Genomic DNA, 72,089 nt, shown 5'->3' on the forward strand with positions numbered 1-72,089 from the left:
GTGATTGAGAATTAAGTGGCCTTCGGAGCTAGGTAAGTGTTGTGTCTAACTTTGGCTTGAGGGAATAGGTATTGTGTGAGTATTTGCTACGTATTTTGTTGTTCAATACGATGTATAGTTGAGGTGACGAGCATCTATACGTTGTGGTCGAGTCATAGTATGCGAGTGAAATTCCATTTCTTGCAATTTTGTAGTCTTAAATCTTGCTATCCATGCTTATTGTTGTTGTTGAAATGTTGGAAGACTTGTATCCGGTTCCACCAAGGTCGATAAAATTATGAATATTAATTCGAGGTTGAGATGTTAAATTGTGAAAGTAATCATTTATGAAATATTGATTTCTTATGAAATTTCTCTCTATCCGTTGTTATTGATTTTGTGAATTGTAAGGAAGAGTGTAAAGCATGAAGGGTGATGCCGTGCATAATTTAATTATATTGTGAGGAAGAGTGTAAAGCACGAAGGGTGATGCCGTGCATAATTTAATTATATTGTGAGGAAGAGTATAAAGCACGAAGGGTGATGTCGTGCAGTCTTATTTATTATTTGGTGAGGTTGAGAGTAAAAGCACGAAGGGTGATGTCGTGCAGTTTTCCTTGATGTCTTGATTGCTCAATTCGTTTAAGGATTTCCGATTTAATTATGTCCTTTCATTATTATCACTCTTTATGTTGTATTCCCCCACTGTATGTTCCCCTCCCATTATTTTTGCATTATTGTTTTACTTATTATTGTTGCATCTAGCATGATTATACTGTTCTGGTTATATATGGGTATCTTGTCCTAGCCTCGTCGCTACTTCGCCGAGGTTAGGTTCGACACTTACCAGTACATGGAGTCGGTTGTACTGATGCTGCACTCTGCACTTTCTGTGCAAATTTTTATAGTGGCTCAGGTTGATCGAGATTTGCTACTGGTCTGTTGTCCGGAGACTCAAGGTAGATCTCTTGACGTTCACAGACCTTGAAGTCCCCGTCTATCCTTTATGTCTTACTGTTTTCTTTCGTTCAGACAGTTGTATTTCTTTCAGACTATTACTTGTTGTAAATTCTAGAATGCTCGTGAATTGCGACTCCAGATCCGGGTGGTAGTAGTTAATATAGATTTATGATATTTCGCACTTGTTATATTTTATTGTAGTTAATTAATGTTAATTACTGAATGGAAATAAGAAATTGATAAATGATTCTCTAACGTTGGCTTGCCTAGCAAGTGAAATGTCAGGTACCATCACGGTCCCGTCGGTGGGAAATTTCGGGTTGTGATAGAGCTCTTCCGGAGTCTGTACACTCCCGTAGTGAGCGCAGGTACCTACTGAGTGCGAGTGTCGAGAGCGAGTGCTGAGTGATTGGGAGGACTGAGTGACTGGGAGGACTAAGTGAATTGATACTCTGAGAGTATGCATATGAATTTTTAACTAAGTTGCATTGCATTCGACATGCACACTTGACATACAAGCATAGAGATGCATTTTTCTAGTGATGTCCGACATTGCATCATTCATGACTTTACATACACATTGACATGTAGGCATAGAGATGTACTTTCCTCTTTCCATTTGAAAATGAAACATTTACTTGTTGAAAGTTTTGGGGAAAATTACAGTTTTACAAACGTACTCATATTTTGATGATTTCGGTAAAAGATTTGGGTTTTCACTGACATACTTGAAAAGCAATGCCTATTTTCCGGAATTGTGAACGAGCTGAGCACTATATCTCTAAGTTACTTCTTTTATCACTTTTATTATGTTCTTGTGAACTGTTGTTGGCTATTGGTGTTGGACTTCGACCTTTGTTCCAGCTCGTCACTACTTTCAACCTAAGGTTAGGTTTGTTACTTATTAAGTACATGTGGTTGGTTGTACTCATACTACACTTCTGCACCTTGCGGACAGATGTTGGATGCTGATGTTGATATGCACGGCGGGAGCTGGATTTGAAGATGTACCTGCGTTTCGGTCATAGCTACAATCTTGGTAGCTTTAGAATTTTAATCTGTTCATGTATATTTCAAACAAATGATGTACTTTATTTCATACCAACTTTGTAAATTCTAAATCTTATAAGCTCATGATTTGTACTACCAGTCCTTGAAAAATTCTTGTATAAGAGCAGTTTTATTATCATTTCTTTTCTTAATAAATCTTATCTAAATTGGATAGTTGTTAATTGGCTTACCTGACGAGTTGGGTTAGGTGTCATCACGAATAGGTAAATTTTGGGTTGTGACAATACTAAATGAAGAGAAAGACAATCTTTTTATTTTGTTTTACCCTTATCGTTAACTACTCATTTTCCCAAATTGTTTATCAAGACTTTTGGAAATGCTATCATTATTATGGGTAAATCGCAAAATATATACCTCATTTATTTTTTCTTAAAGAGAGTACTGCAAAGTCAAAAGTAGACAACTAAAAGTGAATGAAGGAGTATTATTTTTTTGTTAACTACTATAAATTATATTACCAGGGATTACGAAAAGAATAATTACTAACAAAGCAAAACCCCTAAAGTTGGACATGCAATACCCCAAGTTTATTTAAGGCAAAACTGTAATTGAATATTACAATTAACAACAAAACTTTTTATACGCTTAAAAGAGTATTCGGTGTTATAACCACTTTCTAGGATGGGTGTTACTAACATCTAGACCTTAAGAGAAAACAAAGAAGAAAAAACAGATGGAACACCACACTATTACATGATGTATGGATGAAACAATGATTTCTAGGAGCTTTCCTAGAACTATGTAATAAACCTATCCTTTTCCTAATCTCTTTTTGAATTTGCTTTATAACAATCTCTGTATTTACAGTTATATTCCGGAACAACCTTCAATTCCTAGCTTGCTAAGTATGGTAGTTTACACCCTATAATGATGTCATTACTTCTTTCTTGAACTGCAATTAACCCAAATAGCCGTCCACCCAACCACTTAAATTAAAAATAGCTTGTGAAAGTATAATATATGCATAATTTATGTATTATATGTGCATAATTATGTATAATCAATATATAATTTATGTATATGACTAGAAAAAGTAAATAATAAATATGACCGGCTTTTTTAAAACCATTGTAAGCTCTGTGTGACTCCTTTCTTCTGGATGGGGACCCCTGCACAAGTGGCCAGTGCACTTCTTACTTGAGATACCCCGGTCTATTATTATTATTATTATTATTATTATTATTATTATTATTATTATTATTATTATTATTATTGTTGTTGTTGTTGTTGTTATTATTATTATTATTATATATTTTTTTCACCACCTTAATCCTCTTTAAATAAATAAAAGAAATATTTAAGCACTAAAATATATAAAATTTCAGGGAGGGTCAAAAATTACATGTCTACAATTATTATTATTATTGCATTTTATGTGACATTTTAAAGATATCAATTTGTTTTTGACACAATTCTATTTTTTTCTCTAGTTATCTTACTTCCCTTTATGCCTACCGATCGATATTGTTCTTTTAAAAATTTAAATCCCTCATTCCCACTGAACGCCTGTGATTTCATCTTTCTGTTTAACTATAGATTCTTGATGAAAAATTGCACAACATATATAGAAGTGTCATGTATAGGTTAATAGTAAAGTTGTCTTCATGTTATCTATAAGTTATGAGTTCGAGTCAAGTTATGAGTTCGAATCATAGAAGCAGTCATTACATTTTGTATTAGCTAGGATAGACTGTTTATATCACACCACTTGAGGTGCGGCCTTTCTTCGGACCCTACGTGAATGCATAATATTTTATTTACCAGACTGCGTTATTTATTTATTTATGTATATCACAAATGTCTCAAAGCTAGCCAGATTATTACTACATAAACTTTTCGATATAGACCTAACAGAAGTAAATAAAGCCAATTTGGGAAAAAGAATCTCGCGTCTCGACATCTATCTTTCGTCCTGTCCAAATCAATCACAAATTTTTTAAACTTCGCACTCAATCAAATGGGTTCATTGAAAGGAAGGGAGTATTCAAATGCTCACAACTCACAAGTATATTGCTTGTAACTTATACCATTGTGTATTTAGATAGAAATTGTTTGAGCATAGTTATTTTTCAAATACAAATTCGTGTGTATTATATGTCGTTTTAATTTTTAAACAGGTGATTATGTCCTTTTGACAAGTAAGGTTATTAGTTCTTCTTTTGTTAGTATTTCAATAAATTATTTACTTATTTTTTTTATTTAATGTGTTTTTACGTTTATTGTTATTTATCAATTTATAAAAGCATGCCGTTAATTAGAACATTAAAATAAGTTATCTTATAGTTTAATGAAAGTAAAACGAGGGACTACTATTTTCTTTAGCAGTTATTTTCATTTCAAATTTAAAAATACAGATTAAGTTTGTATTTTCTAATTTCAGTGCGACATTGTTATATTTCCATAATTTTTATTTTTTCTTTTGTTTTGGTTTCTCATTTGCGGTTAAGTACTCGTTTTGGAATCCGATTAATTTGGATTCGGGAAAAATCCTACTATGGAAGGTAAAATACTCGCTATTAAAGGCGACTACATACCCGGGACTTGAACCCGATGTTTCCTTTTGCTTTATGCAATAGAATTTATTTTTTAAAAGAAATCTCTGCTCGTACACTTGTAACGCTCCTAATTGTCGGTTGTTATATACTATCCTTTAATGATCCTATAGTACCTTTGCCTTTTGCAAACATGGGGCTAAAGAACTTTCTTCGTGGATACTTTCTAGGGTTTTTTTAATTTTTAGCCCACCTCAAAAACTATTTATTAGGTAGCTTAAAAAATGTATAAAATTTATATAATTTTTATATATAACATACCTAACATATATATATACAAAAATATATATAAAAAATTATATATTTTTTGACTATTATTTTGAAAGCAGCTGTACAGTGACACATCTGCCGCATGTCAAGAAACAGTATTGATTTTTTCAATGCCAAACAAGAGGATCTAGTGTTTTATTTTCTTTAATTTTGCATTAGTTATTTCTTTATATATCATATAGTTCAATGTATAAAGAGTTAGTAAAAGTAATACTCCACTTAATAGTGAAACGGACAGTGAAAGAAGTGAAAGAGAACAGTGTCTACTGCCAAGGAGAGAGCTAGGGGTCCCTATCGATATGGACTTTTTAAGTTGACAACGACAGTGCAATTTACTACTCAGCACGTTGCATGAAAAGCCTCTAGTGATTAGCGTAACTCCACGTTCTGTGTTTTAGAAGGCCTTGTAATCTCCAATCGTGTCTATATAGAGAGACTGAAAAAGGTGGAAATATGACTTACAAAATTATAGAAACAGAGCAATCTAGCGAACAGGCCAACAGCTCGAACGTAAAAGGTCTTTCCTAGTTGTGTGCTTTATTCATAAAGTTACGAGTTCGAAAGGTTAAGGCTACGTACAAGACCCTTGAGATCCGTCTTTTCTCGAACCCCGCGAAAGGTTATTTTTTTTCTTTCACGTGCTTTGTCTAAAGTCTAAACTCAATCATTGGAATTCTCTTTTTCTTTTTGGATTGATTTGCAGTACTGTGAAACATATCATGAATACTACTACTATTACTAAGTCGTCTGGAGTGAGGAAAGGTGCATGGACCGAAGAAGAAGATCTTCTCTTGAGAAGATGTGTCGAAATGTACGGAGAAGGAAAGTGGCATCAAGTCCCCATTAGAGCTGGTAAAATAAATCTCACTATAATAAACTATTATTTGCATGGTTTTATGAGTTATATTTCTTTAAATAATATGATTATATACATGCAGGTCTGAATAGATGTAGGAAAAGTTGTAGACTGAGGTGGCTGAATTATCTAAGACCACATATTAAGAGAGGTGACTTCTCTTCGGATGAAATAGATCTCATTTTGAGGCTTCATAAGCTTCTAGGCTACAGGTAAGTACATATTCAAACACTTTAATGGCCATAATCTCTCGTATTAGGAGGTCACGAATTCGAAGCATGGAAACAGCCTCTTGCAGAAGTGTAGGATAAGACTGCGTACAATAGACCCTTGTGCTCCAGCCCTTTCCCAAACCCTGCGCATAGCAGGAGTTTATAGTACACCATACTGCCTTTTTTTATATATCATACCGTTAATGAACACATGGGTGGAGTTAGAGCAGTGGAGGGGGTTTACCCTAGCTTGGAAAATCACATTATATATATAAGGTCATTTCTTTTTTGCATACATTATAGATGTTGAACTCGCTTAGTGAAAATATTGCATCCGCCGCGCTGAATGAACATGGTCGTATAAGTATAGGAATATCATGATATCACATTCTTAGGATACTTTTGGTATGTGTCAAAATCTTTATTTCTTTCTTAAGTTTCAGTTCCTGTCAAACACCAGTATATAAAATAAAACAGAGGGAATAATTAAAAGATTTCCCTGCATAACCAAGAACGTAACATCTTCTTTTTTTCTTGAGCATAACCAAGAACTTATGCTGCATACAAAGTTGTGCGTATTTGATGTTATCTTTTTTTGTCTTAGATGGTCGCTTATTGCGGGTAGACTTCCGGGAAGAACAGCAAGCGATGTGAAAAACTACTGGAACACTCACCTTCAGAGGAAGTTAATTCCTCCTCAGCGACAAGATAGAAAGCGCAGAATCCTTAAGATAACCGAGAAAACCACTGTAAGACCTCGACCTCGGACCTTCTCAAGTGCAAAAAATGTTTCTTTGTGCAGCAACAGAAGTATCAGAAAAACTATACACAAGGAAGAAGGCAACAAAGAAATTAATATTTGTGAGAAGCCAACAGGCGACGCACCGACAGACGACGGAATTCAATGGTGGACTAGTTTATTAGATAACTGTAATGAAATTGAGGAAACAGCAGCAGTAGTTGGGAGCATCAACTTTGAGGAAAATAATAAGTTACTAAGTTTATTGCATGAGGAAATATCACCACCTATAAATGGTGAAAGCAACTGCATGCAAGAAGGACAAAGTGGTAATTGGGATAACTTTTCTGTTGATATTGACCTATGGGATCTACTTGATTAGCTTAGGTTTAATAAATGGTATGGTAAACTTGTAATAGGGTTTGTACTTTGTATCCCAAGTATAAGTAGCTAGGCCCAATTCCCTCTCTTGTATCATCTATCACTATTTTAATTAATGTTCTGTCTCTTGGATTTGGATCGATCATTTAAAGTAACAAAAATATATGTACGTCAATATCAAGCTCGCATAGATAGTTGCTGGAAAATTAAAGAATAGATGAAGACAAAGAAGAAAGAAAAACTAGAGAAAGGAAAAGAAGAAAAGAAAAAAAAGAATAGAAGGTGGAAAGAAACTATTGAGATGGTTAAGAAGTGAGCACGTGACAGTCATGTGTGTTAGTTAGTTGTGGAGTTTTTATTTATTGTTAGGAGGTTGTTAGATTAAGTTACCAGTATTAGTTAGATAGTTAGTGTTTTAGCTCAAGTATAAATAGATGTGTACCGTACAGTTTATTAGTTAGTAGAAATAAAAAAAAACTAATTCTTTCTTTCTCGTCTCTTTCCTCTGTTATCATTCCTCCATTGCTGAAGCTTAGAACTCAGCTTGCATGGCTGTGTAGCTCAGCTTTTTTCATGGTATCAGAGCAGAGAGGCTACTAATATGGACCTAAGCTCATCGATCTTAGCTTAGTTTCCGCGATTCAATTTTATTCTGTAGTTTGATCTTCTTTTCTGTGAATCTAGGGCACGGATTGAAGAGATCATAAAATGGCGACTGTTGATAATACATTACCAGAAAATCTAAGTCACAATCATCCTTTATTTCTACACTCGACGGACAATTCAGGAGTTGTTCTAATTTTGCTGCAATGAACAGGATTAGACAATTACTCTGTGTGGAGTAGGGCAATGCGTATTGCGATATTAGGTCGCAACAAAATAGGATTCATTGAAGGCACCTGTAAGAAGGAAGATTACGGTACGAATTTGATAGATCTGTGGGAGAGATGCAATGCGATTGTTCTCTCATGGATAATGAACTGTGTATCGAGTGATTTGCTAAGTGGAATTGTGTATTCCTCAAATGCATGTGCTGTTTCGAAGGACTTGAAGGAGAGATTTGATAAAGTCAATGGTTCTAAAATTCTCTAGTTACACAGGGCTATAGCTACTGCAAGTCAAGGAACAAGTTTAATTGCAACTTATTTCTCAAAGTTACGTGAACTTTGGGCTGAAATTTACTGTTTGGCACCAGCTCCTGGTTGTGATTGTCCAAAGTCAAGCGAGTATGAGGTTTTTATACGTAGGCATAAGCTATTGCAGTTCCTTATGGGGCTTAATGAAACGTATGAACAAGCACGTGAGCAGATCATGATGATGGATCCACTTCCAACTATGAATAAGGCCCATTCTATGCTGATGGAAAGAGAAAGCCAAATAAGTATGGCAAATGCAGTAGTTCCTGGTGACAATGCTGAGATGACATGTTTGTTAACAACAAAATGATTCAATAATGAGAAGCCTAGGAAGAATTATAATATGTTTTGTGATTACTGCAAAGTGAAGGGGCATACTAGAGAAGGATGCTACAAATAGATTGGGTACCCTAATGATTTCAAGTTCAAAAAAATGTTTGTAGGCAATACAGCTCACAATGCAATGGCAGGGGAACTTAAGCTACAGGCTGCAGCAGGAAGAGGTCAAGACACTTTCAGAGTTCCTCAGATTTCACATTTCACACCAGAACAGTATAACCAAATTCTCAGGCTGCTCAATAAGGAGAATGTGCCAGGAGCCTCAGCTAATATGGCAGGTAGTATTAGTGCTTTCTTCGCTGATGATAATAATCAAGAATGGATTGTAGATACTGGGGCTACAAACCACATGAGTTCTAATTTGGACATGTTAGAAAACAAATTGGAAGAAGCGGGAATGCATACAAAGAAAGTACACTTGCCTAATGGAGAAGTATCAAATGTAACTCATATGGTATCATGTAATATAGCAAATACAGGGAGAATTGATAATGTGTTATACTTACCTGAGTTCAAGTATAATTTGTTGTCAATATCTAAGATCACAAAGGAGTTAAATTATTGTGCAGCTTTTTATCCTGATTTTTATCTACTTCAGGACCTTTGCAGTGGGAAGGTGAAGGTGATTGGTAAGAAGAGGAGAGGCCTTTATCTATTGCCACAAACAACTACTAGGAATAATAAAGGAATAATTCAAGGTTTGACTGCAAAGAAGGCAGACCTGGACATTGGACTCTAGCGTAGAAGGCTTGGGCATGCTCCAGCAGGAGCACTAAAGCAACTTTTTTTATTAGTCTATGATGATTGTAAAGACCTTTAGCTAGACATTATAGGCTGCCATTTAGCATAAGTAGTAACAGAGTTGAAGATATGTTTCACTTGTTACATATTGATGTATGGGGACCATATGTTGTGCAAACCTTTGATGGCAATAAACTATTTTTGACAATTGTTGATGATCATTCAAGAATGACTTGGGTTTACTTGTTGAAATTGAAAAGTGATATATTGATTTTACTGAGAAACTTTTTAAAGTTAGTTCAGACTCAGTTCAATAGACAAGACAGGATGATTAGAATTGATAATGGGACAGAATTTTTAAATGAGGTATATAGCAAGTTGTTCCAATCGAATGGAATCATTCATCAGAGGATATGTGTTCTACATCTCAGCAGAATGGAATTGCTGAAATAAAGCACACACATGTGTTAGAGATAGCAAGAGCAATGAGGTTTCAAGGACACATACCTCTGAGATTTTGGGGACACTATGTGCTGGAAGCAGTGTATGTCATTAATAAATTACCATCAAGTGTATTGGCAGGGAAAAGTACTTTTGAAGTGTTTCACAAGAGGAAGCCAAACATTGAACATATAAGGACTATTGGTTGTCTGTGTTTTGCAAAGAGAATGAATGTTCATGACAAGTTTGAAGCTAGAGCAACAACAACAGCTTTAATGGGCTATTCAGAAGTCACAAAGGGTTATATCTTGTATGATTTGTCTAAGCAATGTCTTTTTTTTTTTGTTGTAAATAGGGATGTTATCTTCAAAGAGTCCTTATTTTCTTTCAAGTATAAGAGACAAGGGAAGCAACATCTGTTTGTAGTCATGGAGTTTGCAGCACATGATGCAGCAATGGCCTCACCACTTGATGCAACAATCCATGCACCGGTTCTCAATATTGAGAAGCAGGTTGTTCTTGATGATATTACAGGAGCAACTGATGAGGAAGAAAGCATGACCTTGACAGATCATGTTCATCACCAACATGTCACTAATGGGGAGACAGAACAAATAACTAATGAAGTACCAAGCCATGATATAGAGGGTACTAGAAAGTCCACTAGAGACAAACGAGTGCATGTTTGGATGACTGACTATGTGACTGCAGTTGCACTAAATCAGTCACCTAAACCTTATCCCATTTCTAATTATGTTTGTTATGATGGATTGAAGCCAGTTTATCAGAACTATTTGGGAGCCTTTTCAGCTGTTGTTGAACCTAAGACATTCTAGGAAACATCCAAAGATAAGAGGTGGATTGAAGCAATGAAGGCAGAGGTTCAGGCCTTAGAAGACAACAAGACATGGGAATTAGTGGCATTACCGGCAAGAAAGACTCATATAGGTTGCATATGGGTTTACAAGGTAAATTACAAAGCCAATAGAGATATTGAGAGGTTCAAAGCATGCTTGTTAGCTAAGGGATATAGCCAGAAATAAGGCTTGGACTACCATGAAATATTTTCTCCAATTGTAAAAATGGTTACTATCTGAGCAGTGATTTCTATTGCAGCTACTGAAGGGTGGCATATACATCAAATGAATGTATATAATGCTTTCCTTCAAGGGGACCTCTATGATGAAGTATACATGAAGCTGCATGAGGGATTTGTCAGCCAGAGGGAGAATGAAGGCAAGGTATGCAGGCTTGTCAAATCCCTATATGGGATGAAACAAACAAGCAGGCAGTGGAATGTCAAATTAACGGAAGCACTTATTCATCAAGGATTTGTGCAAAGTTCTCTAGATTATTCCTTGTTTACAAAGAAGCAAGACAGAAAAATAGTTGTCATCATTGTATATGTGGATGACATGCTAATAACTGATAATGATCTGGTGCTTATGGAGGAAACAAAGAAGCAATTATATCAGACCTTCAAGCTTAAGGATTTGGGGGATCTGAAATATTTCTTGGGCATTGAGTTCTATAGGTCTCACAAAGGAATCATGATGAACCAAAGAAAGTATAACTTGGAGATGATATCAGAAATGGGATTAAGTGCAGCTAAGCCAAGTTGGACACCTTTGGATTGCAATCAGAAGCTCACAACTACTGAACTGGATGAAATTACGGGATCAGGTAGTGATGAGCCACTAGAAGACAATGGACGGTATTTAAGGCTGATTGGGAAGTTGTTGTATCTAACATTGACAAGGTTGGACATTGTTTTTGTTGTTCAGACACTTAGTCAATTTATGCAAAATCCAAAGAAGTCACATTGGGAAGCAGCCGTAAGGGTAGTCAAATATGTGAAGAGAGAACCAGGATTAGGCATCATGATGAGCACCAACAAGAAGAACACATTCACTGCATTTTGTGATGCTGATTGGGCATCTTGTCCAAACACAAAAAAATCTGTAACATATTTTATTGTGAAATATGGAGATTCATTAATTGCATAGTCAAAAAAGCAGAGTACAATATCCAAGAGCTCAGCAGAAGCAGAGTACAGAAGTATGGCTTCAGTAGTTTCAGAGTTGGTATGGCTAATAAGGATGTTCAAGGAGCTGGGAGCAGAGGTAGAATTGCCAGTTTTGCTGCATTGTGATAGTAAAGCTGCATTGCAGATAATAGCAAATCCAGTATATCATGAGAGAACAAAACATATTGAAATAGATTGTCATTTCATTAGAGAAAAAATTCAAAAGGGGAAGATCAGAACAGTACATGTAGGATCGAGAGATCAAATAACAGATATACTCACTAAAGGGCTTGCAAGACAGCATCATGAATTCTTGATGTCCAAGCTGGGAGTGCTCAACATCTTTGCACCTACCAGCTTGAGGGGGAGTATTGAGGTGGTTAAGAAGTGAGCACGTGACAGTCATGTGTGTTAGTTAGTTGTGGAGTTTTTAATTATTGTTAGGAGGTTGTTAGATTAAGTAACGAGTATTAGTTAGATAGTTAGTGTTTTAGCTCAAGTATAAATAGATGTGTACAGTTTATTAGTTAGTGAAAATAAAAAACTAATTCTCTCTTTCTCGTTTCTTTCCTCTGTTATCATTCCTCCATTGTTGAAGTTTATAACTCAGCTTGCATGGCTATGTAGCTCAGCTTTCTTCAGAAACTTTTTACCTAATTATACTATATTAGAAACTTAATTACCTATCTTCTCTATGTTTTGTAGTTTTTAATAAGTATCTAGGTTTTTCTTATAAATTATGTAGATTGCTCATTAAAAGGCTCTCACCCCATTATTAGTGGCTTCAATTAAGGGATTCAATTACATCCTTTTCTTTTTTTCCCTCTCATCTTCTCTCTCCTTCTTCTTTTACATCAAATACCTTAATTTACGCCCAGAATCTCCATCTTCTCTCTTCCCACCATTGCCAACAGCTTTATATTATTAAAAAATCATCAATTGTATCGTTCTTTTGCTGGGAGATTGGACAACACTGAAAATGAAGAAATATTCAGGAATTGTATGATAATTGTATGATAACTGTAACATAATTGTATTTGAATTGTATCAGATACATCAATGCCTAAAACATAATTGTATCATATTTGTATCATAATTGTATCTAACTTGTATATGGTATATTAATACCCAAAATAATACCCGATACAATACTAATAAATTAATATATAATTATTATATATTTGTGATACAAATTGTAAAATTCGTCACGAACTCACAACTGCTCGTAACAATATACAATGAATATACAACTATCACACATTTAAAATACAATTCCTTCAACAATTATGATATATATACAATTATAATACAATCGTGATACATTTCTGAAAAATTGTAATACAATTATGATCTTTATCTTCTTCAAGTTTCAATCACAACTCTACACTAAAAATCTAATACAATCGTACTATAATTGTATTAGTATTATATCAAGTATTGTTTAGTGTATTGATGTATCATATACAAGTCACATACAATAAAGATTTTAGAAAGAAATAAAACAAGATTCAAAACTTACCCACAACTTGATTCTAAAATAGTATTCCGAATTTCGTTTGCATTGTATCTATCAATAAGAAAGAGAAATTTTGGGTGATTAGTAAGAAAGAGAAAAATTGGGTTTGAAAAGCTTTGGAAAAGGGAAAAAGAAAAGAATCGATAATCACTACTAGAAATTCGGCAAAAACCGACCAAGATCGACCGACCAGGTCAGTTTTTCAAAATATTTTATTTTTTAATTTTTTTTTGCGAAACCGACCAACTTTGGTCGGTTTTCTTTGGCGCAAAAATGCGGGAAACTATTTTTGAGTCCCGCAAAATTTATTTTTCAAGAAACCGACCAACTTTGGTCGATTTTTCAATTAAAATAAATAAAAATTAATATTTAAAAAACCGACCAAAATTGGTCGGTTTAATTCGGCCGGTCATTTAAATAAACCGACCAGCTTTGATCGGTTATTTTTATGCGAAAATACAATTAAAGAGTATACATCAAATAAAAGACAGTCTTAAAATAAAATGCACCAATGGTCTAGTTGTAGATTAGTATCTTGCCACAGTACAAACCCCGGTTCGATTCCCAGATGGTAAATCTTTTGGTTACATAATTAAAATACCGACCAACTTTGGTCGGTTTATTTTGCAATATTTTTGTTTTTGAATTTAATTGACCGACCAAAGTTGGTCGGTAATTTCCGACCAACTTTGGTCGGTATTCCTTTCCGACCCCTAAAATACCGTCCACACGTAAATGGCCATATTTTGGTCGGTTATTGGCCATTACAGACCAACTTTGGTCGGTTTTTACCGAATTTCTAGTAGTAAATTTTGGGGGGATAACATCGGGTATAAGAAGTTAAGAGTGATTTTGGGTGATTATTAAGAGAGAAAATATTTTTTAAATCCTTTGAAAAGGGAACATAATCTTAAATGTAGGGATTATCGGAAATGGGGGTGGGTGTCATGTAACTGATAGGCTAAATTTAAGGGATCTTGAATTTTTTTCTTTTTTATGATTTTGTATATAACTTGTAAATATAGATATATAAAGTAATTAGTATGGAACCTAAATAAAGGTTGTAAATAAGTTTCTATTATAGTATAGCTAGGTAAAAATCCCTTTCTTTAATGAATAACTTAGAATTCATTCGAGAGAGGTAAGTACGGGTGACAATTTTTGAGCCCAAACCCATTTAAGTACTCGTCCAATCCGTCCAAGGATGGGGTGATCATTGACCCACCTATTTGTTGAACTCAACTCGTCTTGACTCAGCTCATCTCAACCAATTTAAAGTTGGACTGATTTTTAGTTCAGATTGATCCATGAGCAACTTTGTTAAAATATCTTAAAGAATTGATATGTTATATATATGACCATAACAAAAAAAGAAAGAATAACACATATTAATTAAAGTTTGGTAAGAGTTGGGAAGATGGTTGGTTGGGCTATAACTCAATTTTGTTTTTTGTCCATCTTGACTCATTTATTCAATTTGACCCACCCAAAATCAATATAATCTAACATGTTCATTTGACACCCCTAGAGATAAGCATTCTTTTATGTGGGTGTGATTAACGGAATTCTGTTAAGATAAGTGAAGACAAGAGGGGTTGCTCTGATGGTAAGCAACCTCCACTTCCAACCAAGAGGTTGTGAGTTCGAGTCACCCCAAGAGCAAGGTGGGGAGTTCTTGGAGGGAAGGATGCCGAGTTTCTATTGGAAACAACCTCTCAACCTCATGGTAGGGGTAAGGTCTACGTACACACTACCCTCCCCAGACCCCACTAGTGGGATTATACTGGGTTGTTGTTGTTGTTTTAAGATAAGTGAATTACTCATCATATATACAACTCTATCAAGATAAATGAGTTACTCACCATATATACGTTCTCTTTCTAAAAGTAATGGATCTCATTTGGTATTCGTATTGGGATCTAATTAAATGTGCATTCACACCGAAAAATTTCAAGCATTACATAACAAAGGCAACTCTATACTTATGACTTGAACTCGATACTTTTGATTAAATATGAAAAAATATTTACCACTCCAGCACCATCCTTACAGTATATCAAATTCGCTCTTCCTTACCGTTCAAAGATGAGATAATTGCTACTGACTTTGGTTGAAGAAGCTTCAAGTTTATGAAATTATTTTAAATTTTATTTTCAGAGATAATTAGTATATTTGATTTAATCAGTTTTTGGATGTATTTGATTGAATTTTAATATGGATTAGGTATTTCGTGTAGGTTGTCTATTATTATTATTAATTTTTTTATGAAGCGTCCCTTTTGTTTTACTTACTATTGCAAGTACGCAACAGCGACAGTAACATTTGTATCTGAAGGTCTTGCCTTTAAAGCAGTAAATTTGGACGATTTTCTGTTCGGTTATTTAGCAATGGTGACTACGTACGTGTTAAATAATGATATTTAAGGCACTACATAAGGATATAAATGTACTCCCTCCGCCTCAAATTATCTATGGTAATTTTTAAAAATAGTAATATCAAATTATTTGTTATTTAGAAGTTCAAGATGAAATTAATTATTATTTTTTATTTTATCCTTAATAATAATAATTGTTCTTGAAAATGAAAATAACGCATAAATAGAATAAATATTTAATAAAGAGGAATTATATTTACATAATTAGTAAGGGTAGAATAGTCTAAAATCCTTCTAAATAATAGTATTTTCTTAAGGAACATGTGAAAGAAAACAAAATAACATATAATTTGAGACGGAAAAAATAGATACGTACGTCCATACAAATTCTTAGAATTGGATTAAAGCCGGATGCATAAAGCTAAAAAATATGTTTCCTCAAAGTCATGAAAATTGTCTATGTAGTGGGGTAGAATGTATCATTGTATCCCATATGAGTACTCAATGGTCTATTTCTCTCCTTTTCCATTTTTGATAGAGAGGGTTTGAAGGGAGGACAACATTGCCAGTTTTTGATTTCTTACTCGGTGATAAGGTGATTGATAAGTTTTTGGACGAGCGAAAGTGTAGAGAAGCTTTAGATGGTGCGTGATGTAACTACTCTTCCGTTTCTATGTGACATGAAGTTTAAGAAATAAATATGTTTTTTTTGTTTGTGGTCTTAAATATGTCATAATATTTTTGTGATTGTAATACTTTTGAAATATGTGATCTCAAATCCTACAATAACATTTGTGTGATTATAAAAACTTTTCGTTAAAGATAAGAAGTTAACATTAAATTGTTTTCAAATTTAGAAAATAATTTTTTGTTTTTAAAATAAACTAAAAAGAAAATAAATACACCTAAACCGGAGTTGATAAAGTAATAACTAGTCGGTAAGTGTAGAGATGCTTTAGGTGATCACTGATCAGTAATTTAACTAATAATGTTTTCTTCTTCAGTAATGAAATTATATCATAATGTCATATACATACTTCTATCTTCTAAATAGATGGTCCGAAATTATTTGTATGGTGGGTTTTATCGGCAAACGTTCGAATGAACGAGATCGAGGGGTAGTCCGAATTGTCAATTAATTAACAATTAAACGATTAACGTGGAAGAAAGATCTGTACACCATATGTACTTAACAATGTGTTTTGCACTTGCTTCTTGAAAGCATCCTAGTAATGAAAGTCACGTGTTGAAATCTTATTGACCGAATATTGTGAGTACCTAATTTTTTATTATACTTGAATTTTTCTCACTCATCTCACAAATACCTCACTTCTCACTCCATCTTTTCCGCTACCATCTTCCCACGCGTGTCCTCACTCCACTTTCCTTTGCTTCCCGCTCTTTGTCTCCCACTCTTTGTCCCCACTTCACTTTACCTTATCCCCCACTCCTTGTCCCCCATACTTGTCCCATCTACTCACAACCCTCATATCCCTATTTTCTTCACGGACAACACAGAGACTCACAAAAATACACACACGAAAAGGGGGGGGGGGGGGCAGCTGTATTCCTCTTCTTCTTCTTCCTAATCATACACTCATCTTCCTCACCTCATCTCTTCCAATAACCCACCAAAAACAACCAGCTCTTTACCACCATCATTTCCGTCGAACTAGCTCCAAAATTATCCCAAACTTAGCCGAACATTTCAGCTGAAAATGTGCTGAAAAACAGCCCCTGAAACCTAGCAAAAATAGCCCCAAAAAGACTTGAAAAATGCCTCAAACCACCCCAAAGTTCTAGCATTCAACTTGTAAATACCCCCTTCATCTTCTCCAATAAGCCATCACAAAAAAAAATAGCCGAGAAAGCAGCAAAAATCAGCTATAAAATAGCAAAAAAATACTGCTAAAACGGCACCGAAATAATCCGAAAACAGCAGGTCAAACCGCTACCGGTTTCGCCGAGAAGCAGTCTAAAATAGTGGCGATTTCTTGGGGTTCAAAGTTTTCCGTCAACGTCGAGGTTCTGTTTGGGTGCTCCATTCGTGTCTTAGATGTCGCTTCCCCATCGGTCTAGGCGTTGAAATTGGATTTCGAGTTCCAGAATTTGTTTTTGTCCTTTTTCTCAAATTGCAAAGAAATCAAATAGATGTCCAATCTCTTATCTTCAATCTTTGTTATTGATCTATCTGTGCGTCGATTTTTGCTTGAAGATTACCTGCCGTATGTTTTGCTTAAATCAAGTGTTGCGTAGATGATGATCTATTCGTTTATGGTTTCACCCTTTTGAGATAGAAATTTGATTTTCAAATTTTTAATTTTCATAGTTACATAATCATTTGTTGTTTAATAAAAATTAAAGAAAAGAAAAAGTGGGTCCATAGGCACAACTTATATTATATTTTGCAAGAATATTTATTTAATGGGTTGAACTCAACTATTGACTGCATATTTATTCTTAGCTTTTTGTTATTGTATGTTTAGTTTGATGCATTTCATTTCGAGAGTTGTTTAAATAATTTGGTGCATTTATTAGTGGGCTCATGAAGTTCTAATTACTATTTACGGATAGTATTTGGGTTTTGATATAATTTAGTCCATTTTTTAATTAATGAAGAATGTTCCGTAAAAAGTTAATTCCAAAGTAGTTAAATCTCATACTCTTCCACAATAAATTCTATATCCATGACTTTACAATAATCTCAAAGTTCAGGAAGAGTAATGAACACCGTTAGAGTATTTTAGGCACTTTTAATTAGTTTATCGCGATTATGTATATGTTTGCGTGGTATAATTGTGATTTTCAAAATTAAAATCGAAATATGTGTTCGCGCAAATTTGGACAAAACAATCTTAATATAATAAAATACTATCAATTGTGTATACGTACGTGTGACATGATTTTGACACAATAAACAAAACGGATTCACACACTGGTACATTTCAAAGATAATTTCATATTTTAATAATTAAAAGCGGATAGATAAAATATGGAAACCAATAAATCACAGTTTATCTAAAATTAATTCAAGCCAAGTTGTAGTCAATAAAGCGACCGTGCTAGAACCACGGGACTCGGGGAATGCCTTACACCTTCTCTCCGGTCAACAAAATTTCTTATCTAGATTTTATTTTCTCACACCAATAATAAAAGAGTCAAACTTTCCTTTGACTAGGGATTCAAATAAAAAGGCGACTTGGAACACCAAAAATCAATTCCAAGTGGCGTCTCTGAATAACAAAATAATTCCTATTTCAAAATTGTCACTTTAATTAGAAAAACTCTTAACCCACAACAATGCATAGCACATATCTTTTGGGGGGTAAAAAGGGATGTGACAGCTCTGGCGACTCTGCTGGAGAATCTCTCAAGAATTTGAGCTTGTACATTGACTTTATTTGGCTTTATTAATTTTTGTATATATTGTGATTTATTTGGGCCTAAATGTGCTACTTGTCCATTTTTTACCGCTTTGATATTGTTGAACTGTACATATAAATTGTATTATCTCTCGCACCCCTCTGAGTCTTCTGATAGTTAGTTATGTTGTGTTTGCCTACCAGCATCATAAAATTTCTGTCTTGAGATAAAGCCAGTTAGCCTACCAGCTTCTGGTGAAGGATTCAGTCACATATGTTTAGGCGGGAGAGCCGTTAGCTAGCCAATGTTGTTCTACTACTGGTGACGCTTGACGCTCCTCGACTCGGGTTGTCCTCCCTGGTAAGCCAGGTTTAGATACTATCTCTTTTAGGATTTGAAAACTTAGAAGAACAAGCCACAAGCAGTGAATATCACTAGTAGCTACGCTTTATTTGCATCATGAGCATTGAAGGGTTCTAATGTGTAAAATCACAATTTTTAAAATATTTTTATTTATTTATTTTGATCGAACTACGCGGATCTGATTTTCACCAGATGTGAGATACGTAGGCAAACCTCATTGGTTCCGCCCTCCCAAAAATCCAAAAAAATAATTAATCCAAAAATATTTTCCTTCTTTTTCGAAGTCTTTCATTCGAAAAAAAAATCAAATCAAAATCCGAAAATATGTTTTTTCTTTCTTTAGAAGTCTTTCTCCCAAAAATTTAAAAAACAAATCAATCAAAATCCAAAAAAATATTTTTTTTTACTTTAAGAAGTCTTCTTTCCAACAATTCCCAAAGAAAAAATCAAAAAAATGGATCTAGCTTATGTACTTTGTTACTGTTATTCTCGAACTACGCAAGATTTGATTCATGTTCCCACATGATACGTAGGCAACCCACATCAGGTTCAATCGAATAATTTTGAAGAACAAAAGAAAGAAAGAAAATCGAGCGGAAAAAAAAACCGCAAAAAGTTTCTGTGAATATGGTGTCAAATGGCGCGAGCAAGCCGCCAAGGTAAAGCCTCCAATAGACGAAGCAGAAATGGTTACACACGGCCCATGCTTCATAACAATATTATCCCCATCAACACTATTGTCCCCATCAAGATGATGCTTATGCCGTGGCACCGCCTCCCTATGCGGTGATGAACGTGCAACCTTACACGCGGCCCGAGCTCCACATCCCAAAAATGTCTGTCCCTACCAAACTCCATATAATCTCCAACCAAATATTCCCCAATACAGTCCTCGCCCAAGAGAGCCCTTCAGAAGGAATCAGTTCACCCCTATTTGTGAATCATATTCATGTTTGTTTTAAAAGCTAATCGGGCTAGGTCTGTTGTAGCCAGTGACCCCGAACCGGCCAAACCCCGAGTCCCCCTCGCACCAAGCTGATGCTAGATGGGAATACCACTCTGGAGTAGTGGGACATGATATTGAAGACTGTTGGACTCTTAAAAGAGCAATGGAAGACTTCATCGAGGTCAAGGCAATAATTTTTAGGGATGAAGAGGCTCCTAATATGACGAACAATCCTCTACCTACTCACACCAATGGGCCAATAGTTGGAATGATCTGTGATGATGGAGAATTTGATCTATCATTGAAGGCCATTGCAACCATTGCCGAGATAGAAGAAAAACCTAAAAATGGGCGCCAAACCTGAAAAGTTCTTTGTTAGATGGGAGTCTCGGTAGCCGGTCTTGCCATCTTTTCTGCATCTGAATTATTTTAGGGTATAATCCGGATGTTTTACTTTAGTGCTTTGCTTTCTGATTTACCCTTCTCTCTTTAAAAATAAAAAAAATAAATAAAAAACAAATGAAATTAATATTTCATTATCTAGGAATATTTTTTTTCTTAATCTTGTCACCTTTCTTATTCTCTTTTCAGTTATTTTAATGCAGATTTTAATAACATGACATACTTGCAGACTTCGTGACTAGATCCTAAAATGCTGTCAGACCTCGAAATAATGATTCAAGAAGCAGAATGTGTTGAAGATATGACTTGTGAGAAAAGAAACAAAGAATTGGAACAGTAGGCCTAAGCCAAGTCCGAATGAAATCGAAAGAAATTGAAATTCCCTCTCTTCAGATCATTGTTGAAGCCGAGATTGAGGATGAAGAATTGGTCAAGACCCGGTTGGAACAATTAACTTTGATTGATGAAAAGAAATTGGCCGCAGTTTGTCACGGGTTGTTGTACCAACAAAGAATGGCCAGTGCCTACAACAAGAAAGTGCGGCCTAGGAAATTTGAAGTGGGGCAATTCGTTCTGAGACGTATCCTCCCACATCATGAAGAAGCTAAAGGAATATTGACTCCAAATAGATGCAGTCAAAAGGTATTATGTTTGACCCTTTACGCAGCTTCAATGCTCTCTGATTGGGATGACGAAGGCTTTTATTTTTACTACTCAAACACTATTAACCCTTTGCAAACCGTTTGAACCGGTTACTTTTCTTTGATTACCCTCTTTGGAACCTGAAAGTGTTATTGAAAAAAAAAAAAAAAAAGAGAAAAAAAAAACAAAAAAAAATAGAGACAAAAGAGAATAAAATGAAAAATGAAAAAAAAGGAAAAGGAAAGGACAAAAAAAGAGAAAACAAAACAAAACAAAAATAATAAAAAAAACAAAAAAACAAAGTTGACTTGAACTACGTTCGACTTGATTCCGAAAGGATACGTAGGCATCCTCTCTCTGGGGTTCAGTCACACTAAAATAAAAATTAATATTTCCAAAATAAAATTAAAAACGAAAGCTGAAACTGGGGCAGATGTTACAGTGGTTAGGCGATAGTTTCGCCTTAAAGGTTCCAAAGTTGTAATTCAATCTGAATCCTTTTTACCCAAATCATTTTCAAGTCCTTCCGATCAATCAACGAGAATGTTCAAGAATTGAAGGATACAGTTACTTAGACCTGATATAACCAAATGAGAGAAATGAAATAAGAGAGTCTTATTGGTGAAAAACCCCACGACCATTGTAGGGCGATGCCGAGCAGAGAAAATAAAAATGAGAGTCTTGTTAGTGAAAACCTGCAAAGGGTACTGTAAGGCGATGGCGAGAAGAGAAATGAGAGAGATCAGCTAGTGAAAATCCGCAAAGAGCACTATTGATCGAACAGAGGATCTTCACAGCCATTGACATTGACAGGGTCCCGGGCAAGGTTTCTCGATTTCAAGGCAAAAGTTGTGTTGAATTGCTGAGAGTCGAACAGTTTACATAGATCAGGCATCCAGTCCAAAAGGCATGTCATATTCATTGAAGTCCGCATGTACTCCCAGATAAGTCCTTCTTTAATTTCTGTTCCCCGAACGGGACACCTTTTGTTTAAACTCATTCTCCATTCCATTGTTGTTTTCTTTGAATTCCTTTCGGTATAACTTCTTGTCAAAAATAAAGGCAAAGAAAGGATGGTAAGACCTATTATAGGGCTCTCGTTTGAAGCGAATGGATACATTAAAAAGGCACCCAACCTCGGCAGGGGCATCAAGTCAACCCCAACTGGCCATGGTGGCTAATGCTTTGAAATCAAAAACTCTCGAAAGGAGGAAATCATATTGAAAGTACCTACAGGGAAAACATGAAGTTGAAAATGTTAAGTCCCAAGTGGCTAATCGTTTTGGTAAAGTTTGAAAAGCCAAAGGTTCCCCAATTCTCAGAAATTAAAAGTTTTGGAGGAAAGATGTTGAAAGTGAAATGCCACAAAGGCAAAATAAAGTTGAAAAGGTTAAGTCTCACGCGACCAACCGTCATGTAAAAGTTTGAAAAGTCAAAGGCTCTCCGGGGCCAGAAATGTAAGTTGTATTCAGGAAACATCTAGTGGTAGGTTGTAATCATCATCAAAAGAAGATGGGCACAAAGCCAAGCTTCCAAGACATCAAGGCCACACACCGACCACCACTTTTAAAACTCACAATTTTTCTTTGTTTTGAAGCAGGAACAAAGCAGTGCCGAATGGCAATTCTTAAAGGACGAATGTCACCAAATGTAAGTTTCCGCGAAATCTCCATTTTCTTTTATTTTTAGCATGCATCACTATTGTTAATACATATTATTTTCGTAGCTTAACCAGGTAGAACCTTTTCGCCTAGGGGGATCCAGCTCATAGTTCCGGGTAGAAGTACTCTTCGCTCAGGATATTTTACATAGCTTAACCCAGGTAGAACCTTTTCGCCTAGGGGTATCCAGCTCATAGTTTCGGGTAGAAGTACTCTTCGCTCAGGATGTTTTGTGTAGCTTAAACCAGGTAGAACCTTTTCGCCTAGGGGGATCCAGCTCATCGTTCCGGGTAGAAGTACTTTTCGCTCTGGATGTTTTACGTAGCTTAACTCAGGTAGAACCGTTTTGCCTAGGGGTATCCAGCTCATAGTTCCGGGTAGAAGTATTCTTCTCTCAGGGTATTTTACGTAGCTTAACCCAGGCAGAACCTTTTTGCATAGGGGGATCTAGCTCATAGTTCCGGGTAGAAGTACTCTTCGCCCAGGCTTGTTTTACATAACTTAACCCATGTAGAACCTTTTCGCCTAGGGGGATCCAGCTCCTATTTCTGGGTAGAAGTACTCTTCGCCAAGGCTTATCTTACGTAGCTTAACCTAGGTAGAGCATTTTCTTCTAGGGGATCCGGCTCATAGTTCTGAGAAGTACTCTTCGCTCAGGTTATTTTACGTAGCTTAACTCAGGTAGAACCGTTTTGCCTAGAGGGATCTAGCTCATAGTTCCGGGTAGGAGTACTCTTCGATCAGGGAGTTTCACGTAGCTTAACTCAGGTAGAACCGTTTCGCCTAGGGGGATCCAGCTCATAGTTTTGAGTAGAAGTATTCTTCGCTTAGGGTGTTTTACGCAGCTTAACCCAGGTAGAACCTTTTCGCCTAGGGGGATCCAGCTCATAAATCCGGGTAGAAGTACTCTTCGCCCAGGCTTGTTTTACGTAGCTTAGCCCAGGTATAACCTTTTCGCCTAGGGGGATCCAGCTCATAGTTTCGGGTAGAAGTACTCTTCGCTCAGGATGTTTTACATAGCTTAACCCAGGTAGAACCTTTTCGCCTAAGAGGATCCAGCTCATAGTTCCGGGTAGAAATATTCTTCGCTCAAGATGTTCTACGTAGCTTAACCCAGGTAGAACCTTTTCGCCTAGGGGGATCCAGCTCATAGTTTCGGGTTGAAATACTCTTCGCTCAGGATGTTTTACGTAGCTTAACCCAGGTAGAACCTTTTCGTCTAGGGGATCCAGCTCATAGTTCCGGGTAGAAGTGCTCTTCTATCAGGATGTTTTACATAGCTTAACCCAGGTAGACCCTTTTCGCCCAGGGAGATCTAGCTCATAGTTCTGGGTAGAAGTACTCTTCGCCTATGCTTATTTTTCGTAGCTTAACCCAGGTAGAACCTTTTCGCCTAGGGGGATCCAGCTTACAGTTCCGAGTAGAAGTACTCTTCGCTCAGGTTGCTTTCCGTAGCTTAACTTAGGTAGAACCTTTTCGCCTAGGGGGATCCAACTCATATATCCGGGTAGAAGTACTCTTCGCCTAGGTTTGTTTTTTGTAGTTTAACCTAGGTATAACCTTTTCGCCCAGGGGATTCAATATCTTTTTAGTAATATATGGCACCAACCCCTGGTTATATTTTCTTTTCAGTAATACAGGGCGCCAACCCCTGGTTACATTTCTTTTCAGTAATACAAGGCGTCAACCCCTGGTTACATTTCTTTTCAGTAATACAGGGCGTCAACCCCTAGTTAGATTTTTTTCAGTAATACAGGATACCAACCCCTGATTACATTTCTTTTCAGTAATACAGGGTGCCAACCCCTGATTACATTTCTTTTCAGTAATACAGGGCGCCAACCCTTAGTTACATTTCTTTTCAGTAATACAGGGTACCAACCCCTGATTACATTCTTTTTCTGTAATACAGGGTACCAACCACTGGTTACATTTACTTACCAGTATCAGGGTACACCATTCCCTAGTTGTGTTTTCCGACATAGGGTCACCACTCCCTAGTCTCCTTACCAGTATAAGGTACACCAATCCCTATCTATGTTTTCCAATATACGGTATCCACTCCCTAGTTGATATGAGTTTAAATGCATGGTACACCACTCTCAGATCTCCTTACCAGTATAGGGTACACCAATCCCTAGCTGTATTTTTTCAACATAGGGTACACCACTCCCTAGTTGATTTGATCTTAAATGCAGGGTATACCACTCCCTGATATCATTGCCAATATAGGGTATATCATTCCATGGCCACATTTTTCCAATATAAGATATACCAATCTTTAGTTGAGACGTCTTTTTGACAATAAAAGAGCACCATAAAAAAATCATCATGATCTTTTCAGGATACACCATTCCCAACCCTTTTATCGCTTTCAATAATGAAGTGGTATATAGTTTTGTTACAAATAACTCACAAAATTTTCCTAGTGAAAACTGAGGCATAAAAATTTTGTTCGTTGGTTTTTTTGATGTCTAAGCAGGTTTTTCCTCGAGGTACATGTTTCGAGGTGACCAGAAGAAGAAGTCTCAATCCAAAATAAAAAAATAAAAAGAAAAATAAGTGAATCCAAAATGCAGAAGCGGATGAAGGGACATGGACTTCTCAAGACATGACTGAGGTCACGAGCATTGCATTTTCCGTTTTGATCAGAAAAAGCCGTAGAAGAATGAACTAGCACCTGCAGCTAGCAAGCATCAAGGTTCAAATCAGAGTCTGCATGAAGATTCAAGATCAAGTTGTAGAAGATTTATAAATAGGAATCTTGTAACTCATAGCTGATTGACTTGTTTAGTTTCTTTTGATTTTGATGTAATAATAGGACCACAGACCGGAGCCTCGACGGAACCTCACTCGACTCCCCAACTCATCATTCCATCACTCTTTTTGAACTACACGCGACTTGATTCCCTTATACCTGAGATATGTAGGTTGTCCAAACCAAGACTCGGTCGCACTCTTTTCTCTTATCTCTTCTATTTTGAATAATGGTATGGCCAAAAATTAGTCATATCGCTCATCTTTTCTTTGCCTGAAAACTCTTCATGTTTTCAAGCAAAGAGGGGCATGTTGTGAGCATTTAATTTTTGACCATGCTTGAATATTTTCACACTCATCTCACCAATACCTCACTTCTCACTCCATCTTTCCCGCTCCCATCTTCCCACGCGTGTCCCTACTCCACTTTCCTTTGCTCTCAACTCCACTTTTCCTTGTTCTCCATGCTTGTCCCCCCACTCACAACCCCCATATCTACATTTCCTTCACAGACAACACAGAGGGGTCAATTGTATTCCTCTTTTTCTTCCTAATCATACACTTATCTTCCTCACCTAATCTCTTCCGATAACCCGCCAAAAATAACCATCTCTTTACCACCATCTTTTTCGTCGAACTAGCTCCAAAATTACCCCAAACTTAGCTAAAAATTTCAGCTGAAAATGTGCTGAAAAACAGCCCCTGAAATCCAGCAAAAACAACCCCCAAAAGACCTGAAAAACGTCTCAAACTACCCCAAAGTTCTAGGCTTCAACCTGTCAATACCCCCTTCATCTTCTCCAATAAGCCATCACAAAAAAAAAAACAGTCGAGAAAGCAGCAAAAATCAGCTGTAAAATAGCCAAACAATACTGCTAAAACAGCACCAAAATAATCCAAAAACAGCAGGTCAAACCGTTGCCGGTTTCACCAAGAAGTAGTCTAAAACAATGGCCATTTCTTGGGGTTCAAAGTTTTCCGTCAACGTCGAGGTTCTGTTTGGGGTGCTCCATTCGTGTCTTAGTTGTCGCTTCCCCATCGGTCTAGGCGTTGAAATTGGATTTCGAGTTCCTGAGTTTGTTTTTGTCCTTTTTCTCAAATTGTAAAGAAATCAAATAGAGGTCCAATCTCTTATCTTCAATCTCTGTTATTGATCTATCTGTGCGTCGATTTTTGCTTGAAGATTACCTGCTGTATGTTTTGCTTAAATCAAGTGTTGCTTAGATGATGATCTATTCATTTATGGTTTCACCCTTTTGAGATAGAAATCTGATTTTCAAACTTTTAATTTCCATAGTGACATAATCATTTGTTGTTTAATAAAATTTGAAGAAAAGAAAAAGTGGGTCCATAGGCACAACTTATATTATATTTTGTAAGAATGTTTATTTAATGGGTTGAACTCAACTATTGACTTGCATATTTATTCTTAACTTTTTGTTATTGTATGTTTAATTTGATGCATTTCATTTCGAGAGTTGCTTAAATAATTTAGTGCATTTTTTAGTGGGCTCATGAAGTTCTAATTACTATTTTACGGATGGTATTTGGGTTTAGATATAATTTAGTCCATTGTTTTAATTAATGAAGAATGTTCCGTAAAAAGTTAATTCCAAAGTAGTTAAATCTCATACCCTTCCACAATAAATTCCATATCCATGGCTTTACAATAATCTCAAAGTTCAGGAAGAGTAATGAACACCGTTAGAGTGTTTTAGGCACTTTTAATTAGTTTATCGCGATTATGTATACGTTTGCGTGGCATAATTGTGATTTCCAAAATTAAAATCGAAGTATGTGTTCGCGCAACTTTGGCCAAAACAATCTTAATATAATAAAATGCTATCAATTGTGTACACGTACGCGTGACATGATTTTGGCACAATAAATAAAACGGATTCATACACTTGATTCATTTCAAAGATAATTTCATATTTTAATAATTAAAAGCGGATAGATAAAATATGGAAACCAATAAATCACAGTTTATCCAAAATTAATTCAAGATAAGTTGTAGTCAATAAAGCGACCGTGCTAGAATCACGAAACTCGGGAAATGCCTTACACCTTCTCCCCGGTCAACAGAATTCCTTATCCGGACTTTATTTTTGCAGACCAATAATAAAAGAGTCAAACCTTCCTTTGACTGGGGATTCAAATAAAAAGGTGACTCGGAACACCAAAAATTAATTCCAAGTGGCGACTCTGAATAACAAAATAATCCCTATTTCAAAATTGTCACTTTAATTGAAAAACATCTTAACCCATAACAATGCATAGCACATATCTTTTGGGGGGTAACAAAGGGGTGTGACAAATATGATGTAAATGATCATCAAGAATTGCGGTGGGATGTTGTGACGACCCAAAAGGTCATCTTATATTTTAGAACTTGAATCTGCGCTCTTAAGCCTTAAAAATCTTATTTTTACCCTCTTCGATTTAAGTGCACAGTCCGGGCAGGTTCCCAGAAAGCTTTTGTGTTAAAAACTAATAAAAATAAAAATTTTTGCCTTAAAAGTTGATTTTAGTTGACTTCGGTCAATAATTTTTGTAGACGGGCTCGGATCCGTGCTTTGACAGTCCCGGTAGGTCCGTATCAAATTATGGGACCTGGGCGTATGCCCGAAATCGAATTCGGAGGTCCCTAGCTTGAGTTATGAATTTTTGATAAAAATTAAAAAGTTTGGAAATTATTTGTTTTTAAACATTTATTGATATTTGGCATTGTTAGTATCGGGTCCGTATTTTGGTTCCGGAGCCCGGTACATGTTCATTATGATATTTAAGACATGTCTGCGAAATTTGGTAAAAAACGAAGTTGATTTGACATGATTCGGACGTCCAGTTGAGAAAATAGAGATTTTAAAGTGTTCTTGAGAATTTCATTTGATTTGGTACTAAATTCGTAGTTCTAGGTGTCATTTTGGTGATTTGATCGTACGAGCAAGTTTGTATGATATTTTAAGACTTGTGTGCATGTTTGGGTTAGAGCCCCGAGGGCTCGGGTGAGTTTTGGATAGGCTACGGAGTGATTTGGACTTAGAAAAATAGTTGGTGTGCTTCAGCTATGTTGCAGGCCTCAGACCTCACAAATGCGAGGTCAGGGTTGGCATTTGCGATCACTGTTGAGGTCGCATTTGCGAACTTCTCATCGCAAATGCGAAGAGAAGCTGGGCCAGCCTGTGTTCGCAATTGTGAACTTTTCTTCGCATTTGCGAAGGGAGTCTGGGAAGGGTATGGATCGCAAATGCGATCTTTTGTCCGCATTTGCAAGGTCAGTGATCGCAATTGCAACACTTTTCTCGCATTTGCGAAGGCAGCATGATTGTAAAGGCTTCACAATTGCGATAGTCCCTTCGCAATTGCGAGCTTCGCATCTCAGGTCGCAAATGCGATATCTGCAGTTGATAACTTTGGACTTAGACGGGATTTTTCATTCATTCTCCCATTTTTCAAAACCTAAACTTCAAGAGGCGATTTTCCAAAAGCTATTTCTTCCCCAAATCATAGGTAAATGATTCTTAACTTATTTCTTTCAATCTTTTATACCTTTTTACAAGATTTCAACCTAGAATCTAGGATTTTCACGGTGGAATTAGGGATTTTTAGGTAGAACTTAGGAATTTCGAAATTTGGGGATTTAGACCTCAAATTGAGGTCGGATTCCAAAACCAGTTGTATATCCGGGCTCGGGGAAGAATATGTAAACGGATTTTGGTCCGAACCTCGAGTTTGGACCAAGCGGGTCCGGGGTCGATTTTTGACCTTTGTTGGGAAAACTGTAATTATGCATTAAAGTTGATTCCTTTAGCGATAATTGACAATATTAAACTAATTATGATTAGATACGAGAGATTTGGAGGTGAATTCCAAAGAAAAAGTTGTGATTGAGAATTTAGTGGTCTTCGGAGCAAGGTAAGTGTTGTGTCTAACTTTGGCTTGAGGGAATAAGTATTGTGTGAGTATTTGCTACGTGTTTTGTTGTTGAATACGATGTATAGTTGAGGTGACGAGCATCTATACGTTATGGTCGAGTCATAGCATGTGAGTGAAATTCCATTCTTGCAAATTGTAGTCTTAAATCTTGTTATCCATGCTTATTGTTGTTGTTGAAATGTTGGGAGACTTGTATCCGGTTCCACCAAGGTCGATAAAATTGTAAATATTGATTCGAGGTTGAGATGTTAAATTGTGAAAGTAATCATTAATGAAATATTGATTTATTTGTGAAACTTCTCTCTATCCGTTGTTATATATTCTGTGAATTGTGAGGAAGAGTGTAAAGCACGAAGGGTGATGCCGTGCATAGTTTATTTATATTGTGAGGAAGAATGTAAAGCACGAAGAGTGATGCCGTGCATGATTTATTTATATGGTGAGGAAGAGTGTAAAGCACGAAGGGTGATGTCGTGCATGAATTATTTATATTGTGAGGAAGAGAGTAAAAGCATGAAGGGTGATGCCGTGCAGTCTTATTTATTATTTGGTGAGGTTGAGAGTAAAAGCACGAAGGGTGATGCCGTGCAGTTTTTCTTGCTGTCTTAATTGCTCAATTCCTTTAAGGATTTCCAGTTTAATTCTGTCTTTACATTATTCTTATTCTTTATGTTGTATTCCCCCACTGCATGTTCCCCTCCCATTATTTCTGCGTTATTTCTTTATTTACTGTTGTTGCCACTAGCATGATTATACTTTTCAGGTTATACGTGGGTATCTTGTTCTAGCCTCGTCACTACTTAGCCGAGGTTAGGCTCGACACTTACCAGTACATGGGGTCGGTTGTACTGATGCTGCACTCTGCACTTTCTGTGCAGATTTTGATACCGGCTCAGGTTGATCGAGATTTTGCTATTGGTCTGCTGTCCGGAGACTCAAGGTAGATTTGTCTGCGTTCACAGACCTTGAAGTTCCCGTCTATCTTTTCTGTTCTACTGTTTCTTTCATTCAGACAATTGTATTTCTTTCAGACTATTACTTGTAGTAAATTCTAGAATGCTCGTGAATTGTGACTCCAGATCCGGGTGGTAGTAATTAATACAGTTTTATAAAATTCCGCACCTCTTATATTTCATCTTAGTTAATTATTGTTATTTACCGAATGGAAATAAGGAATTGGTTTAACGATTTTCTAACGTTGGCTTGCCTAACAAGTGAAATGTTAGGCGCCATCACAGTCCCGTCGGTGAGAAATTTCGGATCGTGACAGATGTGTAGGATCTTGCCACCATTAACTAGAATTCTCGGGTTTAAGTCTAAGAATGAAAAAAATTGGTAAAAAATATTTTTTTTCCCTATTGAGCCTTATGCGACACGAATCCAGATTTATCAGGCCAATACGAGTGCCAAATATCAAATGGCAAAAAGCAGATAGAGTCTAAATGATACTCCAGTTAAGACTATCTACGAGACGTCTAGGGAAAGTTACAAGAAAACTTAAATGAGTCATGTTAAGGCATTAAAATTGGAATGAAGATAATTGAATTGATGACTATTGTGATGATTGAATAATATCTATCAATGGACAACGAATTCTATTTATGCATGTGGAACTAACCATTATTTGCGCTTAAACCACTATCTAATTATGATTTATATCTCAATCTTATCTCTAAAATTCGAAAACGTACGTTCTAATTGTGGCCAGAGTAGTGTATTGCTTTCTTTAGTTCCAGTTACATGTTAGCTAAATCTCTATTTTTAAACTAATGACATTATTAATTAGTACTTGAGAAGTGAATGATGTTAATTACTTTAGAAAAAAATTCTGATCATTATGAATAGAGTGGGCACGTAGACAAGACAATAGGTATCGGAGGCGGACCTATGTGGTAAAGAGAGGGGAATTAAATTTCGCAAAAATTTCATATATATATATATATATATATATATATATATATAATTAGTGATATATTAGTAATGATATTTTATATATAAAGTAAAATTTTGGTTGAATACAAAAGTACAGCACCAAATTCTAGGTTTGGCTCGGTAGGTATAGACAAAATCATGTTTCCCACATTAAGAATGGGACTATACGTATGTTGTTGAGTAGGGCCCAATACATTTATTTTGGGTGGGCCAAAATACAATAAATCAAATGATACTTTTTCTATTCATTTTTACTTGCCACGGTTTGACTTTTCACATCCCTTAAGAAATAATAAATGAAGTACATAATTTATCATGATACCCATATTAACTGATGTATTTTTTATTAGATTTGAGAAAAGGACTTGAAATGAGTAATAAATATAGTGGGTATAACAGAAAAAAAAAAATTGTCTTCTCTTGATATGCGTAAAGTGACAAGTAAAAATAAAAATCTATTTTTAGTATACATGTCAAGTAAAAGTGAACGGAGCGAGTTCTTGTATTTTCTTTAAAGAAGAAAGAAGGACCTTGAGCTGCAGATCCATAGGCACAAAAATGGAAGTTTGGAGTTCGCCCGTTTGGGGTGATGCGTGGAAATCTTGATATCACATAAATCAAAGGACAAAGAGACCATTTCGTGTGCTAAACCGAAGTATTTGTTCCAAACATTTCTGGCCGATATAGTGAAATATTGTTATAGAAAACATATATTATATCATAACTTGAAAAATTAGCTCCAAAATACATTTAGTTGTTATAGTGAAGTGTTGTCATAGAAGATGATTGTTATACAGAAGTCTAATTGTATTGATCTCTCCCAAAAAATAATTATTCACATTTCCTAACTAATGAATATATTTCTCTTGTTAGTGTGAAAGAGTGTAAAGATTATTTGTAACAAGAGGATAGTTCAATCGGCGAAATAAGTTAAAATTCATATTATGATGTGACGTATTTGAAATTTGGTATTCCTCTATTTTATTTTATTTTATTTTATTTGACGATGTTAACTTAACACAATACTGAAGATATAGCTGAAGAACTTCTAATACACAAGCTCACTATCCACAATTATCAAAATTGACTCTGATTACCAACAATTAAATGAGATATGATGAGAGTTCGAGATGTATCTCCATCTTTATTGACGAACTAAAGAGAAAAAATGTCACAAACTATTACGCCATTTTTACTATCTCTAATTCCCCTTAATAATGTGGAAAAAAAATAATAAGTTTGACAACATACTTAGTTGTGTCGTGGAAATCTTAAATACAACAAGCTTTAAAGATGCGTCAATTATTTAAAAGTGATATTTGACTTCTTCTTCTTTTTTTTAAGCGAGGTGAGCCACATATGAAATTCTTGAACTAGAAAGGACGAAGGCTCCCCGTTTTGAGTAGCATCAAAAGGTACGGTTGCTAATTAATTAATTCTGACTATTTTAACATGTGATTTCGGTGGTGTAACTACTTATGACCAATGCATAAGACGAATACTAATAAACACTTATTACTCCTTTCGTTCACTTTTGCTTGATATGTATACTAAAAATAGATTTTTATTTTTACTTGTCACTTTACGAATATCAAGAGAAGATAATTTTTTTTTCTGTTATAGCTACAGTATTTATTACTCATTTCAAATCATTTTCTCAAATTTAATAAAATATGCATTAATTAATATGGATATCATGATAAATTATGCACTTCATTTATTATTTTTTAAGGGCGTGAAAAGTCAAAACATGCAAAGTAAAAATAAACTAAAGGAGTAAATGAGAACAAATGTTCGATATTGCATGTGGAAGTCACTTGAAAGTGACCGATGCTAAATCAATTGTAATTTCAATTTAGCAACTTTCTTGTTACTCTAAGGTCTCAATTTATATGATAATATTTGGTTGGACACATAATTAAAAAAGAAAATAAAAGTTTTGAAACTTATTGTATAAAATGAGATATAAATATTTTTGTGATTATAAATTATCTAATTAAAAGTAAATGGGTATTTTAAAATTAAATTATTATTAAATATAAAATATGTTATTCTGTACGAACTCATTAAAAAGAAAAGAGCGGCACCTAAATTGAGATGAAAAACTTATCTATCTATATATAAATAATTGAGTGACTTGAAGAGGTGACATGGCACGTTCTATGACCAGGAAGGTAATTTATCTTTTTCTCAAAATTTACTTTATTATTTAAGAAAAAATCCAAAAGTTACAACTTTTCCTATCTTTACGTATTACAATTCTATTTAATTCTACCCTTTTAAACCAAGAGTGACATCAGTGGATAAAGTGATCTATAACACATCTTAAAATTTCAAAATACAAGAGTGTTATCAGCGCGTCGATCAAAAGCAAACAAAAACTTGAATAGTATCCTACCCTATGTTATGCTTCAATTCACAGTTTCAAGAGAAACTTTCGTACTTTTCACTGCTAATAAAGTGTCAACGAAGTTCTTTAATTTCCCCTTCATTCTCATTTTAGCTACGTATTTTTTTATTTTTTTTATTTATGTGTTGTGTTACAAAAGTTCAAAGGTCACCTCTTAAATTCGGTTAATTACACCTTTTACTTTGTCCACCGTAACTGTTTCTAAGAAAAATGCTTGCACAGATTTGAAGATACATTCTGTTGCATTGAAGGTATTTTTCTTTTAACTTCCTTTTTTCTTTTTTGGTCATTTCCATTTCATTCATTTCATTTTAGATTTTTTTTATTTTTTCAATCTTTTCATAGGTTACTTTTAATTTCTTTTTATTATACCTTTTCGTCTTCCTTTACCATTTGACAGAAATACTTACACAAATTTGATATCGTTCCTTTACATTGTTTTTGCTGCTTAATTCCTTCTTTCGTTCATTTTCTAACTTAATTACCACTCTTCATGCTATAAGTACTTAATCATTCTTCCTAGAAGATTATTGGTGACTATTAGTGTTGCGTTTAGTGAATGTATCCTCCGTCTTAGCAGCCTAAACATATTGAGAGGATCAGGAAAAACTGAATGCTCATATTCCACGGCTATGAGATTAGAATTTACTGTTGGTAAGTAAAATTATTAACTTTCTTTATTTTTCAGTTTTTTTTATTTTAGATTTTTTCTTGAAAAGATTATTCTTTGCGTTGAAAATTTATATGTGTGACTTTATTTAATTGATATTAAGGTGTGGTTGTTTGAACAATCATTCTTTTGATTCATTAGGTTGGGATATGTTGCTATCAGTTTTGTGTTATTTTATATATATATATATACAACTAACTCACTATTAGGAGTGAACAAAGTTTGGGCAAATCCGAAATTCAAATCGAAATCCGAATTTTTTTGATTTTTGGTTTGGATTTTCGGATTACGGATTGGATTTTGGATTTAATTTTTAAAATTTTTGAATATTAGATTCGGTACTTCGAATTTTTGGATATCCGAAAATTCGAACTTTTTATACTTTATATTTAGTTCATTATCCATATGCCAATTGTAATGCGTTCAATACCCTACCCATTAGATATTATCTCATATATTCAATATTAATTACTAATTTACTGTCATAATACTTTCTATTTGGACATGATTTTATTATTGTTACTTCTTATCGGCCGTATTAATGTTTCTGTTGTATTTTTTTTAATAATAATTTTATTAATTGAATATTTTATTTGGATGATTACACCAAGAATGAGAAACTTTTCAGGTAATTTAACATGAGTATTTCATTTGGATATTCATTTTTGTAAAAAGTAGAAATATCTCAACTTATACGCTCAAAATCAGAAATTCATAATATCCAAACCGATTAATCCAAAATCACACTTAAAAAATCCGATTCGAACCTATTTAGATTGGATTTGGATTGTCATTTTTTCAATCCGAAAATCAAAAATCTAAACCGAAATTCTCATATCCAATTCGAACGCTCACCCCAACTCACTATCTTGCATTCTCGCTTTTTTTGTCTTTCTACAATGGCTAATTTCTTCTTTTTTTTGATTAATTTATTTGGGGTGAAAATTATTTGCACCCCCAACTTCACTTTAAAAATCCCCCCTCCCCCCCCCCCCCAACTTTGAACATTAGCCATTCCCCCATTCCTCTTTCAATGCAATGTCTATTTTACTCTTGGTATTTTGAATCCTCCATCAATGTAATAATATCTTCTATATTATATATAATATTTTATTTTTTAATCGGAGTATTTTACCTATATAAATAGATAATCTTTAAGGAATTTTTTAATAAAATTTGCCTTCACTTTTATTAATTGTTTTTATATTACTTGCATAAATATGTTTATAAAGTTCTCATTATGTTTATTTTCACTTGTGTAAATAGATTCTAAAATTTTGATTGCTATTACTAAATTATTTTTTATTTTGCTTATTTATTTTATTATAGAACGTCATGAACTTATATACTTAATTACTACTTCTCACTTTTCTTTTCTTTTTTCTTCTCAAAATGATATTTATTTATTTTTTTTTAAAAAAGAAAAAAATGTTATGATTTTAAAGAAGTGAAAAAGAAAAGACAAAGTTGATAATGTAAGTGCATAGTAGGTACTTTGAAAAGTCAAATAATGTATGAGAGGAAGAATATCTATTGGGGAGTTTGATTTTAGAGCAAAGTTGAGGGTATAAATGATTTTCACCGATTTGTTTGTCATTTTCCATCGCTGATCATGTATTTTTCCCCCTCCTTTTAATTTATCTGATATTTTATTTTGCTTAAATCAGTTTAAATTAAAGGTAATTACATTTTTTATTTTATATTTATTTATATAAAAATTGAATTATAAGTATATTTATTTTACACAATTCTCTTAACCTTTATAATAGCTTGAAAAACAACCTATTACATCTTTTGAATGAGAATGATAACCTTTTTGAATAATATTTTCGGTAAGCTTAGAATTATGATCCCAATAATGGCGGTTTTGATCCAAACAAGGTTATCCCGAGTAGACACTCGTGGCCCAACATAGGCTTTTGGTGATGGATGTCGGCATCATGATAAGGTGGAAGAAAAACATGGTTTGGGGTTGTCCGAGGATTAGGTGGGGTGCCTTGATGAACGATAAAGCTCAGGAGTTGGAGGGGAGGTTGTTGGCTATTGTGGCCTGGAGGAGTAGTGGGGACGCAAGCGGTATGTGAACAATGACGGCGAACTGTATAAGGGAGGATGCGAGAGAGGTGTTAGGGATCTCGAAGGGTTACTCGGGCGGTCACAGGGGCGACTGGTGGTGGAACGCCGAGGTCCAAGGAAAGGTGGAAGAAAATAAAGCGGTGTACTAGAGGTTAATAAAGAGTACAGACGAGGAGGAAAGGATGATGAACAAAGAAAGATATAAGACATCTAGGAAGGCGGCGAAGTTAGCGGTCATGGAGGCTAAGACTGCAATATTTTGTCGCCTGTACGAAGAACTGAGGGACAAAGACGAGGACAAAAAGTTATTCCGGCTGGCCAAGGTGAGAGAGATGATGGCTCATGATCTAGACCAAATGAGGTACATCAAGGACGAGGAAGACAGAGTCTTGATGGAATATGCTCAGATTAAGTGGGGATGGAAGACTTACTTTCATAAACTACTGAATGACGAAGGGGATAGACATATTGTGCTAGGAGAATTGGAGCACTCCAAGAGTCACCTAAATTTTAGCTACTGTAGGTGCATTAAGGTCGAGGAGGTCGTAAGGGCTATGCGTAAGATGCGGAGGGGAAGAGCGATCGGGGCCGACAAGATTCCGGTAGAATTTTGGAGGTTGGTGGGTAGAGCGGGATTGGAATGGCTACCTGGGTTATTTAATATTATGTTCAAGATGAAAATGATGCCAGAAGAATGGAGGTGGAGTACAATGATACCGTTGTACAATAACAAAGGCGATATCCATAATTATAACAACTATAGGGATATCAAATTACTAAGTCATACCATGGAAGTATGGGAGACGGTAGTGAAAGTGAGAGGGTGACGAGGTTAGTGTTGATATCCGATAACCAGTTTGGGTTCATGACTGGTCGTTCTACTACGAAAACTATCCATCTTATAAGGAGGTTGGTTGAATTGTACATGGATAGGAAGAAGGATTTGCACATAGTGTTTATTGACTAGAAAAAATATATGACAAGGTCCCTAGGGAAGTTCTTTGAAAATGCCTGGAGGTGAAAGGTGTTCTGATTGCTTATATTAGGGTGATTAAGGATATGTATGATAGAGCTAAGACTCGGGGTTAGGACAGTAGGGGGAGACTTGGAGAATTTTCCGGTTGTTATGGGTTTACACCAAGGATCTACGCTGAGTCCGTTCTTATTTGCCCTGGCGATGGACGTACTGACACACCATATTCAAGCGGAAGTGCCATGGTGTATGTTGTTCGCTGATGATATTATTCTGATCGATGAGATGCGCGGCGGTGTTAATAAGAGGTTGGAGGTTTGGAGACAGACCATTATGTTTAAAGGTTTCAAGTTGAGCAAAATTAAGACAAAATACGTGGAGTGCAAGTTCAGCGGCGTTTCGGGAGAAGCGAACATGGACGTGAGGCTTGACTCTCAAGTCATCCCCAAGAAAGGGAACTTCAAGTACCTGGGGTCGGTTATCCGGAAGGATGGGGAGATTTTTTATGATATTACGCACCGTATAGGTGTGGGGTGGATGAAATGAAGGCTAGCATCTAGTGTCTTATGTGACAGGAAGGTGCCCCCGAAACTTAAAGGTAAGTTCTATAGAGTGGTGGTTAGATCTGCCATGATATATGGTGCAGAGTGTTGGCCAGTCAAGAATTCTCATATCTAGAAAATAAAAGTTGCAGAAATGTGGATGTTGAGATGGATGTGCGGGCACACTAGGCTGGATAAGATTAGGAATGAAGATATCCGGGTGAAGGTGGGTGTGACTCCCATGGAAGATAAGATGCGGGAAGCTAGGCTTAGATAGTTCGGGCACGTGCGGAGGAGAAGCATGGATGCCCCGGTTAGGAGGTGTGAATGGCTGTCCTTGTCGGGTATGAGAAAGGTAGAGGGCGACCAAAGAAATATTGGGGAGAAGTGATCAGGCAGGACCTGGTGCGACTTCATATTTCTGAGGATATGGTCCTTGACAGGAAGTTGTGGAGAGCGAGAATTAAGATTGTAAGTTAGGAGGTAGGAGGCTAGCATATGTTTTGTCTTAGGCTGCTAGTGACTTCAGTTGTGCCCATATTACTTCTTTAGGGCTGCAGGTTAGGTCGTAGGAGGCTATGCGATCGTGTATTGTCTTTGGATGCTAGTGGGACTTTTGTATCCATATTACTCCATTGTGTATGTAGTATTGTGTCATTGTTACTACTTATTGTTACTGTTTTTCTCTCTATTTTCTGGTTATTATGTTGCTGGTATTATCTTTCTTGCTTCCTCTGCTATTACTGCTCCACTGTCTCTTTTCATCTTCTTGAGCCGAGGGTCTATCAAAAACAGCCTCTCTACTCCTCCGGAGTAGGGGTAAGGTCTGCGTACAAACTACTCTCCCCAGACCCTATCTGTGAGATTCCACTGAGTTGTTGTTATTGTTGTTGTTCTCTTTTGTTATTCAAAGTTCACATATATTAAATGGATTGTCTAATGTTTACTATAGATTCAAAAAAAAATGGAGAATCATTTATTTAATATAGATTGATTTTCTTCTATAGTACTACAAATTATGACATGAGTATTCAATTATATTTTTTTTAATAAACGTGGGAAGCGCAGACTAATATACTAGTTATTTAATAGAATAGATCTCTTAAACTTAACTTTATTCCTTAGGCATGTCGAAAGGCAAAGAATTACGAACTTCATGGTCCATCAGTCATTTGTCAATGCAATCATCAGAGTATCTTAAAGATTCTATGTCTTATGCATCAACTTGTATTATGTCCTTTTCCTCTTAATGGCCTAGTAATAGTTGTAAGTAGCAAGGAGAGGAATAATGTTATCTGACACCAATTCACTCAAAAGAATAATATTTTCAAAAGATACATCCATATAATTAGATATAAACTGACATACCTTAAAAATAATAAAAATTAAAATTATTTGAGATAAGCAATAACAATTTCATACATTGATAGTTAAAAAAATTGGAAGCCTACATATAAGGTATATGCATCTGTTAATAGGGTGAGACATTTTGGGAAAAACGTGCAGAATTGGCCGAAAGTGAACAATATCACAACATGTTAAAAGTATTTATGCGCTCATTTAGCTCAACAACTGGTATCAGAGCCTATGTTCGGCGATGTGGGTGGCACATAGTCAATCTCACAGATTGACCACTGGATCGTTGTAATGGACCACGTGGAACTTAGTAAACTCATGATTCATACACGCAGTACTTAGTTCGAGGGAGATTGTTAGGTGTGCTAACAAAATTCCGCCTACATATAAGGTGTATGAATCTCTTAATAGTATGAGAAAAATCGTGCAAATTTGACCCTAAACGAATAATATCACACTATATTAAAAATATAACCGAATATGTTTATCCCAACAAAAATTATAGTGTCTTAACAGCCTTAGAGGTAAACCATATACAAGTCAATTTATAAAAATATTACCGACATCGTTTTTGAAAGACGTGCAGGATTCATGCTCTTCCCAGAGACAAGGTAACAGTAAAATGAAATTTAACCTGTTGGAAGGACCAAACACCACAAGTGAACACAACCCAGAGGAGGGGAAACGTACTTTTTGCAGAGCATCAGCTTTTAAGACATCTCTTTTCATAGATTATTTGTCTCTCTCGCAACCATCAGTTTACATCTTCTTGCCGACATCTTATAGAACAGCATAAACAGCTTGTATACTCAAGTGTTTAAATGAAATCCCGTGAAGTTTAGCGTCGGAAACTCAATCCCGTGCAACTACAAATGTCATGTAATGAAATTTGATTGCCACTTTTGTGGGCATGTATTTAAATTTTAGTTACAAATTAAAAAATGTTGCAAACTTAGTAATCAAGTGGCAGTGTGGCACTAGTCTTCCTTCTTCGGTATGCTGCTGCTGTCTCTTCTTCTTTGTGTTATCTAAGTAATCATGGGTTATGTGTCGTAGATATTGATAAACAAAAGTAAACGTTATCCCCTAATTGAAACACCCTCAATGTCACGTCCCAATTTCAACTATAATCCGTGATGACGTCCAACGTCGCCGCTAGAAAAGCCAACGGTGAACTAGCCATGTGTTTATTCTTTTATTTTCTTTAACAATCTCGAAATAGTGGATTTTTATTTGTTAAGTAAGTAAGAGGTGAAAACTTAATAAAAGTAAAACATAAACTAATATAAGAACAAGTATGGTAAAATAAATAGTAAAACATAAACTAATATAAGAACAAGTATGGTAAAATAAATACTCACAAACCATCAAATGTCTACTAGCATAATTCCAAGGCATAGTGTCACAAGTGTATGAGCTACTAGTAGAATATACAAAACACTAAACTACTGTCTGAAATGGAGTAAACCGAAAATAAAAGCAAAAGAGAGACTCCAGGTGTTACAGAACGAACTCGGAAAGCAGCTCACCACTAAGTCTAGAAGTATCAGGGGTGTGCGCCGGGATAACTACCAGGTGCGCCTGCCTCAAAACCTGCACGATTAGTGCAAAAGTGTAGCGTTAGTACATAAATAACATGTACCTAGTAAGTTTTTAGTTTAACCTCGAAGTAATGACGAGGGGTCGACATCGACACTTACTATGAGCCAACAATAAAATACAGGAATTCTAAACAGGTATGAGCCATGGAAACAATAACAATAACAATAACAATAACAATAACACAATAGCAAGCAGTAATTAAATGACCAATTAACTGATAATAAATTTTAAAATATCTAACCAACATCTTTAACCCCAAATCAATTTATGTCATTTAATAAATTTACAACCTCTCGATCTATAAAGTAATATCAAGTGAAGTCAGGTTCCGAGTATTATTACGCACGATTTATGCCGAGGTCGTACGGCCAGATCAAAAAATATATATACTATGTGCACTGCCGAGGGTCGAACGACACAAATCATAGATGCATCTATTAACCTACTGAGGCGAATGACTCGCTCCCATGAGAGTAGAGAAGTTTACCTCGCTCGCAAAAATACTTACGACGCGAGTGGACATGAATTTCTCAGAGTTATTATATATTTCTCAATTCTTCCCAAAAATTTAAATCTAAATTGGAGGGTTTCAACCTTAAAATCCCTAATCTCAGCTTCATTTAAGACAATTAATATGCATAATAAACATAATAGTACAATCAGGGTATGATGTAATTCTAAGACTACTCGGACATCTCGTGGAATATAGCTACGCACGGACTCTCGTCACCTAGTGTGTACGTAGGTCCCCACACAAGTAATTCACAACAAAGCACACCTAAGGGGATGAGTTCCACCCAGTGGGACTCCAATATCCTCATGTTGTGCAATCTGTCCCTGCACCATCAATAAAGTCCTGGGGCTCCTCATGTCGCTCACCTCCAAAGACAAGAAGATATAGCCTGGTCCATCTGTCCAATAGCTTCTGGGGCTCGCCGGTCGCAGATGGTCTAGGCTCAGGTATAGCTACCGCAACTGGCTAGGCTCTGCCCACGGGTAGTGCGCCCAGGGTCTGATATACGGCAACTATATGCATATAAGCTTGAGCGGTAGGGGTCTGTGCTTACTCTCCCGCCTGAGCGGTAGGGGTCTGTGCTTACTCTCCCGCCTGAGCGGTAGGGGTCTGTGGTTACTCTCCCGCCTGAGATGTGTCTGGGTCTGCTGGAAATAAACCAGCATGAGTCATAGAATCCATGAACCGCAGCATACGGCCCATGACCTCCTGGAATCTCGGTGCAGATATAAAATCCATTCGGTCCGGCTTTGTTGCAGGCACCTCTCCCTACTCTTCAATGATAGGATCCTCTACCGGATCCACTGGTGGCATGACTGGAGCAATGCTAGGATGCCCTCATCCTCTACCACGAGCTGGAGCCCTAACTTGGCCTCTGCCTCGGCCTCTAAAAACAGGAGGAGCACCTCCTCCATGATCGGGTACATCTGTCGCGCGCGTTCTCACCATCATGATCTGGTACATCTGTCGCGCACGTTCTCACCATCTGTGAGAGAAAAAGAGAAAGATACTTAGCACAACATCAATTGAATGATAGGATATGAAGAAAGAGTAGTTTCCTAATACCCTATATCCTCTCGAAGATAAGTACGGATGTCTCTGCACCGATCCGCAAGACTCTATAGGCCGTGATGGCGCCCAACGTCGCCGCTAAGAAAGCCAACGGTGAACTAGCCATGTGTTTATTCTTTTTTTTTAACAATCTCAAAATAGTGGATTTTTATTTGTTAAGTAAGTAAGAGGTGAAAATTTAATAAAAGTAAAGCATAAACTAATATAAGAACAAGTGCGGTGAAATAAATACTCAAAAACCATCAAATGTCTACTAACATAATTCAAAGACCTGGTGTCACAAGTGTATGAGCTACTAGTAGAATATACGAAACACTAAACTACTATCTGAAATGGAATAGACAGAAAATAAAAGCAAAAGAGAGACTCCAGATGTTGCAAAACGGACTCGGAAAGTAGCTCATCACTAAGTCTCGAAGTATCAGGGGTGTGCGCCGGGATAACTACCAGGTGCACCTGCCTCAGAACCTGCACGATCAATGCAAAAGTGTAGCGTGAGTACATAAATAACATTTACCCAGTAAGTATCCAGTCTAACCTCGAAGAAGTAGTGACGAGGGGTCGATATCGACACTTACTATGGGACAACAATAAAATACAAGAATTCTAAACAGGTATAAGCCGTGGAAACAATAACAATAACACAATGTCAAGTAGTAAGTAAATGACCCATTAACTGATAATAAATTTCAAAATCTCTAACCAACATCTTTAACCCCAAATCAATTTTTGTCATTTAGTAAATTTACAATCTCTCGATCCATAAAGTAATATCAAGTGAAGTCAAGCTCCGAGTATTATTACGCATGATTTATGCGGAGGTCGTACGGCCAGATCGAAAAATATATATACTGTGTGCACTGCCGAGGGTCGAACGACACGAACCATAGATGCATCTATTAACATGCCGAGGCGAACGACCCGCTCCCATGAGAGTAGAGATGGTTACCTCGCTCGCAAAAATACTTGCGACGCGAGTTAACATGGATTTCTCAGAGTTATTATATATTCCTCAATTCTTCCCAAAAATAATCTAAATTGGAGGTTTCAACCTTAAAATCTCTAATCTCAGCTTCATTTAAGATAATTAATATGCATAATAAATATAATAGTACAATCAGAGCATGATGTAATTCTAAGACTATCCGGACATCTCATGGAATATAGCTATGCACATACTCTTATCACCTAGTGCCTACGTAGCTCCCCGCTCAAGTAATTCACAACAAAAACACAGCTAAGGGGATGAGTTCCCTCTTACAAGGTTAGGCAAGAGACTTACCTCGTTCTCAAGCTCACTTCCGATCCACAAATATGATTTAAATGCTCAACTCGGTGCCAAACAACCTGAAACTAGTAAAATGTTATATAAATTAATGAATACATGTTCAAAAGTTCATAATTTAACTATTAGAGTAATTATCCAATCTAAATTGGAAGATTCCCAAAATTTACCCCGGGCCCACATGCCCGAATTTCGAACATTTTCAAAGATAGTTGTTACCCATAACCTCAAGAACTCAAATATATAATTTTCATCCAATTCAATAATCATTTTCCTGGTTAAATCTCATTTTTATCAAAACTTAGGTTTTTCAATTAAACCATTAATTTTTATAATTTTATATGTTAAAATCTACCCATAATCTATGTATTTAACGTACATTGGGTAGGAATCACTTACCTTTAATAGCTATGTGGAAATCCCCCTCTAAGAAGCTCCAAAATCACACAAAAAGTGAAATAAATGAACCAAAATGGCCTAAGTACCGTATTAAATGGACCTCATTGCCTCCAGCGTTTTCATTTCTGTGGACCTGGGGTTGCATCTGTTGCGTCACACCTGTGGATAATCCATCACAGTTGCGGTCCTAGCCCAGGCAGGCTGACTCCTCTTCAGCGGACGAGCTCCCTCTTCTGCGGAAAGTGGAGCACATATGCGGTCCAGGCCTGGCCAGCCTCTTCTCGCACATGCGGCCTTTTCAACGCAGAAGCGAGGCCGCTTCTACGGAAGTTCCTCTTCTTCAAGTATTGAACCCAGATCCGGCGAGACCCTAGCACTTGCTTTAGGACCCAAGATTTAAGGGCCCCAAAATTACTATTTCTCTGTATATAGTAATTATATAATATTTTCTTATTATTGATAAATTTATTTCTTTAATTACATATTAATGCTTAATAACTTAATTTCTTCCTTATCTAACTTATCATTTATTTTTCTCACATAAATTATAATCCCCCCATCCCAATTTATATAAAGGTGTTTGACTCGACATGGAGTGTGAGCACCTAAGTTTTGACCATATTTAAATTTTTGTCACTTTCTACTAGGTAAATATTTTTAGGGGTTTAATCTATAGTTTTTAGCTTTGTTACACCTTTTTTTATATGGTAAAAAGTAAAAATAATTTAGAAGGCCAATTATTACTATTAATATTATTTTTATCTTTATTTTAAAATAAAAAAAATTAATATTTTATTTTTAATTTCAGGTGGGAATTAAAAAAAAGAGAAAAAGGGGAAGCGGGGAACTAGAAAATAAAAGTAAAGGAATGTGGGAATTATTTTTAAAAAAGTAAAACAAAGTGGGAAATTAAAAAAATAAAAGTAAAAGAATGTGGGAATTAAAAAAATAAAATTTAAATAAAGTGGGAAATAAAAATGTCACGGCCCAAATCCCCCTATAGGTCGTGACGGCGCCCAACGTCGCCGCTAGGCAAGCCAACAATGAACTAGCCATGTAATTATCCTTTTTAACATTTTAGAAATGGTCGATTTTTAATTATTAAATAAGTGAGGTGAAAAATTTAATAAAATTAAGTGTGAGCAATAATAAGGACAAATGTGATGAAATAAATACTGAAAAATTATCAAATGTCCACTAGCATAATTCCAAGACCCGATGCCACAAGCGTATGAGCTACTAGTAGAATATACAAAATACTAAACTACTATCTGAAGTAGAGTAGATAGAAAGTAAATACAAAAGAGAGTCTTCAGGTGCTGCAGAACGGACTCGGAAGCAGCTCACCACTATGTCTCGGAGTATCAGGGGTGCGCGCCGGGATGATTACCAGATGCACCTGCCTCAGATCCTGCACGGTTAGTGCAGAAGTGTAGCGTGAGTACATAAACAACATGTACCCAGTAAGTAGTGACGAGGGGTCGACATCGACACTTACTATGGGACAACAATAAAATACAGGAATTATAAACAGATATGGAACATGGAAATAATAATAATAATAATAATAACACCATAACAAGCAGTGAATAGATAGTTCCTTAACTGATAATAAAATCCCAATAATTTCTCTAGCCAACGCCTACTAACCCCGATTCAACTTCTCTCATTAGATAAATTATAACCTCACAAGCCATGAAATAATATTAAGTGTAATCAGGTTCCGAGTATTATTACGCACGATTTATGAGGAGATCGTACGACCCGATCCAAAAATATACAGTGTGCACTGCCGAGGGTTAAATGGCATGAACCATAGATGCATATATTAACTTGCCGAGGCGAACGACCCGCTCCCATGAGAGTAGAGAAGTTTACCTCGCTCGTGCAAGTACTTGCGACGCGAGTGGAGAAGTATTTATTAGAGTTATTATATATTCCTCAATTCTTCCCAAAAATAAGAAATCTAAATTGGAGAGTTTCAACCTTAAAATCCCTAATCTCAGCTTTATTTTAGACAATTAATACGCATAAAATACATAACAGTACAATCAAGGCATGATGCAAATCTAAGACTACCCAGACATCTCATGGAATATAGCTACGCATAGACTCTCTTCACCTAGTGCGTACGTAGCTCTCCACACAAGTAATTCACAACAAAAATACACCTAAGGGAACGAGTTCCCTCTTACAAGATTAGGCAAGAGACTTACCTCGTTCTCAAGCTCACTTCCGATCCAAAAATATGCTTTAAATCCTCAACTCAGTGCCAAACAACCCGGAACTAGTCAAATGTTATATAAATTAATCAACACATGTTCAAAAAATAATAATTTAACTATTAGAGTAATTATCCAACCCAAATTGAAAGATTTCTAAAATTCACCCTGGGCCCACGTATTCGGATCCCGAAAAGTTTTGAAGATAATTGTTACCCATAACCTCACGAACTCAAATATATAATATTTACCCAATTCCATAATCATTTTCGTGGTTAAATCCATTTTTTATCAAAATCTTGGTTTTTCAACTAAACCCATAATTTTTATAATTTTTCATGTTAAAATCTACCCATAATCTATGTATTTAACTTACATTATATAGAAATTACGTACCTTCAATAGCTAGGTGAAAACCCCTCTCTAAGAAGCTCCAAATATCTCCCAAGAAGTGAAATAAACGAGCCAAAATGGCCTAAGTCCCGTATTAAATGGACCCTTCTGCCTCCAGCGATTTTCGCTTCTGCAGAGAATAGGCCGCTTTTGCAGCTCCACATCTGCGGAAAAAGAATTGCAAATGCGACTCTCCCCCAGCTGGCCAATTTCCACATATGCGGACAAAGGCTCGCGCCTGCAACGCACGTGCCACACTTGCGTCCTCTCTCGCTTATGCGGTTTCCTTCTTCTCACCTGCACTTTCGCAGGTGCAGTCGAAGCTCCACTTCTGCGATCCCTGAGCAGCCCATGCTAGGCCTCTTCTGCGGTCGTTGGCTCGCTTTTGCGAGCTCGCACCTACGGTTAGCACTCCGCAGGTGCGATTGCACCAGAAGCTCTGCTGCTTCAGCCATTTCTCCACGTCCAAACGACTTTCGTGCATCATCTGAATGGCATCCAGAGCCCCTGAGACATAGTCCAAATATACGAACGAGTTCGAAATCATAAAACAGACCTGCTCGACTTCACAAAATAGAAAAAACAACCCCAAAATTAAGAATCACACCCCAAACCAAATCGAATCAACTTATGAACTACAAGTTCTTCTAACTTGCTCCGAATGCGCTAGTCATACTTAAACTACTAGGAATGATACCGAATTTTGCGTGCAAGTCTTAGATCACCATACAGAACTATTCCCGAGCTCAGAATCGAAAATAGACCTTGATAACACCAAAACCTACTCCAAACCAAATTTAAAGAACTTAAAAACCTTTAATAAGCCAACTTTTAACTTAAGGCACCGAAACGCTCCTGGCTTATCCAAAACCCGATCTGAACATACGCCAAAGTCTAAAATCATCATACTAACCTATTGAGACCGTCAAATCCCGATTTCGAGGTCATTTATTAGAAATGCTGACCCAAGTCAAACTTAACCCTTTAAAGCCAATATTAAGGAACTAAGTATTCCGATTTCAACCCCAACCCTTCCAAACCTGAACTAACCATCCCCACAAGTCACAAAACAGCAAAATCACATACGGGGAGTATTGTTTATGGGAACGGGGATCTAGAAATCAAAATGACCGGTCGGGTCGTTATATTCTCCCACTCTTAAAACAAATGTTTGTCCTCGAACGGGTCTTGAATCATACCTGGAGTGCCGAATAAGTGTGGATATCTTCCACGCATGACCTCCTCGGCCTCCCAAGTCGCCTCCTCGACTGGTTGGCCCCTCAAATAAACTTTTACCACAAAAAATCTTCTTGGACCTGTACTGGCGAACCTGCTTGTCAACAATGGCAACTGGATCCTCCTCATAACCCAGGCTCTCATCTAGCTGAACCGTGCTGAAGTCTAACACATGCGCCCTGTCGACATGATACCTTTAGAGCATAGACATGTGGAAGACCGGATGAACTCCCGATAGATTGGGAGGCAAAGCATGCTCATAAGAAACCTCCTCAACTCGTCTCAACATCTCAAATGGACATATAAACCTTGGGCTCAACGTGCCATTCTTCCCGTACTTCATGATTCCCTTCATCGGCGAGACTTTCAAGAGAACCTTCTCACCCACCATAAATGATAAATCATGCAACTTATGATCCGAGTAACTCTTCTGTATGGATTGTGCTGTGCGAAGTCACTCCTGAATCAACTTTACCTTTTCCAAAGCATCCTTCACCAAATAAGTACCGTATAACTTTAGCCTCGCCAGGCGCAAACCATCCGATGGGCGAACGACATCGCCGACCACATAAAGCCTTAAATGGAGACATCTCAATGCTGGACTGATAATTGTTATTGTAAGCAAACTCGGCCAAAGGAAAGAATTGATCCCACTGACCTCCGAAGTCAATTACACATGATCTGAGCATATCCTCCAAGGTCTGAACCGTACGCTCCGACTGCCCGTCGGTCTACATATGGTAGGTTGTGCTGAGCTCTATCCGGGTCCCCAACTCACTCTATACGGCCCTCTAGAAATGTGAAGTAAACTAAGGGTCTCTATCTGATATAATGGAGACAGGCACACCATGCAACCGAACAATCTCCTGAATGTAAATCTGGACCAATCTCTCTGAAAAATATGTGGTCACCACCGGAATGAAGTGTGCCATTTTGGTCAACCTGTCAAGAATGACCCAAACTGCATCAAACTTCCGCAATGTTCGTGGCAACCCAACTATGAAATCCATAGTAATGCGCTCTCATTTCCACTCAGGTATAACCATTTGCTGGAGTAGGCCACCTGGCCTCTGATGCTCGTACTTAACCTGCTGGCAATTAAGGCACCTCGCTACATACTCAAGTATGTCCTTCTTCATTCGCCGCCACCAATAATGCTGCCTCAGGTCGCGATACATCTTCGTAGCACCTGGATGAATAGAATACTAAGAACTATATGCCTCCTCTAGAATCGTTTCCCTCAATCCATCAACATTAGGGACACATAGATGACCCTGGAGTCGAAGAACACCATCCACACCAATAGTAATCTACTTGGCAGCACCCTGTAGTACCGTATCTTTGAGAACCAATAAGTGCAGATCATCGTACTGGCTTGATTTGCTCGAATAATGAAGACTGGGCGACGACGCATGCAAGAACTCGACTGGGCTCCGAAATAACCAACCTCACAAGTCTGTTAGCCAAAGACTGAATGTCCAAGCAAATGGCCCCTCCTTTGATAAAATGAATGCCAAACTACCCATACTCTCCGCCTTCCTGCTCAAGGCATCCACAACCAAATTTGCCTTTCCTATATGTTAAAGGATGGTAATATCATAATATTTTAGTAACTCAAGCCACCAGCGATGCCTCAAATTGAGATCACTCTGCTTGAACAAATGTTGCAAGCTGTGATGGTCGGTGTAAACCTCACAGGACACCCCATAAATATAATGCCTCCAGATCATGAGAGCATGAACAATCGCGTCAACTCTAAATCATGTACCGGGTAATTCTTTTCGTGGGGCTTCAGCTGATGTAAAGCATATGCAATAACTCGCCCCTTTTGCATCAATACACAACCCAGGCCAACGCATGAAGCATCGCAATACACTGTGTAAATCCTTGAATGCAAGGCAACACTAACATCGGTACTGAAGTCAAGGCGGTCTTGAGCTTCTGAAAGATCGCCTCACAATCATCGGACCATCGTAATGGAGCACCCTTCTAGGTCAATCTAGTCAAAGGTCTGCAATAGATGAGAATCCCTCCACAAACCGACGATAATAACCTGCTAACCCCAAGAAGCTCCTGATCTCGGTCGCTGTGGTAGGACGAGGCTAACTCTGAACTGCCTCGATCTTCTTGGGATCTACTTTAATACCCTTAACTGATACAACATGCCCCAATAATGCCACAGAATCTAACCAAAACTCACACTTGGAGAACTTAACATATAGCTTCTGTTCCCGCAAGGTCTGAAACACTACTCTCAAATGCTGCTCGTGCTCCTCCATGCTACGCGAGTAGATCAAAATGTCATCAATGAAGACAATGAAAAATAAGTCAATATATGGCCTGAACACCTGGTTCATCAAATCTATAAATGCTGCCGGGGCTTTAGTCAACCCAAAGAACATCACTAGAAACTTGTAGTGGCCATATCTAGTCCGGAAAGCCGTCTTCAGAACATCCGAATCACAAATCTTCTACTGATGGTACCTAGATCTCAAGTCAATCTTAGAGAACACCCTAACACCCTGCAACTGGTCAAATCAATCATCAATACGCGGCAACGAGTACTTATTCTTAATGGTAACTTTGTTCAATTGGCGGTAATCAATGCATATTTGCATAGTTCCATCTTTCTTCTTGACAAATAACACCAGTGTACCCCAAGGCGATATACTCGGTCTGACGAACCCCTTTGCTAGTAACTTTTCAAGCTGTTACGTCAACTCCTTCAACTATTTTGGAGCCATGCGTTACAATCGAATAGAGATAGGCTGGGTACCTAGAGCCAAATCAATGCAGAAAATGATATCACGATTTGGTGGCATGCCAAGAAGATCAGAAGGAAACACATCAGAGAACTCTAGGACCACATGCACTGAATCAATCATTGGAGTCTCTTTGGTAGTATCCTGAACATAGGCTAGATAAGCCAAATAACCCTTCTTGACCATGTGTTGAGCCTTCAGAAAGGAGATAACCCAGCTAGATGCACTGACAGATGAACCCTTCCACTCTAACCTAGGAAACTCTAGCATCGCCAAGGTGATTGTCTTGGCATGACACTCAAGGATGGCGTGCTACGGAGACAACCAATCCATGTGCAAGGTGATCTCAAAGTTGATCATATCGAGCAACAGAAGGTCCACTCTAGTCTCATAACAACAGAGGTAACAATGCAGGACCGATAGATCCGATCCACAACAACAGAATCACCCACCGATGTGGACACATAAATAGGAGTACCCAAGGACTCATGAGGAACTCCCAATAAATGAGCAAACAGAGATGAAACATATGAATATGTAGACCCTGGATCAAATAGTACCGAAGCATACCTACCACAGACAGAGATAATATATGTGATCATGACATATGAGTCCACTTCATCTGGTCTGGACGGAAAATCATAGAATCTAGCTGGAGCGCCACCTAACTAGCCTCCACCTATCTAACCTCCACCTCTACGAAGGCCCCTACCCACCTGACCTATACCTCTGGGCGGCTGGATGGCTGGTGCAGCAACTGGTGCTGTAATCATAGGCTGATGACCCTATTGTACTGCCTTACCTCAAAGTCTGGGACAAAACCTCTTCATGTGGCCAGATCCCCGCACTCATAACAACCCCTCAGAACGGATGACTACTGACTGAAGTCTGACCCTGATGGCCTGAATACCTAGTGGAAGAACCCCAAATAGCTGGTGGATGGTAGAAACTCTCTGGCATGGCGCTGAAATAGGGCTGCACCGGAGCACCTTGAGGAGGAGGCAGTGCTGGATACGTGGGCCTGCTAGACTGACCCCTCACGAACTAACCCCTGCCCCCAGTCGGTGCACCACTAAACTCTCCAGAATATCGAAACTGCTTATTCCTCATCGCCTTCTCTCGGATCCGCTGACAGACACCCTCGATTCTCCAAACTATCTCTACAACTAGCTTGTTAAAAGTCCTCATCTCAACCTCTCGGGCCATAGTGGCCTGGATACCAGAGTGCAAACTGGCAACAAACCTCCACGCTCTCTCTGCATCGTAGGAAGTATCATAAGTGCATGGAGAGATAACTCAGAGAATCTCATCTCATAATCGGTCATCGACATCTGGCCCTGTTGGAGCTGCTAGAATTGAAATCGCAACTCTTCCCTCTAAGAGGTTGGAATATATATGTCCAGGAAGAGGCGCGTAAACTGGTCCCAAGTCATGGGAGGAGAACCGGCTGGTCTGCAGATAATATATGACTGCCACCATCTATGGGCCCGGCCCTCCAGCTGAAAGGTGGTAAAGTCCACCCCGTGGGACTCCAATATCCTCATGTTGTGCAGTCTGTCCCTACACCGATCAATAAAGTCTCGGGCGTCCTGATGTCGCGCACCTCCAAAGAAAGGAGGATGTATCATGGTCCATCTATCCAATAGTTTCTGCGGATCACCGGGCGTAGCTGGTCTGGGCTCAGGTATAGTTGCTGCAACTGGCGGAGCTATGTCCATGAGTAGTGCGCCCATAGTCTGATACACGACAGCTGCATGCCCTGGAGCCTGAGCGATAGGGGTCTGTGCTCCCCCTTCCGCCTGAGATGTGGTTGGGTCTGCTGGAAATAAACCAACCTGAGTCATAGAATCCATGAACCGCAACATACGACCCATGACCTTCTGGAATCAAAGTGCAGACATGAAATCCACTAGGGCCGGCTTTGCTGTAGGCACCTCGCCCTGCTCCTCAATAATAGGAACCTCTACCAGATCTACTGGTGGCATGACTGGAGAAACTGTTGTATTCCTTCATCCTCTACCACGAGCTGGAGCCCTCCCTCGACCTTTACCTCTGCCTCTAGCAACATGGGAGCAACTCCTCCATGATCAGGTACATCTGTCGCGCGCTTTCTCACCATCTGTGAGAGAATGAGAGAAATATACATAGTACAACATCAATTGCACGATAGGAGATGAAGAAAGAGTAGTTTTATAATACCATATAGCCTCTCGAAGATAAGTACGGACTTCTCCACACCGATCCGCAAGACTCTATTAGGCCTGCTCATAACTTGTGAGACCTACGTGAACCTAATGATTTGATACCATGTTGTCATGACCCAAATCCCCCAATAGGTCGTGATGTCGCCCAACGTCGCCGCTAGGCAAGCCAACGGTGAAGTAGCCATGTAATTATCCTTTTTAACATTTTAGAAATGGTCGATTTTTAAATATTAAATAAGTGAGAGGTGCAAAATTTAATAAAATAAAGTGTGAGCAATTATAAGGACAAGTGTGATGAAATAAATACTCAAAAATCATCAAATGTCTACTAGTATAATTCCAAGACCCGGTGTCACAAGTGTATGAGCTACAAGTAGAATATACAAAACACTAAACTACAAGTAGAATAGTACAATCAAGACATTATGTAAATCTAAGACTACCCGGACATCTCATGGAATATAGCTACGCACGGACTCTCGTCACCTAGGCAAGAGACTTACCTCATTCTCAAGCTCACTTCCGATCCACAAATATGCTTTAAATCCTCAACTCGGTGCCAAACAACCCGGAACTAGTCAAATGTTATATAAATTAATCAACACATGTTCAAAAGTTCATAATTTAACTATTAGAGTAATTACCCAACCCAAATTGGAAGATTCCTAAAATTCACCCTCGGGCCCACGTACCTGGATCCCGGATATATTTTTGAAGATAGTTGCTACCCATAATCTCACGAACTCAAATATATAATTTTCATCCAATTCCTTAATCATTTTCGTGGTTAAATCCCATTTTTATCAAAACAAACCCATAATTTTCATAATTTTTCATGTTAAAATCTACCCATAATCTATGCATTTAACTTACATTGGATAGTAATTACTTACCTTCAATAGCTAGGTATAAACCCCTCTCTAAGAAGCTCCACAAATCTCCCAAGAAGTGAAATAAATGAGCCAATATGGCCTAAGTCCCATATTAAATGGACCCTTCTACCTCAAGCGATTTCCGCTTCTGCGAAGAATAGGCCGCTTTTGTGGCTCTGCATCCGCGGAAAGAGCATCGCTGATGCGACTCTCCCCTATCTGGCCTACTTCTGCATCTGTGGACAAAGGCCCATTTCTGTGAGCCCGCGCCTGCGGCGCATGTACCACACCTGCGTCCTCTCTCGCTTCTGCGGTTTTCTTCTTTGCACCTGCGCTTTTGTAGGTGCGGTCCAAGCTCTGCTTCTGCAATCCCTTGGCTGCCCATACTAGGACGCTTCTGGGTCATTGGCTCGCTTCTACGAGCTCGCACCTACGGCTAGCTCTCCGTAGGTGCGTTTGTAACAGAAGCTCTACTGCTTCAACCATTTCTCCACGTCCAAACGACTTCCGCACATCGTCCGAATGGCATCCGGGGCACCCGAGGCCTCATCCAAACATACCAATGAGTTCAAAATCATGAAAAGTACCTGCTCGACCTCACGAAACACAATAAACAGCACCAAAACTAAGAATCACACCCCAAACCAAATCGAATCAACTTATGAACTTCAAGTTCTTCCAACTTGCTCCGAACGTGCCGAATCATACTTAAACTACTTGGAATGATACCAAAGTTTGCGTGCAAGTCTTAAATAACCATATGAAACTATTCCCGGGCTGAGAATCTCAAACGAACCTCGATAACACCAAAACCTACTCCAAACCAAATTTAAAGAACTTTAAAACCTTCAATAAGTCAGCTTTCAACTTTAGGCGCTGAAACACTCCCGGGTCATCCAAAACCCGATTCGAACACACGCCCAAGTCCAAAATTTTCATACCAACCTATTAAGACCGTCAAATCTCAGTTTCGAGGTCGTTTACCAGAAATGTTGGCCAAGTCAAACTTAAACCTTTAAAGCCAATATTAAGGAACTAAGAGTTTCGATTTCAACTCGAACCTTTCCAAACCCAAACTAACCATCCCTGCAAGTCACAAAACAACAAAAGCACATATGGGGAGTATTATTTAGGGGATCGGGGATCTAGAAAGAAAAATGAACGGTCGAGTCGTTACAAAAAAAAAGAAAAGTAAATGTAGGTGGGAATTAAAAAAAAGGTAAAAACATGTAGAATTATTTTTAAAAAAGTAAAACAAAGTGGGATATTTTTAAAAAAGTAAAAGAATGTGGGAATTAAAAAAAGAAAAGTAAAGAAAGTGGAAAATTTAAAAATAAAAGTAAAGGAAATTGGGGAATATTTTTTTAATAAAAGAAGGAAAATGGGAAGTGGGAATATTTTTTAAAAAAATAAAAGGAAAAAATGGGAGAAGAGGGAGAGAGAAAATACAAGAGGGAATTGAGAAGAAATAATTCGTCTTCTGTGTTAAGGAGATTTCTACTCGTCTCATTCATTCTTCCTCTTTCTTTCGAAAAAATCAGCAATTCATCACCCTGTTTAAGACCTAAAAACACCTCAAAAAAATCAGCAAAACCAACCCAAAAACCAAATCCAAAAGTTTCGAACTCAATTAAAAAGATAGCTCCAAATACTAGCCCGAAGAGGTCGAAGTCGAGTTCGGCTCAGCGGGGTTTCCGTTCGTCGCCTCTGATTGTGGTTCATTTGCACATGAATCTGAAGGGTTTTTGCTTTATATGTATTGAGAAACATTTTCATCAATAAAGGTCTGATGTTTTAGCTTTCTCGCCCATTTTCTTATTCACTACTTTGATAGTAATCATTGCTTTGATTTGGTTACTTTTGTAACTGTTTAGTTTTTGTTTTTCGTGTCCATATAACTAGTTCCTATCATGTTTTATTATCTTTGATATATTTGCTTCTTTGAAATGGATCCATTGAATCAGTGTAATATTGGTTTGTTCACTAATTTTACTCATGAGATTGTGACGTCATTAGCTTTTGTTTAAGAAAGTATACAAAATATGAGATATTGTTGAATAAATTGTTTGGGCTACGATTTGATCTCTAAGGAAGTAGGTCTTTGGGGCTATTAGAGAAGAAAGAATTTTGGGCCAAAATATTTAGTCTTGACAGATCCAAAGTGATAAAAACATAGTTGGCTCATCCTTTTAAAAAAAAAAAATAAAGCTAGCCTATTTTTTGTAAATTAATAGATATTGAAATAATTCAAAATATAGAATGTTGGTAATTTATTAATTTATAAATAGTTTTAAGGTTGAACAAGTCGTGAAAAAATTATTTAAGTCATACACGTTCTCTACAATTTCATATCCATAATTTATGACCCTCACAACAACCTCAAAGTTAGTTAGGGAAATACTCACAAATCACTAGTGTGCTTTTAGGCATGCTTAATTAATCAAATCATAGTGATTATGTATACGTACGGGTGACATAATTATGATTTCTAATATTAAAGGCAAGGAATGTATTCGCACGACTTTTACAAAACAATATTAATATTATAAGGTGTTATTAATTATGTACACGTGCGCGTGGTATAACTTTGACATATCAAACAAAATGAATACTCGTACGCGTGATTCGTTTCAAGATAATTCCATAATTATAAATAGCAAGCAATTAAAAGCGGTAAAAGGTAAAATGCAAAATAGGTTTAAACATGTAATAATCAGTTAATTCAAGCCAAAAATAGTCAATGAAGCGACCGTGTTAAAACCACGAAACTCGGGAAATGCCTTATACCTTCTCCCCGGTCAATAGAATTCCTTACCCGGACTTTATTTTTGCAGACCAACATGAAAAAAGTAAAATGTTCCTTTGAATAGGGATTCAAATAAAAGGTGACTTGGAACACCCAAAAATCAATTCTAAGTGGCGACTCTGAATAATAAAATAATTTCTACTTCAAAAAATTCACTTTAATTGGAAAAACTCTTTAACCCACAATCCATAACACAATACACATACATATCTTTTGGGGTAAAAAGCAGTGTGACAACTCTGGCGACTCTGCTGGGGACTCAACCAAAATTCGAGCTTGTACATATTGACTTTTATTTGGCTTTATTAAATTTTATATATATTGTGATTTATTGGTGCCTAATGTGCTACTTCCCCAATTTTTACCGCTTTGATATTGTTGAACTGTACTTATAAACTGTTTTCTCACGCACCCCTCTGAGTCTTCTTGAAATTAAATTATGCATTTGCTTGACATAGCCTGCTTTCTTTGAGATAGACGAGGTGCTTGTCATTCGGTGAAGGATTTTAGTCATACATATTTTAGGCGGGGAGCACCACCAGCTAAGCCGAAAAGCAATGCTATCGGTACGCTGACCCTCCTCGGCTCGAGTTGTCCACTCGAGTAAGCCAGTCTAGACACCTTCTACACCAGGATTTAAACCTAGAAGAACAAACCTCATACCAGATATCCCTAGTATGTTCGCTTTATTTGCATCATGTGTATTTGACTTATCAATGCTCGACACAGGGGCCAGGTTCTGTTTTAGGATAGGTACCTTGTTGAGACCAATATGTTCATGTTATGTTATATATGTTTCATTAATTGGGAGTCTTGCATGTTGACCGGCTTTAGGGTAAATCAGTTGAATGAACAATAGAGAAATTCTCCGAGTTTTGTACAAAGGTTCGTTAAAAGAAAAAAAACAATAAAAGGGGATGATGTGGTCTAGTTCTATGGTTTTAAGGATTAATTTTCATAAATCAAAAGAGAACATAGTCGGTTTTTACCGAACTACGCGAGCCTGATTCTCATAGGATGTGAGATACATAGGCAAACCTCATCGGTTTCGGCTCCCAATTTTTAAAAAATTCAAAAATATTTTCCCTTTCCTTAATTCCTTCTTAGAATTCTTTCCTTAAAAAATTCCCAAAAAAATTTATTAAATCCAAAAATATTTTCCTTCTTTTCCGAAGTCTTTCATTCGAAAAAAAAGAAAAAACAATTTCAAATCAAAATCCAAAATATTTTTTTTCTGCTTTAGAAGTCGTTCTTTTGGAAATTCAAAGATAAAAATATCAAAATCCAAAAAATATTTCCTTTTTTCTTTAGAAGTCTTCTTTCAAAAATTCCAAAGAACAAATTAAAAAAATCTAGTTTATGTACTTTGTTCCCGGTATCCCTGAACTACATAATGATCTGATTCATGTGGCGACATGATACGTAGGCAACCCCCAAAAGGTTCGGTCGAAATATTTTTCAATAACTTTAAAATGAAGGATCAAAATGAGGCGAGTGAAAAGAAAAGCAAAAAAAAAGATGAAAAATAAGAGCGTCAATAAGTAGCAACCTTATAAGCCGGAATAAAACATGAAGCCTTCCAAAATCATGTTAGAGGCGGTGATGATGTTAGGAGCATGGAATATTTACGTGTGATTCATATCTGTAAAATGCTTAACCCTAGAACGTTTGTTGCCTCTTATAAAGTAAGCTTAAGGTGGTTGGTTTGTGGTAAAACTGGCAACACATCATTACTTCACCATATCTAAGGGAAAGGTAGCAATGTCTAACAATGATGAAATCGAGCAGGTCAGTGATGACCCCCAGGGTCATCCAGTTGAGCAAGAGTCGGAGGAAGTAAGAAGATTGAAACAATAATTGTCTGATGTGTATTAGGCTTGGGTCTCCGATCAGCCTTCGCCTCAGGGTCCTTCAGAAGGAACTTCCACCGTACCTCTGGCTACTCAACCACTGGTCCATGCAATGAGTGATCACATTCTACCACCAGGGTATGTACCAAACTATAGTTTCCATGCCGCGCCTGGTACCTATAATGTGCGACCTCCAGTCTTACCGGTCAGGAACACCCCTCTCATCGTGTATGGCGCATCGACATATACAATCCCTCCACCACCTCCTGTTATGAGGCCAAACAAATAACCACCATCTCATGCTTATGATGGAAAATACTACTCTCCAAATATTGCTTTCAGGTTCTCGACTCCATATAATCAAACTCCTCAGTACGAGACCAGAGGAATTAAACTCCTCAGTAAGATGGGTGAGCCGGATGAGATGGCCAGGAAAATGAAAAGTCTTGAACAAAACATAAAGAACATACAAGGACTATGTGGTCACAAAAGTGTTTTATTCAGTGATCTATGCATGTTCCCTCACATCCATTTGCCACCTGGTTTCAAGACCCCAAAATTTTAGAAATATGATGGATACGATGACCCTATCACCCACTTGAAACGGTACTACAACCAGCTGAGGGGTGCAAGTGGAAAAGAAAAATTGCTGATGGCTTATTTTGGAGAAAGTCTTGTGGGGGTAGCCTCCGAATGGTTCATTGACCAAGATATCTCTCACTGGCATGTCTGGGATGACATGGCCCAGGCCTTCGTCAAACAATTCTAGTACAACATTGATATTGCACTAGATCGCAATTCCCTGTCCAATATGAAGAAAAAGCCGACTGAAAGCTTTAGGGAGTATGCCATCAAATGGAGGGAGCAAGCGGCTAGAGTTAAGCCACCCATATATAACCACGAGTTGATCACTATTTTTTTGGAGGCTCAAGAGCCTGATTACTTTCAGAACATGATGTCCGCGATGGGTAGACCTTTTGCAGAAGCAATCAAAATAGGAGAGATGGTCGAAAATGGCCTCAAGACTGGTAGAATTGTAAGTCAAGCTGCTCTCAAAGCCACTACCCAAGCAATTCAAAATGGGTCGGGAAGTTGGGAAAATAGAAAGAAGAGAGAATAAGGGTCCACGATGACCTCAGGATCCAGGGAAGTTCAAAGAAGGGCATCACACCCTTATGTGCAAGTTCAGTAGGGGAAATATAGCTACCCTCAACATTCGTATCCCCCGCCAAATCCTCAATACTCTATGGGCCCACCACAGTATACAGTATTTAATGCTCAATCCTATGCTCGGCCTCCCAATCAACAGGTAGGGGCACCAGCTCCAAGGATCTTCCGACCTCAGCTCGGGCACCCTACAATGCTCATCCCAGGCAGGATTATGGTCGAAAATAGAGGCCGGTGGAAAAATTCACTCTGTTGGCTGAATCATATTCTAGTCTATTCCAGAAGTTGAAGAATATGGGCGTGATTGGACCCATCTCTCCTCACCATATGCATCCCGATTCACATAGATTCTAAGAAAATTCTAGATATAAATATCATTCAGGTGCCCCTGGGCATAGCACCCATGACTGTTGGACTTTGAAAAGAGCCATAGAAAGACTCATCGCTGAAAAGTTAATTGTGGTAGCGAATGGCGAAGACCCTCATAATGTGACAAACAACCTATTGGAAGCACATAATGACGTTCATTTTGTGGGAATGATTGACCGAGATCAAGAATACAAGCTGGTTGGTCGAGCATAAATGATAGTGGGAATGATTCAAGAAGGAACATGACTGGAGGTAAGTCCAAGTTGAGATGTGTTGTTGATTGTGAATGGCGCCCAGAGCTCAGAGAAGTCAATTTTATTTGTTCCAAAAATATCGAGGTGGGAAGTTCGCTCCTATGTTGCAAGCCCAAAGTTGTATGTCCTTGGAGGCCACCCCATCACAAGGCAGAATCAGGGCGGTACGAAGGGTATAACAGAGACGATCATAATCAAGTCCTCCATATAACCCCCTATGACAAACACAAAAACCATTCCTTGGAACTACAACAAAACTATGGTGACCTAAAAAGTCAAGGAAATCATAGAATAAGTGGAGGTTTGACTCGATCGAGGAGGTGTTACTCTCCAGAAGAGTTGAGGAAGGTTAAGCAAATCAGAGAAGGCCAAATGCCAATAAAGAAACCAGTCACTGAGAAAGAGGAGAAGAGTTTTTGAAAAATATGAAAGTTCAGGATTACTTAATCATTGACCAGTTGAGAAAGACTCCTGCCCAAATCTCTCTGCCATCTCTGCTCATACACTCAGAAGAGCATGCCCGTGTACTAATTAAGATCCTAAACGAGGCACATGTCTCAGATAAGACCACCGTGAATCAGTTAGAGATGACGGGCAATAAATCTTTTGAGGTAAACAAAATCTCCTTTAATAATGATGAACTCCCTGAGGAGGGAGCCGGGCACAATAGTGCTTTGCACCTGACTGTCAAATGTGAGGGGTATTCTGTAAAGCGATCCATGGTTGATGGAGGCTTGAGTGTAGATGTATGCCCTAACTCTACCTTGCAAAGCATGAAGATCATTACAGACAGAATCCGATCCAACATTGTTCGCATTCGGGCTTTTGATGGCTCAGCGAGAGATACTATTGGGGAGATCAACCTCATGATGATGATTGGGCCGGTTGATTTTGAAATTATTTTCCAAGTAGTGGACATGGAAACTTCTTATAACTTTCTTCTTGGAAGGCCATGGATCCATACGACCCAAGTTGTGCCATCCACCTTGCATCAGATGCTCAAATTCGAACATGACAGGCAAGAAATTATTGTTCACGGAGAAGACGAGTCATCCATTTATAAAACGCGTTAATCCCATGTATTGAGGCCAATGAAGGATGTGAGTCCATTGTCTATCATGCTTTCGAAGTGGTTGTTATGGACCATGTTGAGGAAGGAAAGCCCATTCTGCATCCTCGTCTTTCCGTCATATCTGTAATGGTGGTTGCACTTATGCTGAGACAAGGTTATGAGCCAGGAAAAGGCTTGGGGGCATCATTGCAAGGAATTTCAGAACCCATTTCTCCGTTCAGTAACAAGGGTACTTTTGGTTTAGGCTTCAGGTCAACACAAGCAGACGAAGACCAAGTGAAGCACTGCAAAAAGCATGGGTGGATCTTGCAGCAACCTACCCCTCACATTTTCTACACTTTTGTCAAGCCATGACTCCAAGAGGTCAAAAATTCCTCAGCGCAGGCAAACATTAATGAAATTTGCCATGGTCCGAGCCAGATATTTTCTGAAGTGAATATGATACAGGCTGGTGAAGGCACTAGTCGTGCCGATATGCAACTAATTGGCCCAGACAGCATGCTCAACAACCGGGAAACAACTCCTCTCCCCACAAGGAAGGAGTCTAGGTAGTTTGCTTTGGCAGCTTCTTTTTTGTATTTTGGGTTACTTTTAGGGTTTTAATCCAAACATCTCAGTATGATTGTTTTTGTTTTGATGTTAACCCTTCTATCTTTTCAAATTCAATGAAACATAGTTCAGTTTCGTATTAAGTTTTGTATCTTTTCCTTTTCCTAATTCCTGTCATTTTGTTTCCATTTCAATTTTGTTAATGTCAACTTTAATAATATGACATGCATGCGAAATTCACGCCCAGATCTTAAAAAAGAAATAATGCATCAAGAGGTCAAATATGATGAACCTGAGGCTGTTGATGAAATAAAAAGAGAGTTGGAACAATTTGAAAACAAGCCTAAGCCCAACTTCAATGAAACCGAGCGAATTAATATCGGAAGTCACGAAGAAGTTGGCGAAATGAAGATAAGCATTCATACTGAACAAAAACACAAAGATGCCTTGATTCAACTTTTATTTGAATACGAAGATGTGTTTGCTTGGTCTTATAATGATATATTGGGTTTAAGTGTTGATCTAGTAGTTCATAAGCTTCCCACGTATCCTGATTTTCCACAAGTCCAACAAAATCAACGAAAATGTGAAACAGACATGAGTGACAAAATCAAATAGAAAATAATAAAGCAACTGAGTGCCAATGTGGTCAGAGCTGTCGGATACACCACCTGGGTGGCAAATGTTGTTCCTGTTCCAAAGAAGGATGGAAAAACCAAAGTCTGTGTTGACTATAGGGACCTGAACAAAGCAAGTCCAAAGGATAATTTTCCTTTACCAAACATCCACATTCTTGTAGATAATTGCACAAAGAATGAGGTACAATCGTTCGTGGATTGCTATGCTGGGTACCACCAGATTCTAATGGATGGGGATGACGCAGAAAAGACCGCTTTTATCACTCCGTGGGGTACTTATTGCTACATGGTCATGCAATTCGGTTTGAAGAATGTATGGGCAACTTACATGAGGGCAGTGCCTACCATTTTCCATGATATGATGCACCTAGAGATTGAAGTATATGTCGAAGATGTCATCATAAAATCAAAGACACAGGCTGAATAATGTGTGCTATTGGAAAAACTTCTTCGAACGGCTGCGAAGGTCTAACCTTAAGCTCAATCCAGCCAAGTGTGCATTTGGGGTTCCGTCTGGGAAGCTCCTCGGTATTATACTGAGCCGGAGAGGCATCAAATTGGATCCATCTAAGATAAAGTCCATTCGAGATATGCCACCCTCGAAGAACAAAACTGACGTCATGAGTTTTCTCGGGATATTGAACTACATCAGTAGGCTCATTGCTCAGCTCACAACCACGTGCGAGCCCATAATTAAGTTTCTAAAAAAGGGTGCTGCTATCAAGTGGACAAACTGTTGCCAAAAATCTTTTGACAGGATCAAAGATTATCTGTCAAAACCCCCTGTACTGGTCCCATCTGAACCTGGTAGGCCTTTATTTTTATATCTATCGGTGATGGATAATTCCTTTGGATGAATTCTGGGGCAACATGATGCTACATGCAAAAAGAAACATGCAATTTATTATTTGAGGAATAAGTTCACCAATTGTGAGGTTAGGTATACCCTTTTAGAAAAGACATGTTGTGCCTTGACTTGGGTCGCTAAGAAGCTGAAGCATTATCTTTTAGCTTACACTACTTACCTCATATCTAGAATGGACCCTTTGAAGTACATCTTCCAAAAGCCAATGCCCATTGGTAGGCACGCAAAATGGCAAATTCTTCTCACATAGTTCAACATCGTCTATGTCACTTGACGAGCGCAAAATACCACTTTAATTATGCTCGCTTGTAAAAGATAGTATAGTATAATATCGTATCCACATGGATTGGAGTTAAACAATATTTTCATAGTTTCTAACTTGATTGCTATCCAGGAGAGTCAACAATCGAGATTTATATGATTAATAACTAAAATTAACTAAGAAGTAAAAACTATTGACTAATGACAATCAAAATAAAGGTAAGCAAGGAACTTATTAGTGGGAGAAAATAGGGGTTGATAGAATAAGTGCAAGATAATTATTTGGGATCTAACTCTAGATAATTCACTTCTAATGTTTAAGTGAGTCTCTCGAATTCACTTAACTATTAGTTCAAACGTTCAGCAAAATTTTCTCTATCGATTAAGTCTTAACCTCACAAGATGAACCAATTTAAGCACGTAAAGATATGCCAAAATGCATAGTAGATTGGTCTTTAGGAAAACCTCTCCCGATTATTCCCCTAACTAGGTTTAATCAATGATTCAACTAGCCTCTTTCGATTACTTAGAAGAATTAATGAACTCAACCAACAATATAACGCAAAGATATCATAAGTTATGTCTCTCTCGATTAGATGAACAAGTAAATATAGATGAAACAATTAAATCATCCTAAAATACTTCAATATGTAAAAAATAGAGTTATAATGCATAAAAAAAATCATAAATACACCAAATCCATCAAATCCTAAAGAGAACTACACCATAGATATAGAGCAATTCATCGCAAATATGTTTAAAGTAAAGGAAAACATAAAACGATCCAAACTCTAGTCTTGAGTGAGGATTGAATGATGAACTCCTTGTGCTTTTACTTCTATAACTCCTCCTTAGGTCTCGAATATGTCCAAAGTACCAAAACAATGTTTTTCCATGTATTGATACTAAGTAAGGTCGGGCCCAGACGAAATCACCTTCTCCTAGCCGAAATAGGAAAATTACTCTGTACAAATTGCACAGGCGCGCCGCATGGGGTAGAGCTCCATGCGGGGCATTGGTGGGGAAGTTCAGAGAGTTGATTTCTGACAGACAACAAGAAAATGGGCAGCCACGGCACCCCATGCGTCGCACTAGTGAGGTTTTCTCAGAGTACAAATTTTTGCTTGCGTTTTGATGTCCATACTTGGCCATCGACCCCCGAACACGATCCCGACCTAATTCCTTGAGCTCTTTTGGGTAATTAATTATTTCATTAATCACCAGCAAAAACAGTATAATGTATTAGCTAATCTTAAACTCAACTTAGCTATATCATCTAGAGACAGTATACAAGAAAATATTCCCTAATTCCTATATAGCTTTACTATCTAAGCTACTACTCTTATTTAAAGGTCTAGTAATATAGCTATTGTTCCATCCTTTCACCTTCCTTGCAGTTCTAAGGTTGCAGACACATATAATCTCATGTGCTACACTTTCATAGTCTCGCGAAGTGCCTTTAAATATCTTGTTGTTTCTCTCCCTCCACAATGCATATAAAGTTTCAGCATATATCATTTTTAGCACTTGTGCATGCTTTGATTTTCCTTTTGTTTGCTCTATAAACCACTGAAAGAATTGTCCCCAAGTATTAATTGCCACAAGTTGCATCTGTAGCCATATAAACAATCTCCACCATAGTTAGTTGGCATATCCACATTCTACAAAAAGATGATCTCTTGTCTCATTCTCAGCTCGATAGAAAACACAGGTGGGATTAATATTGAGTCCCCATTTTATCAGTCTGTCTACAATTAGCATCCTTCCATGATTGTGTAGCCACATTGTAAAAATGGCTTTTGGTCTTGTAGTGTTTGGGTGCATCATCCTCCTCCATTGTACCCTTGGATAAGATAGACTTATTTGTAAGTAGATCTGTTTGATCAAACTTTTCTGCTCACTCAATGGTCTACTGAGTTGTGTAATGATCTCCCTGGCTCCTAGAATTTACTTCACCATCCAGCTTGCACTTTGTGGGATGGTCATGTTGTCCACATTTTGCCCTTTGATGTAGTATGCATGTATCCATCTTATCCATAGCTTATCTTGCTTTTGGCTTAGATCCCAATATGTATTTGCAATTGATGCTTTATTCCACACCTGCAGAATGTGTAAATTGAGTCCTGCTGCTGCTTTAGGTTGGCATATCTTCTCCTAGGCAGTTAGTGCTTTCCTAGTAATCTCATTACTCCCAGACCATATATAGCTTCTGCAATAGGCTTCAATTAACTTTGTGACTTTTACTGGCAATGTAAAGATTTGGGACCAGTATGATTGCATGCCAAAGATCACTTATTGCACCAGTTGAATTCTTCCTGCATATGACAACTTTTTTGCAGTCCCATATGTAATCTTGGACACTATTCTCCCAATGAGTGGCTGGCATTGTACTACAGTCAACTTCTTTGTGTCAGGTGCAACTCCTAAGTATTGAAATGGCAATTCTCCTTGACTGTAGCCTAGCAATTGTAGTATCTCACCTTTCTCCTTAATATTGATGCCTCCACAATATACTGCACTCTTAGCCATATTTGCCTTCATTCCTGATGCTCCTGAGAATGCAGTAAAGCATGCTTGAAATTTTTGAATGGATTCTTTGTCCCCTCTGGAAAAAAGCGACAAGTCATCAGCAAAACTCAGGTGAGTAATACGCAGCTTTCCACATCTCGGATGAAATTTATACCCTTTCTCTTTCTTCAGTCCATTAAGCAACCTGCTCAAATATTCCATACCAATAGCAAAGAGAAAAAGGGATATTGGAACCCCTTGTATTAGCCCTATAGCTGCATTAAACGTCTCCACAGATTCACTATTAAGCATAATAGAGTAGTTAATTGTTTGGACACAAGTCATTATCTATCCAATAAACTTCTCAGGGAATCCCAATCCTTCCATGACTTATTGCAAAGACACCTACTCCACAGAGTCATACACTTTTTGTATATCAACCTTTATCATGCACCTAGGAGAAATGTGTTTTCTATTATATGATTTAACTAGATCATGAGCTAAAACTATATTATCTGCTATCCTCCTTCCTGGGATGAACCCTGCCCGAGCCTCAGATATAATGTAACTCATCACCTTCTGTAATCTAGAAGCCAACACTTTTGATATTACTTTGTATAGTACAGTGCAACATGCTATGGGTCTGTAGTCTTTCACTGCAGCTGGATTAGGTATCTTTGGAATCAAGGTTAGAGTGGTGTAGTTGATTTCCTTATAGAGTTTCCTCGTGATGAAGAAAACTTTGACTGCTTCACATGCTTCGTGTTTCACTATATTCCACGACTTCTTGAAGAACACATCATTGAATCCATCTATTCATGGTGCTTTGTCATCTCCTATCGAACATAACCCTTCATAGACCTCCTCATCTGTTACATCAACACATAATGCAACTTGCTGTGTGTGTGTTAAACAGGGTCTAGACTTCATAACTATTTTGTTTACTGTTGGAAGTTGAGCACTAGCTAACCGAGCACCAACGTAACGTATATTTCTTATCATACCATCATGGGTAAATGGGCCAGAAGGGTCTTCATATTATAACCAGAATAAAATATAAGGGAATACTCAACATAGGATGACCCAACATGGAATACAAACTTATACATGTGACATACGAGCCTATAAGGCCGACATGATAATTTGTATACTCAAAACATAGGCTGACAAGGCCATACAATCATCTATATACATGACATATGTCTACAAGCCTCTAAGAGTGCATAAACATCATAAAGGTTAGGACAGGGCCCAGCCATACCAATCAATACATGTCCAAATCATACTAACCAAATAGGCTACTCCGGAGCAAGTGGAGTGCACCAACACCTTTCGCTGAGCTGATAGCCTACTAGGAGGACTCTCAACCTGTCTATCAGGACCTGCGGGCATGAAACTCAGTATCCCCAGGCAAAAGGGACGTCACTATAAATAAAGTACCGAGTATGTAAGGCATGAACGCAGTATATAAAAGACATGAAAGAAACATGTAGTAAAGAACTCAACCTGTAGGTTTGAATAGCTCTGTGAATCATGAAACATTTATAATATCATGCATATATGTATAAATGTCACATCATGCATATGTATATGCGTACATAACATCATCAAGCCTCTGAGGGTATCCCATCTTATCATCTCGGCCTCTGTGGGTGAAATCATCAACATAGACCAGCTGATCAGGTGGTGGTGCGTATATAATGCCATAACCTTTCCCCATACCCCATATACATATAATATATGCGTATATAATGGTATCTGGTCATGGGTCAATATACATGTATAAATAAATAAAATGCATAATGAATTAAGTCAATGAGATCTCTCAGAATGTCATGAGACCCATGAACAGACGATATGATAGTAGGACATATGGGAAATCAAGAACATAGGCAACCCTAGTACTTCTAGGAATAGAATCATTTGTGAAAGTTGCGTGCTTTCTCGTTTCGTTGCATCATATAGATCATGCCAAAAGGAAAGAAGGGATAGCATTAATATACCTTAGCTCCATTGAGTCCTTAATACCTTCCAAGCAATTCTTCAAATAACTCAACTCAATCTACCATAGCATAAGGAGATTCAAAATCAGTGTGCTGAGTAAAGGCTAAGTACGCAACTTAAACTAGTAACTCGTTTATGTAAATTTGGGAAGCATCTCCCATGTATCTAGAGCCTCCTCCAATACCATATACCAACAGCAATGTCCAAAGTAATCTAGCAATACATGATTATCAATAACAAGACACTATATAACAACAAGTCACAACTACTTCACGACGAGCGGGAAGCTCCGATTGAAACATATTTACCCCATATCACCCCTTATAAACTTATTAATTTAACTTAACAGTATCATTAACATGATAATAAAGTCATTAATTAATGATTAAAGCCTTATACAATATATTTATAACAAAAATAATAATTCACAACTCCAACTATCCTCAATTAGCAACTTTATTCACTAGTTCATGTCTAACCCATCCATTTAACTTAATTAACATCAAGATAACTTTAGATAAACACAATCACACAATATAATTACATCCTAAAGTAGATACAATCCAAAATCCATGTTATATTTATCTTGCAACAATCCAACACACCCCAATCACTTCATATCCAAAACGACAACTATAGTAGTGTCAAACACCCCGAAAATATTACAAAGAACGACTAATACACCATTTTCCCATTATGTTGTATTTCTCCACACTATTTCTAGTCCAAAACTCCATTAAACAGTAGCAAAATAGACAGCCTAAGAAAACAACTCGAAACAGCCCACAAAACAGTCCACTACAAGTCGAATAACTCGAACTCATGGCTTCCGATCACCGTCCCGTGAGTTCTAACTATTAGGAAACGAATTTATCAAACTTATTTGATATTTAAAATCTTAATTACAGAAAGTAGGCATTTTATTAACTATTAAATACCTTCCAAAACTTAAACTACAAAGAAAAAGAGAGGCGATATAGCGATACTTACATCGTAGGGATCGTTCTAATGTTATCGCTTCTTGATTTCGTACCCGGGATGTTAATCTTCTTTAAAACCCTTGTAGAGATCTTAAGGGTAAGGTTATGGGTCTTATTTGGTCATGGTTTATGGAACAATGAAGAAAGAGAAAGAGATGACATAAGGGATATAAATATTCATTTTGTTGAAAAGTCAAAAAGGTGCTTCTTGGCACCCTAGCATTGGCCCTTCTTCCAACGCTTATAGCCTTTTATCCGTATGTCGTATGAACAAACGATTAAAAGCGTTGGAAACTAAATTACAAGACCTTAATTTAGTATATAATATGTCCCAAAAATACCTCATATAACACACGAAAGGTATTACTCAAAATCTTTAGTGAACCACCTACTTGTCACCTATGCAGTCTGTGCAGTATCGTGAAACTGCAAATATCTCTCTACTCTGATGTAGTATCGACGAACGGTTTAATGAGTTAGCAACTAGAATATTATATATCTAATTTGATACATGGATCATCCTGTAATTTCAAGTATATTAGTTGAAAAATATGCTACATTTGCCCTAATTTTCAGCACATTATGAATGTAACTTGCGATGACCTTTGCCAACTTTTGTTCCAAAACTCGCTTGACTTCAAAATGTAACACACGACTATGATACGACTAAAATAACTCATAACATAACCTCCTTATCATGTTAAGAACCCTAGTATCACCCCAAAAGTACATGTTATAACATTCTCAACTTGTCTACATTCGACGAGACTTGTTTTCTTCAATTTGCTTAGCTCCTAAGCCTTTCAACACTCTTGGTAGTTGTTATCCATGATCTTAAAGATTTGTAACCTCCAAAGTAACATGATTAACTTACTTTATGCACTTTCAAAGTTGATCTCATTTCTGAGCTTACATCAATTGACTTATGATATTCTCTCAAGTACGAAAATATGGGGTGTAACATCAGTCCCCCCCCCCCCTTTGGAACATTCGTCCTCGAATGTTGACTGATGCGCCTATCAGTCTCATAACCTATAGCTTTTATGAATACATTAATATTTTCATTTCCACCTAGGAAGTTGTTCTATGAATAAATTCGAAGGCCAAGGCATTACCCCCTTTAGGCCCCTTTCTCACACCACGACTTGTGGTTGGAATCCTTTCAATCTCATAACTGTTTCTACCTTCTATCATGTAGCCTGTATGACACTGACCTTGTAAGTGCATATGCAACTCTTCTATCCCTTTTCCTCCATACTATACCTTAACTCTTACTTCGTTTTATTGTTAACGATGTCTGCTACCCAACTCAAGGTTACTCTCTCGTTGCTTATCGTATATGTATAAATCTAAGTCATTTAATGTTTCCTAATTACCATTCATATTAATAATGACGTCCTAATCTCATCCCATACTTTGGAACCTCTACCCTTTATTGTCTATTCAACTTAATATTGATCTATAATCTACCACTGATAACTTGAAACCTCTTACATTTCAAGTTCTTGTTAATTAATCGTTTCCAACCCCAAATTATATTTTCCAAAATAAATACTAAGTAGATGGGCGAGTCCAAGGGTTAGCTAATCCCTTTGTAAACATTAAAGAACAAGAATAATTAAATAAACAATAACTCACTTCATAATAAAAAAAATCGTTCAATACATAAGCAGAACAAGATATTTAATCTACACTTTAAATATGAATATTCCCATAAACAAGATTCAAGCGTTGAAAAAAAATACTACACACTTAGATATTCAATACAAAGCAAGAAAATGAATAAATGAACATAAATGGGTAAGAAATTCTCAACCAAAAGCTTCAAATCTTCAAAACTTGTCTTCTTAGTCAAGAGATGTTAAAGATGTTCAGAGACTGGCCAAAGATGCCAAAGATTTGTTTTCAATAAGCTAGGTCATGTATTTGTGGGTTTGGGGCCAAAGGATGTGAAATTATAGAAGAGCCCAGAACTGAAGCGCGATCTTCGCATTTTGCGAAGCTATGTTCGTATTTGCGAACCTTGACTTTCTTGTTGACTATCGCATTTGCGATGAAAACGTCGTATTTGCAATGGTTGACTGTATGGTTTCACTTCGCATTTGCGAATATTGTTTGACTCAGTTGGCTTCGATTTCGATTCACATGTTCGCATTTGCGAACGTTGACTTTCTTGGTTGACTTCGCAATTGCTAGCTACTGCTCGCATTTGCGACCCCTGAGGCTAATTTCGAGCTTTATATTTTTGACCCCCTTTTTGACTTATTTTTGCTTGGTTTCTTCCTGATCACTTCGAAATCACATAAAACCTATGAAGTAGAAGTAAACGACATTAAACACACTATTTTATCTATCAATCATAGCAAAAATCTAAGATTAAAGAAGAGAAAAGTTGGCATATTACCAACTTATCACCCTATCACCACAATAGAGAGTAGTTCCACACACAATAAAATTTAAGAACAATTAGGAACTCAAGATAGAAAGAATTCGCTCACTCACAGAAACAACATTCATATGCCACAAAAGACGTACCATAGGTTTGACAGTCAAGGATTTCATTTGGTTATAATGTAGGCTG

At 37.3% G+C, this 72,089-nt stretch overlaps 2 protein-coding genes across 3 annotated transcripts; both read left to right on the forward strand.

Moving 5' to 3' along the window:
• Nucleotides 1-5,213: 5,213 nt before the first annotated feature.
• On the forward strand, nt 5,214-7,162 carry LOC104117270 (transcription factor MYB1-like). 2 transcript variants are annotated; one of them, XM_033661572.2, is made up of 4 exons: nt 5,214-5,349; nt 5,536-5,684; nt 5,771-5,900; nt 6,505-7,162. In XM_033661572.2, the coding sequence occupies exons 2-4, from the start codon at nt 5,552-5,554 to the stop codon at nt 7,019-7,021; spliced, it is 780 nt and encodes a 259-aa protein (XP_033517463.1). In that variant the 5' UTR covers nt 5,214-5,349; nt 5,536-5,551; the 3' UTR covers nt 7,022-7,162. The 2 variants fall into 2 exon arrangements, with proteins under 2 accessions (XP_033517463.1, XP_009626596.1); XM_009628301.4 differs by having other exon boundaries at nt 5,239-5,451.
• Nucleotides 7,163-9,649: 2,487 nt separating this feature from the next.
• On the forward strand, nt 9,650-10,513 carry LOC138904535 (uncharacterized). The gene has a single exon (XM_070193041.1). It carries the CDS (start codon nt 9,650-9,652, stop codon nt 10,511-10,513), a length of 864 nt encoding a protein of 287 aa, XP_070049142.1.
• Nucleotides 10,514-72,089: the final 61,576 nt, after the last annotated feature.

Source organism: Nicotiana tomentosiformis, chromosome 2, assembly GCF_000390325.3.
Source record: "Nicotiana tomentosiformis chromosome 2, ASM39032v3, whole genome shotgun sequence".
In the NCBI taxonomy this organism is placed as follows: domain Eukaryota; kingdom Viridiplantae; phylum Streptophyta; class Magnoliopsida; order Solanales; family Solanaceae; genus Nicotiana; species Nicotiana tomentosiformis.

Bases quoted from the DNA above. Each gene is read 5' to 3' on its own strand.
- LOC104117270 (XM_033661572.2), top strand. From the start codon at position 5,552: ATGAATACTACTACTATTACTAAGTCGTCTGGAGTGAGGAAAGGTGCA. The intron at 5,685-5,770 runs GTAAAATAAATC...ATATACATGCAG, and splicing joins TCAAGTCCCCATTAGAGCTG to GTCTGAATAGATGTAGGAAA. The intron at 5,901-6,504 runs GTAAGTACATAT...TTTTTGTCTTAG, and splicing joins CATAAGCTTCTAGGCTACAG to ATGGTCGCTTATTGCGGGTA.
- LOC138904535 (XM_070193041.1), top strand. From the start codon at position 9,650: ATGTGTTCTACATCTCAGCAGAATGGAATTGCTGAAATAAAGCACACA.